Source organism: Octopus bimaculoides, chromosome 21 (assembly GCF_046866305.1).
Source record: "Octopus bimaculoides isolate indiv1 chromosome 21, ASM4686630v1, whole genome shotgun sequence".
NCBI lineage: Eukaryota > Metazoa > Mollusca > Cephalopoda > Octopoda > Octopodidae > Octopus > Octopus bimaculoides.
The window spans coordinates 1,570,399-1,622,898 of NC_142948.1; the positions used below are offsets into that span (position 1 = coordinate 1,570,399).

Genomic DNA, 52,500 nt, shown 5'->3' on the forward strand with positions numbered 1-52,500 from the left:
ACATTTAAAATGAAAAGAGTAAAGCTAACAACAAACAATAGGACATCCTGTACAGAGAACGGGGGGGGGACGTGTAGGTGTGCGCGTGTGTGTATATGTATATATATATGTATGTGCGTGTGTATACATATATATATATACATACATAATACATATATATATATATATATATATATATATATATATACGTATGTATGTGTATATATACATATATATATATATATATATATATATATATATATACATATATATACATATATGTGTATGTGTGTGTGTGTGTGTGTTTATATGGCTGTTGCTGTCTAGGCTCTGGTTGTTTCTCTGTCTGTCTGCACGTTTGTGTATGCATATGTATAAATACATATATATGAGTATAGATACAGGCATACACACACTGTCCAACCCATGGCAGCACAGAACATGGATCTTAAATGATGAGGATGATTATATAAGAAATTTGGAATTGTGTAAATGTATGAATTTTAAACATATACACACATACACACAAAAAATCTGCCTTTTATAGATAAGATATATATATGAGAGGCTTCTTTCAGTTTCTGTCCAAGAAATCCACTCAGAAAGCTTTAGATGGTTATGGAGCTGTATCAGAAGACACTTACCACAAAGGTGTCACACTGTGTCACTGAAATTGCAGCATTTCATTTGGCTCTGAATGTTCTGAGTTCAAATCCTGCAAAGGACAGGTGTCCCATTCATGGAATATGTTGTGATCTTGGTCACTTATTTGTTTTTGGCCACAAGTGTTTAAAGGTTTAAGAAAAAAAAGAAAAACCAACTAAATAAAAAAAACCCTTCAACCAAAAAGAGGGACCTGAGTGGTTGTGTCTCTGCAACCCCCACCTCTGTCCTTATAAGAAAGAAAACTCTGAAAGGGACAGTTCTTTTTTTTCTCTTCTTTGTTGTAGATGGACCTGGTACCCAACTATAATGACAATGACCCTTGTTCTCACACCTTTCTCCTATAACCTCGTGTGGTCCCTTTTGTGTACCAGATGCAATACAATAGATTTTAGGGAAGGAGGGTTGGCATATAAAATCAATGCACACTGTTGTTGTTGATCTCTTTTCCCATCTCACTTCACATGGGAAGGACCCTGTTTGTCCAAAGTACCTCAAACATAAATACCCAAGTTTGTCACAGATACAAACTGTAATACACAAAAGGACATATCTCATCTCCTCCTCCTCCTCCTTCTGTTGACATAGTTGGGGTGTTTTAAACAACTTTATTCCTATTTTATTAACAAAGGTCATAGGATGGGATTTCTCACAGGGTACTTGCCACAGCACAGACCTTCTTTTGGGGTGCTTGACATAGAATGGACCTTCTTTTGGGGTACTTGACATAGGAGGGACCTTCTTATGAGGTACTCTTTGGAAATTTTTCCAATATAACACCCGTCTATGTCCCCATATGCTGTAGCTAGATTGCCACCCCTATGCTAGGTTTATTTATTCTTTTGAAGGGTCTTCATCTTGCCCTGCTGGGTTTCCATCAACCCTCCTGGCAGCAGAATTGTGTCACTGTAGTTACTGGCAACACCCAGACCAGGTAACAGGTTGTATTGGATTACATCTTACCTGTAGCACTCACACTGACCTCCTATATAACTAGACAGACGTGAGTGTGTCTGTGTGTGCATGTATTATATACATACACGTGGGTGTGTATTGCTATGTGTCTATATATATGTGTGTGTGTGTGTGTGTGTGTGTGTTTAGAAATTCTTGCATACTGGAGTTACTCAATACAAATCATACCCTACACCACCACCACCACCACCACTCTTGCTACTACTACCACCACCCTCACCCCAACCCCCATCACTACACAGAAGTCAACATGGAAGCTACCATATGGTCACTCAATCTGCTAGAAATGGCAGTCGTATCTGCTTAAAATCACACACAACTGTCTTAAATTACACCCCCCCACCCTCCAAGTAACGTAATCCCAGGTATCCAACACCTGAAAAATGAAAATGACATGATGGTCATGGCTGAAACTCCCTTCATCTTCTGGGGCTAAACAAGAACAAGAACAACAACATACCACTTCCACCTTCCATTTTGCTCATTAAGGGTGGCAGTGAAAAGTATTTAACTGATCTACCCTAACAACTGTGTGGGTGGCTGGGTCGCCTGGTGTGTGTGGAGTTAGGGGTATTGGTACACCACAATACACTTGTCACCTCCATTAATACATCTCCACCCCCACCCCATACACACACAGACAAACACTGTAGTAGTGGTGGTGGTGGTGTGAACATTCCACTGTGTTTAGTTGCACAAACTATGCACCCTATTGGCATGTGTAGATATGTATGTAGATTATATACACACACACACAATGTGTATGCAGAATAGTGGGAGGGAAAGGGGAAAGAAAGAGGAGGTGGGAAATTAGGACATGGCCCGAGCTACTCTAAGTCAAAACATGACATTTCATTTGTATATATATATATACATACACATATATATATATATATATATATATATATATATATATATATATATATATATACAAATATATATATATATACATACATATATATATACGTACATACATATATATGTACATATACATTTATACACATATAATGTATACATACATATAAGTATATACACACACATATGAGTGAAGGTGTATGGCTCAGTGGTTAGAGTGACATGCTCACAATCATGGAGTAGTGAGTTCAATTGCTGGACCGGGCTGCATGTTGTGTTCTTGAGCAAGACACTTTATTTCACATTGCTCCAGTCCACTCAGCTGTAGAAATGAGTTGCAACATCACCAGTGCCAATCTGTGCCTTTGGATAACATCTTTAGTGCGATGAGGGGAGGCTGGTATGCATGGGCGACTGCTGGTCTTCCATAAAACAACCATGCCTGCACTTGTGCCTCGGAGGAGGACTTTCTAAGTGCAAATCCCTTGGTCATTCGTGACCAAAGTGGGGTCCTATATATACATATGATGCACATGAAACAAGGGAGGATAATTTTAGTTCATCAAAAAAACTATAAATATAAACAACAATAAATCCGTTCCTTTTATCACCTAAAAATCGTTGTCGTTTCTCTTGTATCCTTTCAGTTGTGGCTGTTCTTTAGTCTTGCAGCTTTGAAGCAACCCCACGAATGTTGGTGGGGTAAAAAAGCACCCAGTAACTAGATTCTATAAAGTGGTTGCTGTTAGGAATGACATCCAGCTGTAGAAACCATGTCAAAAAAGGTGTATTGAGAGTCAGTGGGTGTAATCCACTGCATCAGATCCTGTCCATTTTGTACCAACATGGGAAGCAGACATAAAATGATGATGATGATGATGATATAGCCATAGAAATGTTTTCTGTATCTCAGGGACTATAAAGTTCAGTGTGTCCTTTTCAGTCTGACTTGAGAAATTTTGCTACCATTTCTAACAGGTCAGACAACCCCACAGAGGGTTCAACTTTTTGTATCTTTTTTCCTTTTTCTCTCTCTCTAATTGTGTATTTTTCCCATCAAGAATCACTTGGTTGCATGGCGGGAATGGAACCAGTTTAGTCAGTCAGGTCACTACAAAAACAATAATTAAAAAATAACCTATATTTACCTTACCCCAGGGACAAATAGGGGGAGGTGTTGTGTTTTAAGCCAAAATTGTATAAACACAAAACGTCTCACTTTTCAGGTTGTGTCTTTCACACTCACAAACTTGACTTAATTAAAGAAATTAGCTTATACACATCATGCTAATTATATACACTGTAAATATATATGTATATCGAAGCTTTGTGATTGAATTTGGTTGGCAGAAATTCCTGTTGTGTGTGTGTGTGTTTGTGCTTCTTTTAATAGATTTAAACATTTCATGGTGTACAATGGGTTGACCTGTCTACACCTACCACGTTCACTGGGTTCTTTGAATTATCATCATCATCAATCCCTGGACTTTACTGTCTGATGTTCTGGGACGCAGAGGGTCAGTTGTCTCGTTTCTATGGCTTGACCAAGCTCGCTCCCCTTCCCCACTGAATGGGAAGCCAGTCTGCCACAGGGTTGTTTCTCGTTTACAGGTGAGTGGACTGGAGCAATGTGAAATGAAGGGTTTTGCTCAAGGACACAACACACTGCCCAGTCCAGGAATTGAAACCACAATCTTGTGATCACAAATGCAACACCCTAACCACTAAATTATCCACCTTCCTTTTCTTTGGATGGTGGAGTTATTTTTGTTGCTTTGTAAGGTGAGAAGCTGTCGGCCAGCCCCTAGCCCAAACATTTCTTGAAAGAGAGAGAATTGGCCCCACAAGGAACAAAGAGAAAGTTGATGCTGGTGAGATTTGAACCCAGAACAAGTATTGTCTGACTCTCTATTGATCCTGTCAATCAACCACCTTCCTCTTTAGATACCCTCAACTATGTTATACACACCCTCCACAACATTACATTATATATACTCAGCCTGTCTGGTACCCCTGACATCTAAGTGTGCCACACTCTACCACATACCATGTATGTCTGTGTCTCTGTTACAGTCTTGGCTAATGATTTTCTTGTCTCTTTCCTGACGCTGTCCATCCAGCTTCGCCTCTGTCCACCTCCCTACTTCACTTCTCTGAATGGTCTTAACAATGACATTGAATCCTGTCCCATGGCTATAAATTGCCTACAGACAGGGAGGCAGGTGTGGTTGAGTTCAATTCCCAATGTATGACACTTTGGGCAAATGTCTTCTACTATAGCCGTAGGCTCACCAGAGCATTGTATGTGGATGTAGTAAACAGAAACTGAAAGAAGCCCTTCACATATGTGTATGTGTGCGTGATTGTTGTAGACACTGTCTTATGAGATGTTGTTCACCTCTGCTCCTCTGTAAAAAAAAACATGTCTGGCCATGGGGAAATTCTATGTTACTTGGAAACAGGTGAGGTTTGGTGACAGGAAGAGCATCCGGCCACAGAAAAAGTGGCTTAAGGAATTTCATCTGACCCAAGCAAGCATGATAATAAAGTGGATATCAAACATCAACATTTAACGTCCGTTTTCCATGCTGGCATGAGTTGGACGGTTTGACAGGAGTTGGTAAGGCCCGGGGCCACACCAGGTTCCATAATCTGTTTTGGCTCAGTTTCTACAGCTGGATGCCCGTTCCTAAAGCCAACCACTCTAGAAAGTGTACTGGGTCCTTTTTTTTATGTGGGACTATCACAACATGATATATATATATTTCAACATGTATAACCATTAATCCAGACACTTTTTTTTTCTCTTTCCATTTGTTTTTACTTTCTCCTCATTCCTTTCTGTTGAAGAGCCAAGGCTCAAAATGTCAAAGGCTCTTACCCCCCCCCCCCCCCCCAGCGAGTGTCAAACTAACACACCTTGTATTTTGTATACGCACATATATATACATTATGTCCACATCAGCAAAGGTTCTCAATCATCTTTTACTTGATTTCTGTTTTACTCTGGTGGACCCCCCCCCCACTGCAGCCCCTACCTAGCCATTTGCTATTGAAAAAGTAGTTTTATAGAAACTTTTTTTAAAATTCCCATTTTGTTTGTTCCCCATTCCCTTGTGTAGGTCTGCAAATATATTTTCTGAGAGAACAGGTTTTCTGTTAGACTATAAAACATTAAAAGAAAGTAAGAAACAGTTCCTTGTGATAAATACATCAAAAGCAAAAACTGGCCATTTTGTTTGTGTGGATCCCCAAAACTCTTGTATGGACCCCGGTTGAGAACCACTGCACCAATGCTGCATACACCATCATCATTTCACATCCATCAGGCCGTTCTGTATTACAGGTATTCATCACCAGCTGGAGGGGGGGGGTCTTGTCATCTCTTGTGATTTATTTACTAAAGACACACAGTACAAGGGAGATCACTCGTTACACGTTACTACACACACTCACACTGCACAGATGTGACAGGGTAAGCAACACCACCACCGACAACAGGGAGTCACGTGGTTGTCAAACCCGCTCAAAATAGCAGCCAAATCTACCTCAAGTCACAGCTTACTGTTCTGAGCTGACAGGGACCTCTACATGTTAGCTAGACCTGGTCAAAAGAGCAGCTGAATCTTCTTCAAATCACTCCCTGCCTCGTATATGGACTGATGGAAACTTACACATCATCTCTCAAAACAGCATTTGGTAATAATTAGTGGAGGTAGGTGTCTTAATTGGGTCCCCTGTGCAAAACACAGCATCTGCCAGTGTATAAGCCACACAGCTATTTCACATGAATATTTCGTGGAGAGAGAAAGAAAAACAAAAACAAACAAATTTGGTGATTCATCACATAAAAGGTCAGATTAAGTGGTGGGAGCATGCACTGTTGCAGTGTGTTGCCACATTATTCACCATTTATCAGTCTCGTCCTGGATCGTTCTGTGTGAGCCCTTGAGCATACTCTCAGTCTCCATTTCCGTGAGATACCTCCTCATCTGCCATGTGGCATGTGATCAATCAACATGCCACATGTTCATGGCAGTTGAGGAGCTATCTCATAGAGGTGGAGACTGACTGGGAGTGTGCTCAACATAAGCTGTCAACTCAGCCAGATCCTCAAAGAAGAGAACACAGTAAGCAGGGCCTTTGACATGGAAAATCCAGCAACATGGTCAAACAGCCTGGAATCATACAGGTAGTGAGATGCAACCCAGTTTCTGAGTCACCCGTAATCCTGCAAAGTGTCCTGATACCAAAGCAGCTCAGAAGGGCTCCAAACAGTGTCCAAATGTCACAACCAGAGGGTAAGACAGGGAGAACCAGAAACCTAATGAGTTGAAGGATCTGGGAGATCCACATAGCAATTGGAGAATATTTTTGAAGTGTGAGGGGAAAATGCAGGATTCTGTTCATGGTTGTGAAAGTATTCTGGAATGATAAGGTCTGAAAGTATTTGTATCTAAAATATGGAACCAGTGTGTTTCAATATGGGATCTTCTTTCTGATCGACTTGATTGGAGTTGTTTATATTTTGGTCAACAGAATTGTCATAAAAGATGTGAAGCTTGTATTTCTATCTTAAGCTACTCAGTATAACAGCAATCCGCCATGAAAATGGAGCACCATCACAAGGGTTTTAAGATGATGTCATTTTCTATTGATGCAGTGTAACCAATTGCTGTATTCTGTGATATTTTTGCTCGTTTTCTAATTTTATTATCAGTAACAATTACTGTCTCAAGTGGAATTGTGTTCATATGGATCCCCTGACCTGTGACACTTGATCCCCTTTGTGTTAAAGGGCCATGAAACGCAGGGCAATATTTTGATACAGTTAGAGTAAGGCTAGGAAATTTGTTTCATCTGCTGGCAAATATGGTTTGTTTATAAACAGGTTACATAAAGAGAGCAAGACCATGCGTATATATATATATATATATATATATATATATATATATATATATATATATATATATATATATACATATATATACAATACATCTGTATACAAAGAGGACAAGAGTCTATGTGTGTGTGTATAGTGAATTTATTTCCTGAAAATCAACAGGAAAAGCTCACACAGAAAAAAAAAAAAAAAAAAAAAAGGTAATGATGTTTTAACGATATACAAATGATGGACGTATTAAAAGGCTAAAAATTTCAAAACAAAATTGATGGAAGGAGAGGGGAAAAAAAAAACATTATTAAGACATTGTTGTTAGTGTCTGCAGGCTATACAAATAAGTTTAGATTATGTTATATATACAGCTGCAACTCTATACATTTTTGTTGAATGTGGACTTTTTTTTGTCACCAGTTTTTGTTGTTTTCCTTCACAGGCCTCTGTAAAGTTGAATCTCTCATGCATACAAAGACAAAAAACAACAGCATTTAAACAAGCTCTCTGACCCCCCAAATCCCCTTCCTTGCACCACACATTATACTATGTCATCAACCAGAGTAGTAGCTTGTGGGGCAATGGTCAACAGGCTGAGCAGCTCATTTACACACACACACACGCAATTCAAATGAAACTGGAAAGCTTCCCAAAGCCATTCCTCCAAGTTCCACATGACCACTCTTCAGGCAGGAGCGTTTGTCAAGTTTTTTTCAGCTTCCATCAAACTCAACATTGCTTAGTTGAGTCCTATTTTCTCAACCTTGCTTTTTCACTCATCTACCTATACAGAGATATATCTATATATATTATTAATGATTGTTTTTCAGTCAATTTATAATGAAACCAATTCTAAATTACCAAAGAATTACTCGGTAGTTTTTGTGGAGTTTTACAGATTTACTATCCTTTCACAAGAAGAGTGTTGACAGTGACTTCAAAGTTTTCACCTGCTTAGCCTTCATCAAAAAGCCCAATGAAGGCTAAGCATGCCCGAAACTTAACAGCCACCATTAACATTATTCTTGTAAAAGAATAATATGATATACACACACACACACATTTATATATATATATATTTTTTATATATATTTCAATAAATTACTGGTGTGTTAAATGTGTTGTCTCAAACGCTATGCCAAACCATAGAACGAATCCGGAGATCTTCAATCAATACCAACCTGAAGAGATCTTGGGTGTACACACAGCATCTTTACAGACTGTTAGAAACGGTATTCAGCCAGTGATAGAAATCCCAACATGGGATTGAAACCAATCTAGCTAACCCCATCTTTTGTGTCCAAGAAGACATGTGTAAAAAGAAAATATTTTTTTATATATATCTGACATTTCCACAGTGTTGGCCAAAAATCTATACGTGTATTTTGTAGTACAGTATAGCATATGTATAAACATACAAACACGCACAACTGTTAACATATACTGCATGAATTCACTGTAATGTGGACACAAGAAATAAAATGGCGCCCAAAGTGTCTGGAGACACCCTGACCCTACCTGGGAGGTACCCTGCATTGTAGAGTACCTCTATTCACAAGGCAGACCTACACCATCTCTTATTACATCCACAGTTACACTTAAATAAATACGACACCCAACAGTAGTCGACCACAGTTTGGTTATGTGTGTGTGTGTGTGTGTGTGCATGCACACAAATATATATTAATCTCAATAAGTATGTGTGTATATAATGCAAACACTAATCTGATACTGTGAAGTGTTACCTGTTGAAAAAGTTCAGTTGTGTATGTATGTATATATAAATATAATATATATATATGTGCATGTATACACATCCTTGACCAGTTCTTACTGGGACTCATTTACAGCTGAGTGGACTGCTTCAAGATACAATACACCACCTAGTCTGAGAATTGAACCCAATGACCTGACACCTCAACTACTAAACCACACACACACACACACACAAGTGCACTTAACTGTCTCTTTTGCTACACACATAGTAACCCTTTAAGGAAGACTCGGGTATTGATAGATATATGCTTATTCAAGTGTGTGTCTAATATTTCTGCATGTTGTATACATGTATAAATATATATATATGTATATATAAAGAATAACACAAATGGGGTTTATTCTTTTTATACCTACGCCACATGGAGAACCAACCCTGAGTTGATCTTTGGTTTATATCAGATATATATATATATACACACACACATACATATAACACACACACAATACCCCATGGTTGTTTTTACCTCAACACTGAACTCAGTGTTAAGGTACCCAGCCAGTCCTGACATCCATGTTGCTGATCCCAGATTCTAATGAATCCTGTAACTAATCAACACACACACACATTTAATTACAAACAGAATTCTTTTTCCATCCCCACACTTTCACACATGCTGTGACCCCTACCTGCCTATCAGGGCATCAAACATCTACACAACCATAGATACACACACACACACACATATCATTACGCTTACCAACTGTGGCCCCTAGCAAGAGGATCCCTAAAATAGGGACATTATTAACAGCTGATGGGAATAGCAACCACACCACCACATAGAACTACAATCATTCACACATACATACATATACAAGCTACACAGAAGACTACTGCTGTGTAGAAAATGAACAGCTACAAGCAAGGGATACATGCCCTTAACTAAGGCAGCGTTAATAGCCAATAAGGGAACATAGGTTATCAATCACACAGAACTACACACACCCACCTTCAGCCCTTCTTAACTGCGATAGACAGCATCGATATGAGGAACACAGAGGAACATGTCTACATGGATACAAACACACACACACACACACATGTAGTGGGCATTTCTTTTAACTGTGACAGCAATCTACAGCCAGTAGGTGGAACATAGCTGGACAACTGACCATCCACAGAACTAAACCCACCAGCAAGGACACCCCCGTCCCCCACCCCACCCCTCACTCAGCACCAAAGTCAAGTGTAATATTCACCGTTTTCTTTACTTTTACTCTTAGAATGTTTCTTTTTCTTGGCCTTTTTCTCTCGGCCCCTTTCAGATGACGAGTGTTCCTTTTTGTGATGTGACCGACTCTTGCCACCACCATCACCAGTGTTGTTGTTGTTGCTGTTGCTATGGTGACCATTGTCTTCCATATTTGACCGAGATCGGGAATGAGACCGGGATTGCGTCGAGCGTTTCACTCGTTTGTGTTCTTTTGTGTCACTTGGAGACTTGGAACGTTTCCTGTCTTTGCAGTGAGACTTTCTGGAATGTTTCTTCTTCTTGCTGTGAGATCTAGCGGCAAGGGCAGGGGTTGGGCTGCGAGAAGAAGCTCGTCGCTCCTTCGCCACAGAAGGTACCATGCCAGCACCTTTCAAGGAGCTTGAATCACTGCTGACCTTCTGAGAGTCTTTAGATTTTGAACTGTGATGACGGTGGTGATGGTGATGATGGCGATGATGATGATGTGACTGTTGTTGTTGTTGTTGTTGTTGCTGCTGCTGCTGCTGTTGGTGGTGGTGGTCTTTATGTCGACCGTTGCGTTCCCGCTCCCTTTCGCGCCTCTGCCGTTCACGCTCCCGGGCCAGCTCCACGGCAAAGTCGTCCATCGATGACAACTGTTGCTGTTGCGATGACGATGAGTATTTGTGGCTGGAACTGGAGGGGGACTTCCTGTGAGGGGACGACCGCCGGCTGTGCGGGGAACGGCTGCGCGGAGACTTGCCGTGGGGTGAGTGCGACATTCGATTCTTGTCACTGACTTTGCTCAGGGGACTCATCTGGTGAGAGGAAGAGGAAGAGGAGGGCAACTTATCGCGGGGCCGGTCGTAACGCCTTCTCTCTGGGGACCTTGCACTGTAAGAGAGAAAAAGAATCAGTTAGTACAAAGGAAAATAAAACAGGGGTTTAAACAAAGAATGAATTGTGGGGGGAAAACCAAAGATAGACATGACAATGGTAGGAGGTAAACCAGAATGGTCAATGGTCAAAAGAGTGCTTTTCATTCCTATAATTATTTGCAATTAACTTTTTAATATTATCCACATTAAATATCTTAACACTAACTGACCTATGAATCTCTTTAATTAAATATGTCAACAGTAACTTAACGAGGATACTAAAAACGAACCCGACCGCTCTCAAAAATTAAGTTAAAAAAACCTGAAAAATAATCAGAATCCTTGTCCGGTACCTGATCGATCCCAGTGGTGGTCATGGAATGTGAAGGTGGCCGTAGAAAATTTAGTAACAGTAATAAATAGTTCATCCTTGTCTAAAACAAGCCAAAGTTAACAAATTCAACATTCAAAAGAGTTTCAAAGGCGGAGGTAATAATAATAAGTTCTATTGAGGAATTTTTAAATGAATAACATGAAACCTTTTGGTTTTCTCTTCTCTTAAATTCCGGCCTTCCTTTAGTATTCCTGTTGTTTTAGTTTGATGTATAGATATACGTATATATGTAAGTATACTGTAAAGTGTTAATATGTATGTATAATATATATATTATAAAAATATCTTATTGTTATTTAATTTCTGAACGATTTTACTGCCGTTTGTTTATGTAGTTTGATTTCTTTATCCATCAATTTCTACTAAGATAGAGAGACACGAGTAGAATTACTAATAGAGAAATGAAAATAAAACTTTGGAAATAGCCTAAAGGGAGATAATTAAGAAAGAAAGTCAATTTAAATTCTTAATCATGTAAAGTAAATGTAACAAATAATCCAGAATTCTTGTCCGGTACTGGTTTGATCCTAAAATCTAATTGGTTTGTGTCAGTCATGAGGCCAAACATCCCTGAAAGTTTCATCCAAATCCATCCTGTGGTTCTTGAGACATCTTGTCCATGGACAAACAAACAAACAAACGTAACTGAAAACAATACCTCTGCCTTAGCGAAGGCGGAGGTAAGAATGTTGTCCTTATTAACCTGGAGTTTGGGACATAAATTAACATGAAAATCTGATGGGAGATTTTAACTATGATCACTTTTAACCCGTTTGTTACAATATTCCTGTTAAAAAATAAACTGTTTTTGTTTTAATTTTGAAAATAATGAAGAATTGAGTGGAATAATTTTGTTCTCTTTAATCTGGGATTTGGAACCTAAATTAACTTGAAATTTTAATTAAGATCACTTTGAAACAGGAAGTACGTATCATAGAAATGGAAAAAAGGACATTACATGATGATGAAGTAGGGATGGTCTTGGTTGGATTGGAAAAAGGTTACAATGGTAGGGGTTTGTTACTTGAGAGGATATTTGGCTGCTATTTCTAATAAGTTCACCACCATTATCATGTAGCAGAGCTGCCCCCCCTACCGCCCAATTACCTACCTCTTACTATTACTCTCCACAGGCTGTTCCACATTGTGCCAGTCTTCATCAACCTCGGCGACCACCTCCTCTGTAGCCGACAAACCAGGGGCCTTGCTAGTGGTGTCGTTCATTTGGTTCATTGAGAAAGCCCTGGCCTTCATTTTCTCATCGAGATCCTTCTGTGTGGGTACAGGAATGCGAGGGAACAGGGTGGAATACCATTCCAACTTGGTCAACCAATGACGCAGCATCTCACCGATCGTCATACTGTGACCTCCACCGGCCTTCACATCAATTTCCTGTTGGGGGAAAAAAAAAGCAAACAATTTTGAGTCAGAATTTGGGGAAAAAACCCCACAAAAATGAAATAATTTTAACAGGAGCTTGAGGAGTTGTTGGATGGAGCAGAGACTTAAGCTTCAATAAAGTAATGTCTCCATGCATGTGTGTGTGTGTGTGTGTGTGTGTGTGTGTGTGTGTGTTAGAAAGAATATCCAGTTATAGAAACAATGCACAAATGAAACAGTGTGATCCACCGACCATAACCAGGAGGACAGTGGAAACTCTTGAACAAGGACCAAGTTAAACCATGACAATGTGTATAAAAACCACATCTGCAGGGAAAGAGGATGTAAACTGATGTAGACACATTGATACCCTATCCATTAAAAAAAAAAACCATAGTGTCTCAAAATTGTAGTCATTAACCAATGGCCTTCAGTGGTGTCCTCAACAGTGTCATGGCCCCTTAAGGCAGCCATCCCTGAAATGAAGGGGAGAAACAGATTGAGCCTTCATAATGCCAGGCCACTGCACTACCTCATAGAGGAACACTTTGACCCTGTGGCACACTGTGTGACACCACATATAAGCAAATGCCTAAGATTCATAGCACATCCCATCCTACAACATAAGTTGAGTGAATTCACCACCAAAGCAGCCAATGGCCAGAGGGTGATGTTAATCGGGGCATGTGGGTTTACCACACCCCCACCTGCTAACAGTAGGTATTTTACGAGTTTATGTCAATAACAAAACAAAAAAAGAATCTAGAAAGGGTGTTTGGGTTACCTACCTCTTCATCGTCCAGATAGGGCTCAAACCAATCCCATAATTCCTGAGGTGGCTGAGTAAACCTGGAGAATAACAAAAAAAGAAAACCTCTTTAAGCAAAGAATTCAGAAGAGAGAAAGAGAGAAGTGAGTTAGGGAACGAGTCACACACATGATGGGCTTCCACATAGTTTCCACTTAGCAAATTCACTCTTGACTTCTGGCTAGAGCAGAAGGTATTTGCCATTAAGCTGCAGCAAAATTCTGAATTGCACATCCATGCGTGAGTGGCTGTGTGTGTTTAGCAATCACATGGATTTGGGTTCAGTCCCACCGCATGGCACCCTGGGCAAGTGCTTTCTACTGTAGCCTTGAGCTGACAAGAGCCTTGCCAGTGGATTTGGTAGACGGAAACTGAAAGAAGCCCATTGTACGTTATCTTTGTGTCCGAGTTTGTCGCCCACTACTGCTTGACAACTGGTGTTGGTGTGTTTACATCCCTATAACTTAATGGTTTGGCAAAAGAGATAAACAGGCTTTAAAAAAAACGAAAAAGTGCTGAGGTCGATTTGGATGACTAAAAATCCTCTTGGTGGTGCCCCAGCATGGCCACAGTCTGAAACAAGAAAAAGATGAACTATGTCTGTGCATCATGAAAATATTTCAAGTCTATTTCTGTAACAAATATTGTGTTATGTGAAAATCACTTCACATGCCCAGTCTGGCTGGCTGTAGACAAGAACCACAGCTACAAAACTGAAGTGGCCCAGTCCACTGTTAACTAATAATTATAGAAGCCAACATGGGAGCCTCTACAGGGTGACACATTTGCTAGAAATAGCAGCTAGTGACCTAGTTGTAAATATGGATCATGGGGTGAGGAACAATAGTAAGCAGTGGCAATACTGTAAAGTAGGGAGATGTTTAGTTAGCTTACAGGGCAGGGTTCAATTCCTGCAGACATTTGAGACAATCTTTACAGACATAACCGGTGGGGGTCACAGTTGCTGACTCAACATACAAAACTCTCAACGGAATCAATTGAATTGCTAAAAACAACAGCCAAATCACACCTTATCTTATATAGGAAGGATACATTGTATAAGGTTGTTTAATAATAATTTGGTAGACAAATCAATAAGACATTCCAACCATTACCATATGCCTTATTTCTAGATACACAATGTGTCTAGGATGATATTGGCCTTCTTCGTTTTTAGAAATCATAGGCTGTGACTCAAGGGAGATTGGCTGCTATTTCAAGCAGGCCAAAGTAACCACACAGAGGTTCCATTATTGGATAATGCAGTTCTAGACATAAACTGCCACAGGGTGGTCATGGCAGGCTGGAACTGCTTTGACAACAAGGTTTGTGATAGCAAAGAGCAAAAGAGTAAGACCCCACCCCCCAAAAAAAGGTACTGACCTGATATACATGAACCCTAGGGCTCTGATGTAAGGGGAGTCCTGGTGACTGATTAAGCCGTTCACTTGTTTTTTGGTCAACCTCAAAGTAAACAATTTATAGAGGAGACAAAACGCACTGGAAACAATGCCACCGGCTCCGACGCCTCGCACCTGAAACAGACAAGCATCATCATCATGACAACGACCACCTCTTACAAGTCACAACAGAAACAGATAAAAACACCACCTGCAACGTGTTGCACCTGAAAGACCATCTTTTATACATTTACTATCTTTTTTTCTTTTTCTTCCTGTAAAAATCTTAACAAAATGTTTTGCAAAGTGTAAAAAAAAAAAAAAAAATCATTGAAGCGTGAAGACGTGAAACCCTCAAATGATGGAAACATTTAAGGAAAAAACATCATCCAACCAGAAGAGTGAAAACAAAGCCTAAAAAGAGAGTTTCGACTGGATGCCAACGAAGGAAAGAGAAGGATACTTGCCCCACCGCACATTCCAGTCTGTCCAGCAGTCTTCCGGCTTCCTTTTTCCCATGGTTCCAAATGCGACACCTGGAGGCAAAGAAGCAAACAAGAATGAGTAAAACAACATGTTACTGCAAAAAGAAGGGGAGACAAATCGTTGAAATAAACTGGAAGGAGAGAGAGAGAGAGAAAGGAAGATAGATGATAGTGAGAAAAAGTTAGATAGATCGATAGGGAGGAGGAGGAGGAGGAGGATTAAAAGTAAAAAACAAAAAACACCAGATGAAAATACCTGGAGTCACGTACTTTGTAATAGATCTCATCTATCACTTCATGGTAAGTTTTCAGTTCATAGAGATTGACCTTGAAGTAAGGGGATGATTGTATGTTGGTCAGGATTAAAGTATTAAGGTTCATCGTCTTCTCATTGCCCCATATTGACAGAGGGTTGTTAGGGGCCATTTCTCCTAACACTCACCTCTTTTGATCACCTCCAACCTGGGAAAAGTTACAAAAAAAAAAAAAAAAAAATGGAAAAGAAAAAAAAGAGATCGATATAAAAAAATAAACAAAACTGGAATTCTGGGCTGAAAAACAAGAGAAAAATCTCAGTTGAAGCAGCTGGTCAGTTATTGACCAGGATTGTGGACACTGGACACAATAGAAATCCATAACAAAATCTGCTAAGAAGACATTTCTTTTAAAGCTTTGGTTCCCAACCTGTTTTTTGGCCTTTCGACCCCTTTCATTCCCGCTAAAGCCATTTGAGATTTAAAACAATCCTTTTATAGTTTTATGATTAAATATTATTAGGAATTGTATTGAAAAAAATATTTTTATATTTTGTGTAGCAATTTACTGCGGATAAATTTTAACAATATAATCTTATAGGGACCTCCAAGGGCCACGTGGACCCAGGTTGGGAAGCACTGCTTTAAAGTCTTGCCCTAGTCCAGTCCTGATCTAATAGACTTAATGACAAAAAGATGTTCCAACCATGGCCATCCCATGCATTTTAATCAAGTGGTCAATTAGTGGAGTTGTTAGATAGAATGCCTCATGATATTGGTGCCAATTCTGTGTTCTGGGATCAAATCCAGGCGATGTTGATTTTGCTTTTCATTGTTTTAAGTTCAAAAAATACCAATCGAGGATGAAGGAATGGTGAAAATGTTAGAAGTATGGGAGCAGGATGGCATGATGCCTTGTGGTATTTGTTCTGATAGCAACACCTCAAATGACACTGGTCCCCAGCAGTGTTGGTCTTTCTTTGGGAATGGAAAGAGAGAAGAGGCTTGTTTACATGGGTCACTCACCAATCTTCCTCAACATAATCTTGTTCTCCACCAAAATTCCATATTAACTGATGACTGATGCCTAACCCTTTTAGCCTCCACATCCCCCTGTCAGCTGCAATGCTTATCTATTCAAATGGTTTTCAACTAATCATACATTATCTTGTGGCTTTGAGATTTCAGTGATAGTTTACTTTTAAAATGACATTGTAGGGTAAGTGTGAGAGGCTGGATATCTTGCCTGGATGCAGCTGGTGGTTAGATGCTAAAGAGTTAATAATAACAGTTATTTTACTGAATTCTTTGTTTTCGATTGTAGTAATGGCAGAAATGTTTTAACAGGAAAATAATAACGAAAGGGTGATAAACCCTTGATGATGGTGGTGGTGTGGGGTGTTGAAATAATGGCTAGTGGGGGATGAGAAAGGGACAACTGGGTTATTTAGTAGGGGTAGCAAGTAGATGAGGAGAGATGTATGGGTAGAGGGGAAGGAAGGGTAAAGAGATACCTTGAGAAATTGTGGGGGTCATCAGTGTATCAGAGGCACATGCTCCGATCTGGTCTCCCTCAGTGAGGTTAAACTGAAATGGACAGAATCATAATTTAGTGTTGTCTTTCAGCAATAGTTTCAAAGGTAAATCACAGGTAATATGGCTGTGTGGCTAACAGGTGGGGGCAGCAAGACACATTATTATATTCCCTGGAAGCAAAATGGTATCGTGTGTGTGTGTGTGCCTGCCTTACAGTAGTGGGAAAGAGGTGGTGGTGGGGAAAAGTAAGAGATGAGATGCTGATAATAGTGTCTCCCTTATCACACATCACCATCTTTTAAAAAAAGGGAACGGTATATTGGATAATATAGTTTTAGGATATAGAGGAATAGTAAGAAGGATGGTCACTGTTGGAATGGCTTTGAACAGTTTGCACTATCAAGGCTGCTCTGGTGTCATAAAACAAGACCAAACTTGGTTATGAATTCCCAAATGCTAACAACCTTCACCATCAAAGAATCCTCGACCATCTTCTATACTTTTCTCAACCCATCTGAGACCACAACAGGTTATGATACACACCTCTTGGTGTTATATCATCATCATTTAATGTCCGTTTTCCATACTGGCAAGGCCAGGGGCCACGCCAGGCTCCATTTTTCACCTTTAGCATGGTTTCTACAGTTGGATGTCCTTCCAAATGCCAACCATTTTACAGAGTGTTCTGGATGTTTTATAAACGGTACCAGCACCAGTACTTTTTACATGGCATCATGTCCAGTACATGACACTAGGCACCAGTGCTCCGTATGTCTCACCCACCCACTTTCAGTATCTTTACTGGTGTCCACTCAAACATGGGCCCACAACGGCCTCTACCTAGAAATAGAACACAAATCTCCCTCTCAAATCACACCATACAGCCTTAGGAAACAGAAGATACATTAGACAATGTAGCGGTTGCCATCTCTAGAGAGATATGGGTGGGAGGGTCATGGTTAGAAAGCCTTTAATCATAGGTCTGCTTTACCAAGACTAAGTTGGGAGTCACAAAGCAACAACGATCTCCTGTGACTGTCCACCTGTCAGTTTTATAGATTTTAAGACTTGTGTCTGGCAGTCACAGCTGGTCAGATCATTAATGAAGGATTACAACAGAAGAGTCATCAATCTATAACCTATCACTGGCACTAAACTGTCCGTGTGTCACTACAACAGCCCATCTATCAGTAATTAAATCCCATCTGTAGAACCAGTTGCCTGTTGTTTAACACTGAGTCAGTGTTGACCCTCCAGCTGTGACCATCCTGTCTTTTACTCAGATATAATGTTTCTAAGACCACATCATCTAACATATCCTTTCTTTCTTTTTTTTTTTTGAGACAGTGTTATAATTTGAGGGGAAGTTTGGCTGCTATTTCTAGCAAGTTGACCAACCACATACAGTCTCCTCATCCACTGTGTGATGAGTGTTCAATTCCAGAGTAAGGCAGTAAAATTGGTGAAGTTAATTGAGCGATACACATGTTTTATAGTATTTGCTTAAGATCTCTGCATCCTGAGTTCAAACTCCACTCAGGCCATCCCTTTGTCAGGTCAATAAATATAAGACAAGACTTGTCGTAACTGGAACTGACCAAGAAAGGCGTAGTCACATTGTGGACTCCTCTCTCTACGACGACCAACCTTTTCACCATCTCTCTCTCTCTCCACTCAACAACAAATACAGAAATCATTCATTTACATTTGGACTAATTGGAAATCTAATTAGTGAACTAATTCACTAAATGGGGAATAAAAAAAAAAAAAAAGGTATGGTTGTGTGGTAAGAAGTTTGCTTCCCAACCACATGGTTCTGGGTTCAGTCCCACTGTCTGCCAGCATGGCTGCAGTCAAATGACTGAAACAAGTAAAAAAGAGAAAAGGTAAAAACCCAATTAAATTAACGAAACAATCAAGATCATTGTTTTCACACCCATTTTTCCATGGGTCAGAGTTTTTTTCCTACAGCCAGACGCCCTTTCTTCACCTGTTTTCTAAGCAAGGTAATGTTTCCCCCAGGGACAGACATGCTTTGTAGGATTTTGGAAATGAATGGCATTCATTTATAACACTGGTTTGCAACTATTTTTTTTGCCCATGGACCCCCTTTAACTCCCAATTCCTCTAATGGAGCCTCATACCCTTTCAATGTTTGAAAAAAAAACATTTTCGTAATTAAATTTTGTGAGAAATTTTATAAAAAAAAAAGTGTTAAAATATTTTGTGCATTGGAGAATTATAACCAGTTTATTGTACACAAACTTACGGGATCCCAAGTGCCATATGGACTGATTGAGGACCACTGGTTTACAACAATCACGTGACATCAAGACAAGGAGATACAAAAAACACATATGGGCATAAATGATGAGCTTCTTTCAGTTTCCATCTGGTAAATCCACTCACAAGGACTTGGATGACCTAGGGCTATAGTAGAAGACACTTGCCCAAGGTGGGAGTGAAGCTGTATGGGTGGGAAAGGAACCATCTTACCCTGCAGCTATGCGAGTTGCACCATGGGGGTTCTTCTCTAAATTATTAAAATATTTTCCAATACACAACTCAATTTGATATTACCAAATTGTAATTCCTTGTAAGTTCGGATTTTGTAAATCCCTAACATATATGAAAACGTTTGTATGCTCTATGAAGCATTGACAACCATACCTGTTTTTCTTTTTATTATTATAATTCTTTCCAAGGTGGGGTGAGCCGGCAGAATCGTTAGCACTTCAGGTGAAATGCTTCTGAGTTCAAATTCTGCCATGGTTGACTTTGTTTTTCATCCATTCATTAAAATAAGTACCAGTTGCATACTGGGGTTGAAACAATCAACTCATCCCCTCCCCCAAATTTCGGACCTTGTGCCTATAGTAGAATGGATTATTATTATTGCTATTACTTGGCGAGTATTTTCTGCACCCTGGCCCATCCCAAGGTTGAAGACTCTGCATCGTACTATATTGAAGACTGGAACAGGAGGGTGAGGAGCTCACCAGCCTGATCTTTGGTTACATGTTGTGCTTCACAGCAGCTTTATTCGATATATTTAGGTAGAGTTGGAGAGAAGAATAGGAAGCAAGTCGTTGGTATTTCAATTATTTCATATCCATTACAATTGTAACGGATACGAAATAAACAAAATCCTAGCGTTCTGCCTCTCATTCATCTCTCTTTCTCGCTTTGCTCTTCTTCATACAATAAACTCCATACGGTCACACACATTTCCCCAGTGAATCCCACAGCAGGGGGATTTTCACAATGGATACTATCGACAGCTGCAACCTGAGACACTCATCTGCCATGCATTCAGCGCATCCAATTTTATAATCATCATTAAACTCAAGTGTCCCATCTTTGCACCAGGTCGAATGGTTTAACACTGGTTCTCAACTAACTTTTGCCTGTGGACCACTCTGATCCCCATTTCACTCGTGTGGGGCCCCAATGGTTATTCAATGCTTTAAAAAACTCCTACTTATAAAATTGAACATTGCTAGAAATTGTACTGAAAAAAATTGTTAAAATATTTTGAGTATTTTAGAAGCACAACCAATTTATTGTACATAAATTCTAACAACAAAATCTTATGTGAACCCTGCCCCAAGGGATCATAAACGCTGGTATGGCTGTTTGGAAATGACAAAGTTTCTATATAATGTATCATCATCATTTAACGTCCACTTTTCCACGCCTGCATGGGTCAGATGGCATTTGTGGGCAGCAAGTTTTCTATGGCCGGATGCCCTCCCCTGTTGTCCCCTGTTTCCAAGCTAACTAATACTTTCCTGCAGCTGGACATGTTTTTCATAAAAGACTGTAAATGAACAACGTCGCTTGTATGATGGTGATGGCTCATTTACAACCATCACATGATGACTAGACAAGGGTACACACACACACACACGTGCCACATAAAATGCACCCAGCAGACACTCCGTAAAGTGGTTGGCATTAGGAAGGGCATCCAGCCATAGAAACCAGGCCAAAACAGACAGCTGGAGCCTGGTGCAGCTCTCTGGTTTACCTACTCCTGTCAAAACGTCCTACTCATGCCAGCATGGAAGACAGACGTTAAATGATGATGATAACGATATATATATATATATATATATCTAAGGGGCTTCTTCCAGTCTCCGTCAATCAAACCCACACTTATAAGGCTTTGGTTAGCCTGTGGCTGTAGTAGAAAGTGCTGCACAGTGGGACTGAATCCAAGACCATATTGATTGGAAGTAATCTTCTCAACCACACAGCCATAGACAACAAACAAAAGACTGACTCTGCTCTTGGATAAAAAAGACATTTCAACACAACAGAATGAGGACTCACAAAAGAGGCATTGATACTTGATACAGTTGAACCAACCCGACACAACACTGTGCGACATAATGGGGTCACTGTGCCAACGATCACTTTTCTCTCTCCGTTTCCTTCGCCCAGAAATATTTCTACAGTTATTGAACAGAAAGTTTCAATAAAGCTAAAATAAATATTGATCAAGAGACAACAAACAGGTGTTGAAATACCCAGATTTTCAGAGAGAGAGAGAGAGAGAGAGAGAGAGAAAGAGAGAGAAAGAGAAAGAGGATTACAGTTTAAACTATAAACATCACTGGAAGTATGGTCTGTCAGACTGACTCCATATGAGTACCTAGGGGTCAGGTGTTTTCTACGCCAGCCTCAGACTGACCAGAGCATGAATAAGTGACATGACAGAAAGAAACCATGTGGACACCCACACATTTCAAAGGATTTATTTACATAGCTATTGTACACACATTTCCATAATAGATATTTAGAAGATAAATACCTGTCATTCTGTCAGGAATTGAAAATCTAAATAAATGTTTTTAAAATGAAATTAAATACAGAGTTTGTTAGGAAAAAAAAAGAAAAAAGAATCTTTAAACATTTTGATAAATATTCCATTGAATGTTAATATATATGTGTGTGTGTGTGTATCCCAGTATTGACCAGACAATCAGATGTGGTTGCACACTGCTGGTCACAATGCGCTTCCAATTCTTTCTTGAGTGTGCCATTCTTTTCCATCTCAACCCAAACTGCTTAACTAAATCATCTTCCTCCCATCATGGAAGCCTTTTCTGATTTCTTGGATACCACTTGGCAACTGGCATATATCTATATATATACATCTCTCTATAATATAGCTTGGCTTTAGATTAAGCACACAATATCCCAATCTGGACATAAAACACAAACAATACTGAGTACTTCATTGTTTGTGTAAGCCTTGTTCTAACAAACACACATTTAGCAACATTGTCATTGATTCTTTACATCTGTTTCGCTGCTGAGACAGGTTGGGTGGGTCAGCCTAGTTACAGACAGAACATATTTGAAGGTTTCTGCTCAGCTAGGTGGGTTAGAGGACCTCACCTCACTCCTGTTTCAGTTTTTGCCTGGTTTTAACGACTGGATGCCCATTCCTAACACCAACTACTTTACTGAGATGGGTTGAAGAGGTTGAGTGATGAGCAATGCAATGTAGGTGAGTCTAGTATTGGTGGATGGCACAAATGAAGGAGTTGGTAAGAGGGTCAGATAGCTGTAGTGACATCCTTAGTTCCACTGGAAGCAAAGTATGGTGAATATGTATAAAAAACATCATTGTATGCTCACATGGGTTGAATGGAGTCTATTGAGAGACTTTCTATGCCTGGATGCCCTTCCTGTTGCAAACTTTCATCTGTTAACCTCGGTGGAATTTGAACTCAGAATGTAGCAGTATTTTGCTTGGAGTGCTAACAATTCTGCTGTTTCTGATTTCTGCACAACGTCAACAATATTGAGGGGAGGGAGCAAATTAATACCACGGATCCCCAGTACATGACAAGCACTTTATTTTACTGACCCCCAAAAGAATAAAATGTAAGGCTCACCTAGGTGGGATTTGAACTCGGAAAGAGAACAACTGCTTCATGGAATTTTTTCCAAATGATTCTGCAAACTTGCAGCCTTGTTTCCTATTTACGAACGAAGCCTGCAATTTTGTTTGGAAGGAGGTTAGCTGATAGTATCGACCCCTTATGGACGAATTTGAACGCAGAACATAAAGGAATGAAACAAAAGACATTATGCAAAAACTAAAAAATGTTGTATTTTAGGTGTTTATTTATAAGGCCGAATTTCTCTCGCCAGGAAGACATATATTTCCTAGAAATAACAGCTACGTTTTCTTCAAATAACACCGAACTATGGGATAATGCAATCTTGAATACACCACACCAGGAAGAAAAGAGAAAATAATAAACACAGGACAATCATAACTGGAATGTAGCTGATTATTGTTAACTTATCCACTTCAGAGCTGACCTGGGTTAAATGACAAGGCACGAACACAGACATATGCGTTTGGATCTAAGAATATATCTCCTTTATGTGGAATGAAAGAACGCAGAAACGTGAGGAACTCAGAGGAGCAACGGACTGAACCATCCACTTCAAACGAACAAAATACATTCCTTTATTACCCACGTTGGTGTGTGTGTGTGTGTATATACAGACACACACACACACACAAACGTTGAAAACACATGGTTGAAGAATTACACAAAAGCAGACACATATTGGTAAGATGGGCTGGGATCTATAATACTGTATTATATATATATATATATATACATACATATGTAATAAATGTGCGCACACATTGATAACACATGGTTGAAGACTTTACAAAAGTACACAGAAAGACAAACGTGTGTGTGTGTGTGTGTGTGTGTAGAGTACACTCAAGGGGAGTCCTAAAAACCCACTAAAGAGGTTTGAAATCTTAATAACGTTTAATTAACACACAAAAACTAAAGATTTGTTTAATCAATTAGTGAGTTTAAGTATATATATATACACTGTGGAACTTCCAGTGTGGAGGGACAAAAAAGCCGTTGTCTTAAACGTGCATGTTTGTCTCCACATAACGAAGTCATGATTCAAATATTTAATAATTAGTAAAAAACATAATAATTAATTAAACCTATTAATACATAAACAATTGTGAAATAGAAACAGCAATCCAACAGAAATGATCAAGAAGAAATTTGTTTTTAAAGCAGTTTCACTCTGATCTTTGTCACGTTGTGATTTCATATCCGCCCCGGATGAAAGGAACTTCGAAGCAGTTTAAACAATCTGTTAGAAACAGCAGCCAAATCTGCCTTCCAACATCACACCTGAGTGTCTTTAATAAATAATCTAAAGATGGGAGGTGCTAGATAAAGTGATTAGAGACAGAATATACCTGAATAAAAGACAGGATGGTCACGACCGGGACATTGTTTAATGGTTTGTCTTGTTCCAATCAAGACTGACCTGGGACTTGGAGCTGAACAACGACGATCTTTGGACGAAGGAACGACATTGATGCCTCTTCATTAGAAATTTAGCATCAATACAAGTTTATCTAACGAGATTTTATGTTTCTTTGAGGTTTTTTTGCGTCTTTTGATTGGAAAATGCGATTTTTTTTGTTTGTGAAACACGAGAGAAATTGTTTGTGTTAATAGAAATGCAATAACGGTAAATAAGAGGACGGTTAGGAATGGATAGGACGGGGTTGGCCGTGATTAAATGAAAGACAATGGATTAAGGGAGAAATCGGCGAGGTTGAGATAATGGAAGGAATTGTGTTACTTACGGGAAATGGAGGCAAAACACGAAGAAGAAGACGATCGGAGAAAGATTCTTTGGTGGGAACAGAGAGTTCAATATGGCGGTAGTGTGGGATATTGTGTGAGGAGTGGTGATAGGAGAGAATAGCAAGGGAGGGAGAGAGAGGGGGACGGTGATGTAGGACGGAGAGAAAAAGAAGTGAGAGGAGTATATATAAGAGAGCGAGAGAAGAAGGGGAGTAAGAGAAGAAGGAGAGTGAGAGAGAAGTAATAAGAGAGGAGAGGCAATGATGTAGAAGACGGAGAAAAAGAGTGAGAGGAGTGATAAGGAAAGAGAGAAAGAAGAGTAAGACAGAGAAGAATGAGGGAAGTAGAGTTAGAAAAAGACAGATCAGAGTGAAAGAGAGAGGAGGAAGGGAAAGTAAGAGAGAAAGAGTAGGTGGTAGTGAAGTAAAAAAGAAAGAGAAACAGAGACAGAGAAGTGTAATATTCACTTCCGGTTAGACATTGAGAGGGGGGGGGGTTACCGGTGTAACAGTTTAGTAGTTTAATGGTTTAATGGTTTACTGGGTTAGACGCACTGTTTTTTTTTTTATTTGAGCGATTTTCTTAAACGGACATTCTCTTATTCCAGAACGAACGAGTTTCTTTTGTCTATTGTTATTCATCTACGTCTGCACGTGTATGTGTGTATCTGTGCGTGTATATATACATATATATATGTAAAGAGGAAAAGAAACAGACGATGCTGTGTGGTGACGTTTATTCATTTATAAAAAAGCAGAGCGTTTTGTCTGAATTTCGTCCGATTGAGACTCAGAAATATGCGCACTTGGATGTGTAGTAAGAACTTTGCTTCCCACCTGCATGGTTCCGGGTTCAGCCCCATCTTCCGTGGGGGCCTTCTACTATATAGCCCGGGCCGACCAAAGCCTTGAGAATGGATTTGGATTTGGTTGACGGAAACTGAAAGAAGCCTGTCGTATGTATGTATGTATGTCTGTACGTAAGACCTTGTGTTTGTCTTTGTTCCGCATCGCAGCTTGACAACCGGTGTTGGTGTCTTTACGTTCCCGTAACAGCGGTTCGGCAAAAGGAACAGATAGAATAAGTACCAGGCTTAAAAAATGAGTACTGGGGTTGATTCGCTCAAATAAAATGCCCCAGTATGGCCGCAGTCTAATAACTGAAACAAGTAAAAGAAGAAAAAAAATCTCTCTACCTGTCTGTGTGTCTGTCTGTATGCATAATTGTGTGTGTAGTAAATTGTTGAAAGGTGGATGAGAGTTGAGAGTAACATGGCATTCCGTCAGTAACGACGATGACACTTCGGTTGTTCCTATATGGAACAGCCTACTCGTGAAATTCACGTGCAAGTGGCTGAGTACTCCGCAGACACACGTACTCTTAACGTAGTTCTCAGGGAGATTGAAACGGGGAAAAGATAAAAGAAAAGAAACAGTCAATTTTGATGACACGGGTATACTTTATCTTCTTTTACTCGTTTTGTGCATTGGACTGCGGCCAGGCTGGAGCACAGCCTTCAAGAATTTTTAGTCGAAGAAATCAACACCAGTCCTTATTTCTCCAAAGCCTGGTATTTATTCTATCATTCAGTTTTGTTGAACCGTTAAGTAACAGGAACGTAAACAAACCGACACTGGTTGCTAAGCAGTAGTGGTGGGGATAAGCACAACACACACACATGTATAAATGAAGGGTTTCCACACAGTTTCTGTCGATTAAATTTGCTCATAAAGCAGTGGTCGGCCCAAAGTTCCATGCAGTGGAATTGAACTTGAAACCACATGACTTCAAAAGGAGCTTCTTAACTACACAGCCATCCCTGCGCCGATACAAATGAAATTATAATAAAAAAAAACTTGTAATATATATTGACTTTTTTGACAGTGAAGTTAAAGGGTATAGGGGTCTATATTTCGTATTTAAAGGCGAAAGGGTCTCGAGTGTCTTCAGGTTCTTCTGAAAACCACACAGAAACAGGAATTCATTCTGGGGTTGTTCAAATTATTCAAGGAAGGTAAATACAAATACGAATTACAAAGTTACTTCCCTTGAATTTTTTTTTTTTTTGCTTCCTTGACAACCGAGTTGTCCAAATGTAACAAGAACGGACATCTGGAACCATCTACTACTACTACTACTACTACTACTACTACTACTACTACTTTGCTGCAATATGCTACGCATGACTAATTTGTACCTGTAGACTATGTGGTGAAAAGTTAATATATATACATATTCAATTATACATGCAATACGCTTGTGTTTAGAAATGCAATTAAGAAAAGAAATATCACCACCGCAACATCAGCTGATCAATTTACTCGACAACTATTCGGAGTTTGAATCGTGAGGGCGTCCGCCGAGACCGTCTGGGAGTGACCACACACACACACACGTATGTATGGTGTCTATGTTTGCATGTGTACATATGTGAGAAAATGGCTGTAGCTGAACGCTTTGTCGATGCCAAGATAGACCAAAGGAAAGTTTTGTTATTCTGCAAGAGTTATATTCCCGCTTGTAACCGTATTATAGAATTACTGGAACCATTAAATTTGGACAGTGATATGTACGAGATTGTTTTCATCGACAAAAGACAAGACGTGGTTCAGATTGAAAACTACTTCCAAGTATTATGTCTCAGCGACAGCCGCGAGGTGAGTGGAAACAGATTAAGAGGCATTCATGCCTTTCCTTTCACCTTTATTTTCTTTACCTTTTACTTGTTTCAGTCATTAGACTGCGGTCATGCTGGGGCACCACCTTCAAGAATGTTTAGTCCAATGAATCGCTCCCAATACCTATACATACATATATATAAAGCCTGGTACTTATTTTATCGGCTTCTTTTGTCAAACCGCTAGGTGACGGGCACATAAGCACGCCAACACTGGATGTCAAGCGTTGTGGAGGGCAAACACACGCACAAACATAAATATGTACGATGGGCTTCTTTCAATTTCCGCCTACCAAATCAAATCCATTCGCAAGGCTTTGGTCGGCCTGGTGCGATAGTAGACATTTACCCAAGGTTCCACGCAGTGGGACTGAACCCGGAACCGTGTGGTTGGGAAGTAAGTTTCTTACCACACAACCACTCCTGTTATTACGGATCCGCTTGTTGTTGTTGTTTTAGCCCTAGGCCATTGCTGATCAAGAAGACCTCTGATTAAATGTGTTTCTGTCGTGACCATTTCATATTACTTTGACGTAATGTATCAAGGACTACAATATCTTATGTGTCCCTCTATGCTGATGTTCTCCTGGTCAAAGCTGAAAGTACGTCCAGGACTACGTTATATAGTGTGTCCTTGTTTAGTCGTCGGTCACCCTTGATCAAGCAGACCTATGATCAAATGGGTTCCACCCACGACAATCCCATCAGACATAGAACATCAAGGACTACTTTATCTAATGAGTCTCCCCAAATCATTGAATAGTCTTCCCTTCTTTCATTATAAATTCCACTGAACTATCAGCGAAAGTTTACATTAAACTATGGAACAGTACTCTCAAATAAAGGCTTAAAATTAGCCAAAAAAAGAGCTCCGTTGGTGACAAAAGTATGAAAGCTCATACTTCTTGTTATGGGATACATTCGAATACTTTCTCAAAGACAACAGTAACAATTGCATTCAAGGTTATGATGGACGGGTAATTTTCCCTGACCTGAGGTCGCCAGAGAAAGCAGGGTAGGGATGAACAGTTCTCCCTGCTCCTGAATCTAAAAGACTACGTATACTTATTGAAACTTATCTTGAAATCGTTTGTTGTGAGTTTCATCACCCTTTAAGCCACTGATTTGGAAACGTAGTTTTATTAAAGTTCGTGTTTAATCCTGCCTATAAATTGATTGATTGAATGAATGTGGTTACTAAGCTTTCACTTTTATATTATACTATGGAAGACGGTAGGTGTTATAACTTTTGTATGACTTGATGGATTGGTCGCTGTTTAGTTACGTATTTAGGAGTTGGTTGTAATTTACTTATTGAATTTATTTACTGATAAGGTTGTACATAGGGTAAATGTGTTTGAAAGTTGTGGTTTCTTTCGCATGTTTGTTCCAAAACAACACTTATTTTAGTGCTGTTGACACCGCCGGATTGAATGGTACTGTCCTGGTGTCCAAACCACAATGATATCCGTGGGGTGGCTGATGATGGAGGTATGTTGGTATGGATGTTTTTGTATATGTGGAATAGTATTATAAAACATCCTTTTGATATATATTTTTCTCATTATCTTTTAAACGTTAAGGTACCACAATTGTTTATCTGTGGCAAGTACTTTGGTGGTCCAGAGAAAATATTCTATTGGAACAAATTAGGGAAATTGGCTGAGAAAGTCCATGAAGCTATCCGGGCATCGGTACAGCATATAGAGACAGTGGAAGAGCCTACACCAACACCTGCACAAAAGTTGTCTACATCGGAGTCTGTCCCGGAACCAACACCTGCACAAGAGTTGTCTACATTGGAGTCTGTCCCGGAACCAACACCTGCACAAGAGTTGTCTACATCGGAGTCTGTCCCGGAACCAACACCTGCACAAGAGTTGTCTACATCGGAGTCTGTCCCGGAACCAACACCTGCACAAGAGTTGTCTACATCGGAGTCTGTCCCGGAACCAACACCTGCACAAGAGTTGTCTACATCGGAGTCTGTCCCGGAACCAACACCTGCACAAGAGTTGTCTACATCGGAGTCTGTCCCGGAACCAACACCTGCACAAGAGTTGTCTACATCGGAGTCTGTCCCGGAACCAACACCTGCACAAGAGTTGTCTACATCGGAGTCTGTCCCGGAACCAACACCTGCACAAGAGTTGTCTACATCGGAGTCTGTCCCGGAACCAACACCTGCACAAGAGTTGTCTACATCGGAGTCTGTCCAGGAACCAACACCTGCACAAGAGTTGTCTACATCGGAGTCTGTCCCGGAACCAACACCTGCACAAGAGTTGTCTACATCGGAGTCTGTCCCGGAACCAACACCTGCACAAGAGTTGTCTACATCGGAGTCTGTCCCGGAACCAACACCAAAGACTGTACTTGAAGAGGTGACAACTGATGGATAATTCTTGGTACTCAGTGGCATTACCAAAGGAATATGTTATGATGGACCCTATAGAGTATATAACATGGGTGTAGAGCAGATATTCCTGCTGGGTTTGATAGGGAGAACCATTTCCAAAATATTTCCTGATAAACTAAACAATATTATGATATTTTGTATTGTTTTCTTAATTTTATTTTAGTATTTATTTATTGGATTGTGGCCATGCTGGAGGACGTAACCTTCAAGTACAAACACACATATATGCATTCATCATCATCAACATTAACGTCTGTTTTTCCATGCTGGCATGGGTTAGACGGTTTGACAGGAGCTGTGCCAGGCTCCATTCTGTGTTGGCAGGGTTTCTATAGCTGGATCCCCTTCCTAATGCCGACCACTTTACAGAGTGGAAAGGGCACATTTTATGTGGCACCAGCATCAGTGAGGTCCCAAGTAACTTGCAGTACAAGACCCCCCTCCCCCACTCAACTGGAGGGAATGGTATTGATGATGATGATGTTAATGATGATAATACACACACACACACACACAGATATGCTTGAGCATTTATCTAAAGGGACTGTACCTCAAGGAACATGGTCATGAAATAAACTGCCAAACCACACAGACATAACTGTGCTATAAGGCCCAGCAATATACCTACATATACATAACACACACGTCTTTATAAACTTAGAGAATATATATATATATATATATATATATATATATATATATATATATATATATATATACATATATATATACACACACACACATATATATATATATACATATATATATATATATATCTATATATCTATATATATGTATGTATATTATCATCATCATCATTTAACGTTCGCTTTCCATGCTGGCATGGGTTGGACGATTCCACTAATAATTGATAAGCTGCACCAGGTTCCAATCTGATTTGGCAAGGTGTCTATGGTAGGATGCCTTTCCTAACACCAATCACTCCAAGAGTGTAGAGGATGTCTTTTACGTGCCATTGATTTGACACCGGCATCAGCCATAATTACAGTCTCACTTGGCCTGAAGGGTCAACACAAGCACGGGATATTGCCAAAGGTCTTGGTCACCTGTCTCCATGAGGGCCAAACACTTGAATGGTGCCTGGCCATGACTAAGGCTTCACTTGGATTGACAGGTCTTCGCAAGCACAGGATATCGCCCAACGATTGAAGGGGCTTTTATTTTTATTTATTTATGTCAATGTTTGTTTTTATGTTCAGTTATACTAAAACCAATTAGTCCAACAATGGCTTAGCTAGCCAAAACTTCAAAGTCACTATCAACAACCTTTTTGTTTAAGAATAATATATTTATATTTATATATACATGTATAAATTATATTCCACAAGTTACTTTAGAAATGTGAAGCAGTACCCCTGGCCCCTGACACCCACCTCCCCGTCCCTCACTGACTGGTGGGGTAGGGGTAGGGATGGGTGGGGTAGTTTGAACTTCTGCCATTTCAGATTTGGGAGGAAAACATGTAGGGTACTCCAGTGGAAGGCATTTGTGAAGGGGAAGGATTGGGTGGTTAGTTTTGAGGTGGGAGCAATGGGCTTATGTGGGAATGGTACCCAGTTTAATAGGTGAGAGGAGCAGAGACCGTAGTAGTAGAAGGGAAAAAGAGTGGACACAGTGTCACAGTGAGCCAGGGGTTTGTGTTGTTTAGCCCTAGGTCAGTCTCGAATGAGCAGATCTATGACTGTATGTGTGTTCCAGCTGTGACAGTCTAATTTTTTTTTACAGGATGTTTGAAGAGTGATTTGAGGGACACATAGCTGTTACTTCTAGCAGGCAAAGGAACCATGCAGCTGGACCCTTTGGAAGGTCTGTCTTACAAGTAGATGCCAGGGTATATAATCTTGGGTGTATAAACCATAATGTGTGATGGTGTATGTGGGGTGGGGGTAGGGGGAAGGTGAGATCCCTAACAAATTAATCAAACATGTGACCTCATGAAACTGGGGCTAAAACTGAGATTGCTAAAAACCCTTGAAGGTTGGTTTTTAAGACGAAGCATTTTATAAACCCTTGTGGTGAGTAAGGACCCTAATTTTTATAAACCCTGGGAGTGGGGTTGAAGATCCAGCACTTAAGAAACCACTAACATAAATATATATGGTGGATGAGACAAGAATTCAAAGGCCCCTTAAGGTGGGGTTGGTGTTACTTTCTAATAGTCCATGAACCCTTAGGGAGTCAGTTGGGCTGAATTGGGCCGGAGAATTCAAAGGGTTGTTGGGGGTAGGGTTGATGTTACTATCTGGTTTTTCACAAGCTCTTAAGGGGTCAGCTGGGCTGGGTGGGGCCAGGCTTCAACATCTTACTTCATACATTCAAAATATCATGCTGGAGTTTTATAGGGATCTCCAACAGATGCACTCGCTGGTGCAGTTGGTCCTTTAAAATATCTCGGATGTATGTCATACAAATAAGTTTTAAGTTTATCGGTCGGTACATGTGTTCGATGAGCTTCTTGGAGGTGTCTGGGCAGAAATGATCACTTTTGGAATAGGTGTATGTGAGAAACCTCCGGAATTGGTACAGTTTACAGTGGCGCTGAGTCGGGGTCACAACATCCAGCACAGAATACAATAAATTGAGGTTTTGTTTGAGGATATTCCGCAACCAAACGCCCTGTTTCTCATAGGCTCTGCAATCAATGATGGCGCCACCTTGAAGAAGTCGTCGGAGAATGGTTAAGTCACACTTGGTGTACTTTCCGTGTGAAGCTTGAGATTTCTTTAACACTTGGTCCAGTTCATAGCAGACAGGGCTGTAACCTGAAACAGGAAAATGATTCCAATTATGGTAAACAGAAAGGACAGAATATGATAAATAATTTGTTTTTAACTGAGAAACTCGAAGTAGACAGAGCTATAAATAACAGCATGTAAGATAATGGATTCTTTTTGGATAGAAAATCTCAACGGCTGTTTCGTTAAACATGAATAACGGAGTTTCTAAATGTTTGTGATGTGCCACAGGCAGCCCTTTGACTTTTCCTATCCAAAGGGATTTTTAACCCAAAATTTACACATTATTAGTTATAGCTTTATCTGCTTCCAGTTTAACTGTTCCAAAAAATAATTTTGCATTCTCTCAAAGAGTTTATAAATTCCTAAGACATCAACAACAGACAATTCTCAATGGTAAGAATAAAAATTCTAAAACAGATGTAGAAATTTAAAAGATTGCTTTGGTCCAGTGGTAGAGCATCTGTCATGACTACAGGAGATGTGAGTTCAAGTCCTATTAACAACCTTTCACTTTTTTTTATTCAAGGGTTTTTTAAACTTAATAGTTACATGCTGTTATCTATAGCTTTATCTGCTTCCAGTTTCACCATTCCAAAACCGAATAATTTCACATTCTCTCAAAGTTTCTCAGTTCTTGTCCATTCAAACCAGTCACATCCAACCCAAACATTCTACGTGCTTTATTTTCAAACAGTAAAGATCCGGTCTTTCACACCAATCCTGCAATAGTAATAAGAACAAGAACGAGTCACACCCCATCCCCCCACCCCCGACAACAACACCATCACCACCACCACCAACAACAACAACAACAGTCACAAGAAGAAGAAGAAGAAGCAGTAGAGCGATGACTCACCTTCGTGGTCTCGAATATTGACTCTGGCCCCAGCACTGAATAATTTGTTGAGAATCTGGAATCTTGTCTTTGTATCATATTTCTTGTTCATGCAGACATAGTGGAGGGCTAGAAATAGAGGGGAGGGGCAGATGGGAATTAGAGAGAGAGAAGGAGCGGGGTATTTAGTGGTGGTCATCATGGAAGTTGTCTTCAAGGTAATATACACATAAATACTGAAATGATGATGATGATGATGAAGGTAAGTAAGGTAGTGTGGTGATGGTGGTGATGATGATGATGATGAAATGGTGATGGTGGTGGTGAAGATGGTAGTGGTGATGATGACGAGGGTAATGATAATGATGACGATGATGACGATGATGATGATGATGGTGATGGTGACATGGTGGTGGTGGTGGTGGTGGTGGTAGTAGTAATGATGATGATAATGATGATGGAGATGATGATAGTGGTGGTGGTGATGCTGATGGTTGGTTTACCTGTGCAGCCGTTCTGATCTCGAAGGTTCACCTGGCAGTTTGAGTCCAAGAGGTGAGTGACGATGTCGATGATGTCGTAGTGGGTCACCAGGAAGGCAATCATGAGGGCAGTGCAACCTGGAGAAGCAATAACAGAATGAAGGCCACAACATCAACAAGAAGAGACATTCAAATAAGGTTGGTATGGGAAGTGAGTTGTCTGATTAACAGATGGGATGGTCACAATCAGAACAGCTTTGACCTGGGGCTAAACAGCACCAAAGAAGGACAAATTAGAAAATGTAGTCCTAGATACATCATGACTGAATGAAAGAAGTGATGGTCACTGTTGGAACATCTTTGATCATAGGCCAGCTGGATCAGAGCTGACCTGGGGCTAAACAAAACAAGGACACATTTAACAATGCATTATGCCTGATACATTATGCCTGAATAAAAGTCAGGGTGGCCACAGCTGGAACGTCAGTTGGATCAAGGCTGACCTGGGGCTAAACGACATCAATGACAAAGAAGGCCACATAAAAATAATGCCGTCCGAGATACAAAGACAGGATGGTCACAGCTGAGACTGACCTAGGGCTAAACAACAATTGTATGATTTTCTTTCTGGTTCGTATTTTGGTCAAAGCAAGAATTCTTACCGGCATTGTCCTGTTTATCAACTTTGCTACCTTTCTCTATCAGTTGCTTCACTATCTGTGATGACTGACCACAACTGACCGCAAGGTGAAGTGGTGTCCGGCCAAATCTGTCTTGTTTGTTAACTGGTGCACCGAATGCCAAGAGTTTTTCAAATATTTGCTGGACATCTGGACATGAGAAAGAAAGAGTGAGAGAGTGTGAGTGGGGAAGAAAGAGAGAGAGAGAGAGAGAGAGGAGAGAAAGCCCCTGAGTAACACATACCAACTTCTGGGCCCCACAAACCTCTCTCTGCATGATTTTACCCCTATTACAATGGCCCCTGACTTCCCCACCAACATTATCTGGGATACCCCTTTAGGCTACCCCATTTAAGGAAGAGCGAGTCTATGACTAACAATAACCACTCCACCCAATCCTTCCTCCCTTGCATGTCTACCCTCTGGAAACTATACTCAATAAAGTCCAACTCCAGAACAAATCAAAACCAAAACATTCTTGGAACCAAAAACAAATGGTGGACCCTGTGTTTTGGCAACAATGAAATTCTATCCCTTCCATAATTGCCTCATTTGTGAGGAGAGAGAGAAAGTAAAGAATAAGTGGGAACAGTTACAATTCACTGGACACTCACTCAGCTGTGTTCTTCATCAATCGTTCAGGAAGTACCATTGGTGTCTTGGAGATGGAATCTTGCTTAGCTTCAAAAACAAAGAATAAACAAAGTCCGTACACACACGCACATATACATGGATTTATTCCTAGAAGCTCATTTATTGTATTCAATATCAAGAACTTTCATGTTTGCAGACTAACAAGATTATCAGATCATAATCTTCCATATATACATATATATGTAAAAATTATTAATTGTTGATTTATTAATAAATTAATAAATTGATAAACCTTTACCCTTTTAATTGTAATATATATATATATATATATATATATATATATATACATAAGATATATACACAGATACATATATTTCACTTATTCATCGTGAGATTAAAAACCTGATGTAGAACTCAATATACGTATGTTTTTGAATGAAGTGTTGGCTGAGTATACAGTGGTAAGAAGAAAGAGAGGTGACAAAGGAATAAAGGATTATTTTACCAACTTCATAAGATAATCATTTATTTCATTGTCATCTTTTTCTTATAAATATAACAGTGACTCTTCCATCCTATGTCTTATATATATATACATACACACACACACACACACACATATATATACACACACACATACATATAAGAAAATGAGACGACAAAAGGAATAGACAATTCTGTTATGAACTTTATTAGGTTACAGCTGTTTCCACTATCAAGTGTGTGTGTGTGTGTGTGTGTGAGTGTAAGTCTATGAATCTGTCAGTGTATGTATATGTGTTCATGAGACTGCGTGTGTGTGTGTGTGTCTGTACGTCTATAATGAAAGTGTATAACAGCGCTCTACCCACCGTCCCACACATCCTCCTCCTTCTCCGCCAATTCCAGAACCAAATGAAGAATCGATGTCCTATGTTTCGTTGCATTCTCCAAGTCGATGCCTTTGTCAAGGATTCTGCAGACTTTCTGAAGATCAAAATGGGAAACGGCTTCTTCGAGATCATTTTGCAAAGGGAAGGACTTGTCATATGTTTCATATTCCAGCATAGCATCCTGAAAAAAGGAGAAAACAAAGCCAAAAAAAAACAAAAAAAACTGGTTTTAGGAAGATTTTACAGAATGCCAGTTGTAGAAAACATGCGAAATCAGACTGGAATCTGGTGCAGCCCATAGGCTTACCAACCCTGATCAAACCGTCCAACCATGCCAGCATGGACAATGGGCGTTAAATGACGATAATGATGTATGTAATTCTCGAGCACGTTGTTCCAAACTCTGAGGAATGGTAAGCACTGTCCCCACACGCCATTCCTCAAACATTCGTGTCAGGGGCCAGTACAGTAATAACTGCTCGATGCCCACAAAATAATTACGCAACATGATCCAAGTTTGCCTCTCAGTCTTTCAAATCCTGCAACCAAACAATCGAGCGGATCCAGCCATTTCGTTGATTCCACCGACTGGAAATGGTGCCACGTAGACCGAAAACCAAAACACAAAAATTGGAAGCCAGGATATACACAGAGACGGCACGAAAACGGTGCATCTTGCGCCGGGACGGCACATTACACACACAGACATATATACACACACACACATATATATAGTGCATTTAAATATGGTGTAGACGTTTTGCAGTGGGTTAATCGTGATCAAGTCGATCCATGATCAAAGACGGTCCTGCCGTTGCCATCACCTCTATTTTCATGTAAAGCACTACATTTTCAAACGCGTCCTATGTTCTTTTATGATGATGAGGGGTCCATGGAGGTCAATTTGACTGTAATTTCTAGCAGGCAGAACAATCGTGTACAGACGCGATAGCAAACAGAGATATGATGCATAATATATACAGCGTACATAGCCATACAGTGTATGTATAGAGAGAGATAAAGAGCGTATTAGATAGATTGGTATGTTATATATAATGTAAATAAACAAACGGGGTTTTATATTTAGAATCGTGTCAAACGTGGCACTGCCATCGCCTTTAAAGGAATGCATTAAAGTAGAGATTAACACAAGTATTGTATTAGTTTATGATGTCTATCCAGGGTATATGTATCTTACCTCGATCTCTTCATGAAGATCTCTGTGAGAGAACATCGCCAGGGAGATGGAAATTCTATAAAAATATTGAAAACAGACAAATGGAGGAAAACACCGGACTAGAGAGGTAGAGAGAGAGGAGTCAATGAGAGTTATTTCCCTTGCTACATAAATTGTTTCGGTGTGTATGTGCGTGTGTGTAGGCATGTGTGCGAATGCATTTGTATGTGGGTTCGATACCTGGCGGTGCCTTGTGCCCTTCCGCGAGACACTTTATTTCACATCGCCCCAGTCCACTCAGCTGGCAAAAATGAGTTGTACCTGTATTTCAAAGGGGCCAACCTCGTCACGTTCTGTGTCACGCTGAATCTCCCTGAGAACTACGTTAAGGGTTTACGTGTGTCTGCGGAGTGCTCGGCCACTTGCACGTTCATTTCACGAGATCAACTGGAACACTCATAGTCGTAGCCGACGGAGGGTCAATTAGTTCATGGCAGTATAGATATTTTTACACATTGTTAACTCTCTCTTTCTATTTGAGTGTGATTGTATATATGGTTGTGTATACACAGTTAGCTAAGTCTCTATATCAACGTCCTTCCTGAGTCACACAGGCCGGTTTCTCGGTTTCCATATTATATATATATATATATATATATATATATATATATATATATATATATATATATATATATATATACATATATATATATATATATATATATATATATATATATATATATACATATATATATATATATATATATATATATATATATATATATATATGTATGTATGTATGTATGTATGTATGTATATATATGTATATAATATATATATATATATATATATATATATATATATATATATATATATATATATATATATATATATATATATATATATATAATGTATGTATATATGTATATATATATGTGTGTGTGTGTGTATGCACACTCGCATACATTTCCATGTAATACATAAAGACGGACTCTTCTGTAATCTCTCAACAAATATCAAATATTAATGAAGTTATTGACTAAAATTATTCTGCTGGAGGAGGCTTACACACGCATATCTGTCTACCCATCTATCTAACTATCGATTTATATATGTATGTATAAATGTATGTATGTGTGATATGTGTATATGGACACAAACACACACACCGCTTTCACAAGATGGACGCATCTTCGGTTTAATCTTCTAATTCTTTCTGTAAAGAACAAGCTAAATACGTAGATACAAGTTAATCTCTCGCACATCTCAACTGCTCGCTGCACAATATTATTTGATTAAATCCGCCGCCAACATAAGCGATACTACCATTATGCAAATTAGTCTATCCTCTTCGCTGTTGCCGGCATATTTGGTGGCCAAGTAATTCCATTAGTTGCGTAATCTTCCTCTGACGGTGCGGGGGCGGTGTTGGGGGGATGGGGGTGTATGCAGGGTGTCTGTGAACTCGTCTCAGGTCGTTCACTCTTTATTCTTTGCAGACGTAAAACCGACGTTTGTTTACATGTGTCGCTTTGTTTATTTACACCATATAGCTTCCGGCAACACACACACACACACACACTTCCTCCGCTTCCGACGTTTGTGCAGCCGGGACCAGGATTTCGAGACCCGTCCCAATACCCGGCCCTTTTGTTCATGTGTCGCAGATACCCTTCCACCCTTGTCCAAACCGCCCTTACCTGCGCTCGTCAAATCGATCGTACTACCACCTTCTCTCCTTCCCACACCGATCCCCAACCCACTTCCCTCTCCGTTTCCACCCCTCCACCCTAATCCTTCGTCGGAAGATCCTGCGGGACTTCCGTCGTCTTCAGCTAGATCCCACCATCCTCCCTATTTCCTCCAACCCACCCTCGCCCGTAACTTACGCAACTTACTGGTCCGTAACTCCCTCCCCTCCTCCATTCCAACCCACCCCGGATCCTTCCCTTGCTCCAGACCCCGTTGTCACACCTGTCCTTTCATCACCAACACCACCTCCCTCACTGGATCCAACCATTCCTATATTAGGAACTCTTTCTCCACTACTTCTTCAAGCCTCATTTACTGTATCAGGTGTAATCTTTGCAATAAACTTTTCGTGGCTCAGACGGGCCGCCGGCGGGCCGACCGGTTCATCGAACACCTACGAGACGTTCGTCTCCGTAAGAACACCGTCTGACATTTTCCCTTGGCCTACCACGCCACCTCAAAGCGCACCGTCTTCGGCCTTTCCATACACCTTGGATCCACCAACTCCAGTCTCCGCCTGGAACAGCGTTACCTTTTCACTCCTCTCAGACTCAGACTCCTTTCGGAATTAACACAAACCCCTCTTCTCAGTAACTTTCCCCCACACACCCTTTTTTGAAAAAAAACATTTCGCTCATTTATTTTTATATATAATTTTTCAATAATTTTTATTTATTTCTGTTACTGATTTATTCGCATTTATTGTTTTATTATTACTAATTTTTATTTTTCATTATTTATTTGTATTATTTATTTTTACTATTCATAATTTTTTATTTTGTTATTTTTTATTTCTTATATTCCTATACCCCCCCCCTCTCTCTCACACACACACACACACACACACACAGAGTCTGCAGGTGCTAAATCTGGTGAATAGGGTGGGTTCAGAAGCGATGCCATGTTTTTGGTGAGGAACTCACGAATGAGGGGAGAAGCTCGGTGACAGGGTACATTGTCGTCGTGAAGAATCCACTTCTTCGCGTTGTATAGACCTGACCGAATGTCCTCCTCCCTCAAATGCTTCAAAACGTCATTGCAGTAGAACTATCAAATGACGGTATGGCCCTGGAACATGAATTCTTGATGCACAAAACTGAAGATGTCGGGAAGACGATGAGCATGTTTTTGATTGAGCTGCGGCCCTGCCATACTGTCATCAGTCATGGAGATGAAGGCCTCGTCGATTGCGATGACTGCTGCTTCGTCTCAAGGTCGAACGCACAGACCCAACTCTCGTCCCCTGCGATGGTCCTCGATGTGAAGGATGGGTCATCAGTGGAACGCTGACGGAGATCTTGACAGACACAACGCGATGTCCTTTCTGCTCAGTAGTCAGGAGATGGAGTACAAACTTGGCACAGACATACCGCACGTTCAATTCAGACGTTAGGATTGCCTGCTGCGCGCGGACCCATACGACAGACCAACAGCATCAGTGATGTCACTGATTGTCCTCCGACCATCCTCATGCACAACCTGATGAATTTTCTCCACATTTCCAGGGGTGAGGCTCGTAGGTCTTCCAGATTGCTCATCATCTTCCAGGGACGTTTCTCCGCTTTTGAAGCGCCCGTGCTACTCGAAACATTGCGTACAACTCATTGTCGCGTCGCCGTAAGCTTGCCAAAGCATGCTCAATGTCTCTGTGGCAGACTTCCCAAGTTGAACGCAAAGTTTCACGTTGGCTTTTTTGTTGTTGTCCACGACAAAGTCGCAGTCTACAGCATACATGTGATCACAAAAGCACAAGTTTCACAAGTTGTGAAGTAAACACAGCGATGTCACTCGGTACACTGCCTTATGAAGGACACTGCTAGTCCTCAATGTGCGTGAAACCATGTGCCGCCATCTGTTGGCGCGCTACGGAACTTGTCCGGGAACCTTTTGCTACTACCTTGTATTGGTTGACCTTGAAGCTATCAAAATGACGTTGCCCACGAAGTCACTTAGTGGAATCGAACGTGAGGCCACAAGGTTGTGAAGCGAACCGTTTAACCATTTGACGAAACTATGCTTACATACACACACGCATACATGCGCGCACACACTCACACACCTTATATGTTTCTGTGTGTGTGTATGTGCGTGTGTGTGTATGTGCGTGTGTGTGTATGTGCGTGTGTGTGTATACACACGCACGCACGCACGCACATATATATCGTCAAATTAGTGAATAGACTACTGTTGAGAACTGTTATCTATGTAATATGTATGTAGGGTATATATATATATATATATATATATATATATATATATATATATATATATATATATATATATATATAAGCACACACACATATATATATGCACATATATATTAAATGCACGCATATACATATATATATATAACGTACATACACGAACAAGCCAAGTTCTGTCATAATGCATATTATCATTAATGAATGTAATGATATGTATGCGTGTGTGTGTATGCAATCGTGAATATATGTATATATGTATGCATTTCTGTATGTACGAATATTAATAAAGTATATCATAAAACTGTTTATCTGTTTGTGGCTCCCTCAGCATCTACTTATATACACCGAGTGCCAGCATGTATGCACGTGTATACGCGAACACACACATATATATGTATGTTTGTATATATATATGTATATAAATGCGTATATAAATATATATATATACATATATATATATATATATATATATATATAGATATATATATATATACACATACCTACATAAATATTGTGGTTGTACATGCATATATGCGTTTATATATATAAACGTACACATGTAAACACACGCACATATACATCCACACACACACACACATATATACATAATAGACATACACACTCTCACATACATACATACATACATATATGCATGTATGCATACATACTTACATACATATATACACAGTGTGTTTTCGTTTCCGTTTGACTAATATTATCTAAAAAAAATGTGAGAATGAGTTCGCTGAAAATAAATCAGATTGCTATCTTATGAATCAACAACACTTTGCTGCTCTCTGTCGCCATCTTATCTGCTTTACTTTTACTAGTCTGCACTGATAAGCTCACTTTATCTCTGGCCGAGTTCTTTTTAAACACAATAACTTTTATTAATAACTAATATACTAGCATCCTTTACTATTCCCTGAAATTTTTCGTTCATTTTTTTCTTCTCAAATTCTTTTCTTTGTTTTATTTTTTACCGTGCGTATTCTTTTCTTTCTTTTATATTTACGTACTTCATCTAACTCTTTCGTTTTTCTCATTCCTTGTCTTCCATTCCCTCTCTCTCTCTCTCTCTCTCTCTCTCTCTCTCTCTCTCTCTCTCTCACCCTTTCTCTCTGTCTTTCTTACTTTAGTAATTCTGTCAGTATTAGTTTCTATATTAATATATTTTATCTCAGTCTTTCACCTTCTCTTCTGTCTTTTGTTAATTTTTTTTATTTACGTTTTGGAATTTATTCAAAATCTTGACGCAATTCATTGATAATTATTTAAAAAGTATTTTTAGAGAGCAACGTATCACTCCATGTGTAAGCAGACGAGATATAAGGTTTCTTTGTGAACAAGTATGTGTGTAAAGACATGTATGTTTACCAGTGCATGTACCTAGGCAGGCAGGCGTATATATATATATATGTGTAGAAAATATATACGTATACTGTGTGTTCAGCGAATACACTGTCCGACGATGGGAACGCTGTTGCTTCACTGGTTCAATGACATAAAGAATAATATATCGTATAAATTCGCCTAATGAAACGTAGTAGATTTCAACCCGACGATGAAAAGCTTCACCTCTATTAAAAGCTCTGGGGTTCACAAAAAAAGATTCATTTCATCAACAACTAATAGAATAATAATGTACTCCAAAACTTCTGTGACAATACAGGTTGTAAGCAAAGAAATGAAGAACAGGTTTTCTATGTACGTATGGGATCTACAGCTGAATAGAAGAAAACGAATTATCAGTGATGTGCAACCTAGAAAAGCTAAGCAACTATACAATCCTTCGAGGAAAGGACTTTACAGAGATGACGAGCTAACAATGTGTTGAGATATAAATGGACATGAATTAAACAATGTGTAGAAAATATATATGTACACTGTGTTCAGCGAATACTATACTACACAGTCCGACGATGGGAACGCTGTTGTTTCACTGGTTCAATGACATAAAGACTACATCCAGCTCGTTGTTGGTGATGGTAACAGTAGAGGGCGCTAGACATCGTGGTTCAACACTCTGATCTTCTCCAAGCTGACGGTAGTTTAGCTGAAATTCTGTTCAACTCTTGGCAAGTTATTCATCAAGAGAAGTATAGCAGTTGCGACTCAAAATATTGCAAACGCCGCCTCGTCTGCAATCAACCTGGTCCCAGCGAGTACTTCACACACTTTGATTTTTTTTCTGTCACCCATCGCCTCTATAAATTGAAAAGCCTTCCGCCATTTTATAGGGAAGCAGACACTGTTATTTAATGTCTCAAATTTGAGCTTCGCCAGACAACAGCGTGCGCGTGTATACATACATACATACATACATACATGTATAATATAAATATATATATATATAAGTGCACGAGTACATATATATATATATATATATATATATATATATATATATATATATATATATATATATATACGCACACATACATATATACACATGTATATGTGCACGTCAGTAAATACATACGCACATATATACACATGCGTGTATTATGCATATATATGTACATGTATATATATATATATATATATATATATATATATATATGTATACATTTCCCAAAGATGTATATAATATCATAATTTCCCTTCTTTTGATTGTTTTTCTAGTATTGCCCAACTAGGTTAAACATCCTCCAGAAGTGATTTAAATTATAAACAACGGTTTCAATACCCACGCACGTGTTTCCTGTTGAACACAAGTGTTCAACGGAAGTAGAAATTAAAGAGCGGTAAATACCTTTAAATATAGGGAGGATTTTGAGTGAAACTGTAAAGTGATTGGTCAGTTATTTGGCAAGATAAACTGTCGGCGTGTGCACGTGTGTGTATATGCGTGTGTACACGAACACAGTCACATACACACACGCATATAATTTAAAGGTAGATACACACGCATACACACACACACACACACACACACACACGCACGTATATACACATTCACACACATAAAACAGATTTATTTACGTTGGCAGAAATAAATAAATACTTCATTTAACCGAATTAAGATGTATTCAAAATTCCAGTATTGAGTACTTTTTCTTCCTTTCGTTCCCAATATCACACACACACACACACATGATGTTTCAACCAGCATTAACAGACTTAGGGGTGCAGGCAAAGAAGAAAGTGGCAGTAAATACATCGCCTGCACTCAGCCGCACTCCTCACACTTGCAGCATCTGCAGGTTTCTTTGCAAATCGTTGGCGTGACTCAAATCTCACATTCGACACCAGCACTATGACCGACAAAGAAAGTGTAGGTTGTCGGGTGCTTAGACGTTGAAACCGACGCGAAAATCTACCCCTCGATGCATTTGAGAAACATTACTCTTACCAGCGAGAATTGTCTGTTGCTGACGTCATGAGGTTTTCATAAACTTTCGAGAGAACGTGAAATAATTCACTTTTGAAATTTCGGGCGTCACGGTCTTTAGACGCACACATAGATTTGATATATATATATATATATATATATATATATATATATATATATATATATATATATATATATATATGCGAGTAAAAATAAATACAAAAAAAGGGGTTTTGTATGATTGTGTATAGAGGAATATATTATTTTGTTTAAAAGAGTTCCAACACTGTCTGTTTTTTATGTTTTATTTATATTCCTGCAAAACCAATGTGGGATATAGAATATGGAATATACAATATATAATATAATATACAATATATAATATATATATATTTATCCTTTATATTGAACACTCAATATTTCATCTATTCAATAAGACATATTCCATATATTCAATAAGACATTCAATACTTTATTTCATTGTACCATCCATTTTTATTTTATATTATATATTGTATATTATATTATATATTGTATATTCCATATTCTATATCCCACATTGGTTTTGCAGGAATATAAATAAAACATAAAAAAACAGACAGTGTTGGAACTCTTTTAAACAAAATAATATATATATATATATATATATATATATATATACGAGATATCTTGTGTATGAGATATTGTGTATTCAATCCTCGTTTGAACTTTGATCTTCCCAGCCCCATACCGAGCCGAGTGTATTTACACACGCATAGAAAAGTGCACGCGTGCACACGCACACACAGATTCAGATAAAAGCCAAACATTGCAATTTAGACAAAATGTTACAGAAACAATAACCTTTCACATAACAACAACATCAACAAGACATGCACAAATGGAATCCTCTTCTTCTTCTTCTTCTTCTTCTTCTTCTTCCTCCTCCTCCTCCTCCTCCTCCTCCTCGCCATTAAAAGATTAGTTGAGAGAGAGAATGGTGAGGGTGTTGGAGGGGGTAGAAGTCGGGTCAGGGCGCAGTGTCTTCCCCCCCCCCCAACATAACTGACGAAACAACAGCATTTCTGTATTATCTGAAAGACAGTGGTGGTGGTGGTGGCGATGAGGACGGTGGGGGTAGTAAAGTGGTCATGGCAGTGATGGTGGCTGCGGTGGTGGAGATGACAGAATGCGGTGGGGGTGGGGGTGGGGGTGGCAGGGCGGCTGGTGGAATGGCGAATATTGCGTAATTGTTGTTATTTCTTCCTAGGACAGCTGTAATCCAGCAGACCTGTGATCATAGACATTCCAGCCATGACCATCTCGTATTTCTACGACATGTAAGACTCCAAGGATCGCATTCAACGTGTGATTTGAGGGAGATTTGCTGCTATTACTTGCATGTGGAGGGATCAGGCCGGGACACCCTCTGTGGTGGTGGTGGGGGGGAGTGTATAGGGATGATCTAGTATATAACAAGTGATGGTGGTGGGCCGCACCCAGGCTCGAAATAAAATCTGGCAGATAACAGGGATGGGTGGCCACATCGCCAGCTAATACGGTCTTAGATAACCCTAACCCTAACCCTAACCCTTACCCTCGTAATCGCCCCCTCTTCCTACCCCTCCTCTTCCATCTCGTCATCATCATTATCCTCATCAACGTCGTCGCCGTCATCATCATCATCATCATCATCCTCATCATCTTCGTCATTGTCGCCGTCCTCGTAATCATCATCGTCATCATCATCACCACCACCACCGCCGTCGTCGTCATTAACATTATTCTCATCATCATCATCATCATCATCATCATCATCACCATCATCACCATCATCATCATCATCATCATCCTCGCCGTCGTCGTCCAACTAATCTTCGTCTCCCGTCCCCCGGCCGCTTACTCGTTCAACCAACCCAACGTCCCCGTCCACCAACCGTTACCGGATGTTACCTGTTTCTCCTCACCCGGTTCATTCCCTCTGACGAACCGGTCAGAGGCAGGGGAAACTCCAGAGCAACGACCCATTGGCTCATCGACTGAAGTAGATCGTTATACTCTGTCAGGGTAACGAATATGTTGCCCTCGACATTTGGAGACACACACACACGCTTGGAAACGAGCACACACGAACACACACACATACACATGTTCGCACGTACATACTTCACACACACGCACACACAGGTATATATGTGAATGTGTGAATGCATTTGTAATAAACACACAAATATGGATGATCATAAGTGCATCAATCAAACAATCAGTCAGTCTGTCTGTCTGTCTGTCTGTCTGTCTGTTTCTCTGTCTGCTGTATGTATGTATTTTTCTATCTATCTATGATACTCATACAGACACACACACACACACACACAAACGTATATGCATATATATATGTGCAAATATGCATGTGTCTACATACGTTTTACATACGTACATACATGCTTATATAAATGCATATATATGTTTAAATATGCATACATATACACGCGCACACACACACACACACATATGCTCACCAAAAGAACTTACAGAAACATACAGAGATACATATACATATATGTATACGTATATTTGTGTGTGTGTGTGTGTGTGTGTGTGTGTGTGTGTGTGTATATATATATATATATATATATATATATATATATATATATATATAAATATATATATATATATATATATAAATATATATATATATATATATATATATATATATATATATATATATATATATATATATATATATATATAAACACACACACACATTCACACGCACACACACACACACACATGATGCAGTAAGCTAAATACGGCAGATAAGACCTGGTGTAGAAGTATCTTATCTGTAATTCCCCTCCAAATATTCTTTTCAATGCTCGTCCTGTCCTTAAACAGCCGCCACCATTTTGGATTCCGTCTGCATCGTTTTATGAAACATCCAACTCCGACGCTAAAAAGAAAAGATTAACATCAGAAAAATATATAACAAATAAATGAATAATAAAAATAGTCTTTCTGATATCTGATCCGTATGATAATATCATCTCTTAATCATACCTCAGCCCCCACCCCGAACTGATCTTCAAATAAACGCAGGCATGTAATATCGGTTTTCGCCTGAAATGGCGGCCGTGAAGCTCCCCGTTATTTCATGCTACCTGTGTGAAGCCTGCTGTTTGTCTTCAAAAGAACAGAAAATTGAAAGAAAAACATTCAGTTTGAATAAACTAAAGCACAGTTTATGGACACAGGCGAGGCAACGTGGTTAAAAAATTAGCTTCTTAACGTCGTGGTTTTGGGTTCGACCCCGCACAGAAATGCTTTCTAATATGGCTTCGAGTTGATCAATACGTAATGAGTGGAATTTGATAGACGGACACTGTGAAGAAGTTCGTTAGCGGATCAGTTTTTGAGGTGCAGCTTTAATCTGTGGCCCTGTTTGACAGAACCGACTGGCCCTTGATGTCTTTTGTAGAGTTCACTCTATCGAAAGGATTAGGGGAGGATAACACCTCATTCCTCTCACCATTCCTGGCCCTTCTCTACTGAAAATAACTTTGGTCAAAGCGCTTCCACTCTCAAAACGTTGAAGAAAATTCGTTTTTCTTGGTAAAACTCCAACACACACAGCTCAACTCTGATCTAATAGAGTTATTATCAAAGGCTTTCCAGCAGGTGACCATCCCATCTTTTATTCAGGCATAGTGTATCTAGGACTACATCATCTAATGTCTCCCACTTAGTTGTTGTTGTTCTTTAGCCCTAGGTCGCTTTTGGTCCAGTAGACCTGTAGTAAAAAATGTTTCAGCTGTGACCAATTGTGTCACAAGCATAGTGTATCTAAGAGTATATTACCCAATGTGTCGTTCTTTGCTGCTGTTTAATCCCAGGTGAATTCTGGTCTAGTAGATCTGCGATCAAAAGTATTCTAGCCGTGACCATCCTGTCTTTTATTCAGGTGTAGTGTATCTAGGGCTACATTATCTAATGTGTCCTTTGTTGTTGTCGTTTAACCCTGGGTAAGCCATGAAACAACAAACCTATGATCTATGACATTCCAACAGTGACCATCCATAATTTTCATGGGAAGGAGTAGAGTTAAATATAAATATATCAGCCACAGAACTCGAACGTTATTTTATCGATCCGCAGCCCGTCCCACGAGACTGGAAAACAAAGTCGACACCGGTGGGGTTTGACCTCACGCTCTAACGACGTGACCAATAAACGAGAAAAGATTGCAGCGGAGGTGGGGGGTGCACGGGGTGCGGGTGGATGGAGGTGGAAATATCAGAATACTGAGAAATGGAAATAGAAATTTGAAAATTATTTGGAGCATGAAATCACCAGAACCTACCCCTACCGCCCCCTTATAATTAGGTACCCTGCTAGGTTGGCGGTGAAAGGCACCACACACTCACACACACACATATATGAGCATATCTATCTATCTATATGCATATATATATATATATATATATATATATATATATATATATATATATATATGTATATATATATATATATACATGTATATATATATATATATATATATGTATATATATATATATATATATATATATATATATATATATATATATATATATATATATATATATATATATATATATATATATATATATATATACACACTCATATATATATATGCACATACACGCGCGCGCACATATATACATACATAGATATATAAACCGGGTTTCTGTGACTCCACCCAATATTAAGTGTCTCTGCTCGGCAACCTGATCTGAAAGAATCTCGGAAGAACCTTATCTCGATTAGAACCATTCTCAGTCTTAGAAGGACACAAATTATATTTTGGTTAATTATAGATGGAGACTGGTGGACGATGGAATCACTAGGGGTGGGGGCGGACAACATTCAACGATTAAACCACATTTAGTTACAATCCGTTCCGCTCTGAGATCAAATCCTGCCGGAAACAAGTTTACCTTCCGTCCCTTCCACTAGCAGTTATATACTGGGGTCCGGGTTGATATATTACACTGGAGATCTGAACCCGGTCTGAATATTTACAGCTAGGTGGGCCCCACGAAAAAGTGTGGGGGTGCGAGACTGGTGGTGGCCTGGTGGAGTTGATTAAGCCTGGCACACACTTGTAATAGTAGTAGTGGTAGTGGTGGCTGGGTGGCGATGGTGGTGGTGGTGGTGGTGGTGGTGGTGGTGGTAGTAGCAGAAAGTTAGACCCACTCAGACAAAACAAAGAGGAAAAAAACAAAAAAAGCAATTGACTTTTACAATATAAAATGAAGGAATAAAAACAAAAACAAAACAAAAACAACTGCAGCAACCCACCACCCCACCACCACCACCACCACCACCAACAACAACAACACTATCACCACCACCACCAACATCAGCTACCACCACCACCACCACCACCACAGCTACCACTACCACTGCCACCAGCAGCAACAACAACAAAACCACCACCACCAACAACAACAACAACAGCAACATCAACACCACTACCACCAGCACCATGAATAACAATGTTGTCGCTACACCACCATCTTCATTCAGGAGAACCCCACCTCACCACCACCACCGCCACCACCACCATCAACAACAACATCCCCCGCATCACCGTCACCCATCATCAGCAACAACAATGATGAAACGAAAGTCTGTTGCGGAGAAGAAACGAGGCGTCGCTGGTGGCGGCGGTGGTGGAGACCAGGAAGCAATGGTGTGGAGTAAAAGACCAGCCATTAGAATGGTTTATATATTGATCAGTAAGAAGATAGGATTCTTTAAAATGGTAATCAGTTAGGCAGGTGGTTTGGGATTGGTTTAAACTGGTTTAGACTGGTTTAGAAACACACACACACACACATTTATACACATGCGCTTATACATACATGTACATGTCTATGTATATACGTTTTTATGTATGTGCGTGTGTGCATATATATATATATATATACACACATATATGCATACATACATACAGATGTGCGCACATGTATGCGTATGCGAATATATATATGTATATACATATGTATATACATATGTATACATATATTTGTATATGTATATATATGCAGTATATATATAACATAGAGGTATATTTATGAATATATATATATATATATATATATATATATATATATATATATATATATATATATATATATATATATATATATATATATATATATATATATATATATATATATATATAGGTATGTATATCTACGTACGTATGCAAGCATGTTTCTCTACGTATCGATTTATCATACACACACACATACACACACACACACACACACACACACACACACACACACACACACACACACACCACACACACACACACAAAGGGATGGCCGACAGCGAAATGTATAGATCGCAGCGATGAGGGTCATTGCGGTACATTAACCTCGAAATGCCATTCTTCACTTTGCCATAATTTTATTCATTAGAACAATATGGAGGAGCTGGACGAATGGTCAGAGCTTGAAAAAAAACGTTTTCTAAAACAATACGATACCGAATTCACCTTACAGCTCATGTGTGTGTGTGTGTGTGTGTGTGTGTGTGTGTGTGTGTGTGTGTGTGTGTGTGTGTGTGTGTATGTTCACAGGTTCATCAGGTAAGTTATGCTATAACACACCTGATGAACTTGTGAATTTTCCAGAAGAACAAAAGACGAAAACAGGTGTATTAGTTTGACGGGCGCATAAGTGAGAGAGTCTTTTACGTTTCGAGCCTATGCTCTTCAGCAGAAAGGAACACGAGGAAATAAACAGAGAGAATATGTATTTATATATATATATATATATATAAACATATGCAAGAGAATACATATGTAAAATAAAACATACAAATTTGCACATATACATACGTACTAATACATCTATACATACGTGCATACATACATGTATACATACATACATACATACACACACGCACACACACACACACACACACACACACATATATATATATACGTAGTACACAGACCAATGTATACAGGTATATATATTTTCAAACACACACGCATACACACACACACATATATATACACACTGTATATCTTTGCTCTATATAGTCCTGACAGTGATGTTATATTAATGTTTGTGGTAGCGGTCGCCCTCCCCGTGATCGTAGCCATGATATTGGTGATGGCGGCGGCGGCGGTGGTAGTGTTCTTTGTTTTTTTTTATTATCAATGTTTTGGTTGTTGTTGTGGTTTAAGAGATAAGTCATATTTTTTTATCTGGAAATACCTGGGTTATTGTTAGATAGCAGACTCCACCCGACAACGCTACCCGGGTATTCCACTCCACCCGAATACTTATTACAGAAGGTGACAAAGAAAGATAACACTGTAACAATACACTCGATTGATACACACACATACAATAAGCCGCACACACGCACACACACACACACACACACACACACACACACACCACGCACACAGGACACACACTCACACAAGCACATACAGATATACATATATACACCTCCCCATATATATATATATATATATATAAATGCATATATATGTAAATACGTATATGGAATTACGTATATATTTACATGTATATATGCATATACATGTATATATACATTTGTGTG

At 39.5% G+C, this 52,500-nt stretch overlaps 3 protein-coding genes across 8 annotated transcripts; 1 reads left to right on the top strand and 2 right to left on the bottom strand.

The window, feature by feature from the left end:
• Window positions 1–7,498: 7,498 nt before the first annotated feature.
• LOC106867643 (uncharacterized) lies at window positions 7,499–25,557 on the bottom strand. Of its 6 annotated transcripts, XM_014912573.3 has the most exons (9): window positions 25,113–25,250; window positions 23,359–23,459; window positions 17,428–17,500; window positions 15,930–16,121; window positions 15,642–15,710; window positions 15,158–15,309; window positions 13,755–13,815; window positions 12,698–12,978; window positions 7,499–11,208 (listed from the first exon to the last, which is right to left on the bottom strand). In XM_014912573.3, exons 4-9 carry the CDS (start codon window positions 16,083–16,085, stop codon window positions 10,326–10,328), a joined length of 1,602 nt encoding a protein of 533 aa, XP_014768059.2. In that variant the 5' UTR covers window positions 16,086–16,121; window positions 17,428–17,500; window positions 23,359–23,459; window positions 25,113–25,250; the 3' UTR covers window positions 7,499–10,325. The 6 variants fall into 6 exon arrangements, with proteins under 6 accessions (XP_014768059.2, XP_089194912.1, XP_089194913.1 ...); XM_089338786.1 differs by lacking the exon at window positions 17,428–17,500 and having other exon boundaries at window positions 25,113–25,557; XM_089338787.1 differs by lacking the exon at window positions 23,359–23,459 and having other exon boundaries at window positions 25,113–25,241.
• A 1,856-nt stretch (window positions 25,558–27,413) lies between these two features.
• LOC106867645 (uncharacterized) lies at window positions 27,414–30,342 on the top strand. Its single transcript, XM_014912575.3, has 2 exons — window positions 27,414–27,770; window positions 29,374–30,342. The coding sequence occupies exons 1-2, from the start codon at window positions 27,552–27,554 to the stop codon at window positions 30,190–30,192; spliced, it is 1,038 nt and encodes a 345-aa protein (XP_014768061.3). The 5' UTR covers window positions 27,414–27,551; the 3' UTR covers window positions 30,193–30,342.
• A 1,155-nt stretch (window positions 30,343–31,497) lies between these two features.
• LOC106867648 (uncharacterized) lies at window positions 31,498–37,785 on the bottom strand. Its single transcript, XM_014912576.3, has 6 exons — window positions 37,630–37,785; window positions 36,411–36,612; window positions 34,948–35,115; window positions 34,307–34,423; window positions 33,825–33,932; window positions 31,498–32,992 (listed from the first exon to the last, which is right to left on the bottom strand). The coding sequence occupies exons 1-6, from the start codon at window positions 37,663–37,665 to the stop codon at window positions 32,538–32,540; spliced, it is 1,086 nt and encodes a 361-aa protein (XP_014768062.1). The 5' UTR covers window positions 37,666–37,785; the 3' UTR covers window positions 31,498–32,537.
• Window positions 37,786–52,500: the final 14,715 nt, after the last annotated feature.

Bases quoted from the DNA above. Each gene is read 5' to 3' on its own strand.
- LOC106867648 (XM_014912576.3), bottom strand. From the start codon at position 37,665: ATGTTCTCTCACAGAGATCTTCATGAAGAGATCGAG. The intron at 36,613-37,629 runs GTAAGATACATA...TCCTTTTTTCAG, and splicing joins ATCTTCATGAAGAGATCGAG to GATGCTATGCTGGAATATGA. The intron at 32,993-33,824 runs GTGAGTCATCGC...TTCCTGTTTCAG, and splicing joins CAATATTCGAGACCACGAAG to GTTACAGCCCTGTCTGCTAT.
- LOC106867643 (XM_089338786.1), bottom strand. From the start codon at position 16,085: ATGGCCCCTAACAACCCTCTGTCAATATGGGGCAATGAGAAGACGATG. The intron at 15,711-15,929 runs GTACGTGACTCC...CTTTGCCTCCAG, and splicing joins TAGATGAGATCTATTACAAA to GTGTCGCATTTGGAACCATG. The intron at 11,209-12,697 runs GTAGGTAATTGG...TCTCTCTTACAG, and splicing joins GTGGAGAGTAATAGTAAGAG to TGCAAGGTCCCCAGAGAGAA.
- LOC106867645 (XM_014912575.3), top strand. From the start codon at position 27,552: ATGGCTGTAGCTGAACGCTTTGTCGATGCCAAGATAGACCAAAGGAAA. The intron at 27,771-29,373 runs GTGAGTGGAAAC...TTAAACGTTAAG, and splicing joins GTCTCAGCGACAGCCGCGAG to GTACCACAATTGTTTATCTG.